Source organism: Emydura macquarii, unplaced genomic scaffold (genome assembly GCF_026122565.2).
Source record: "Emydura macquarii macquarii isolate MOO-44397 ecotype Brisbane River unplaced genomic scaffold, CSIRO-AGI_Emac_v2 contig_1790, whole genome shotgun sequence".
In the NCBI taxonomy this organism is placed as follows: Eukaryota; Metazoa; Chordata; order Testudines; family Chelidae; genus Emydura; species Emydura macquarii.
Window position 1 is genome coordinate 21,842,264 of NW_027131927.1, and position 67,891 is coordinate 21,910,154.

The following is a 67,891-nucleotide window of genomic DNA, read 5'->3' on the forward strand; positions in this document are numbered from 1 at the left end:
AGGAATTGCCATAGTGGGGCTGACCAGTGGTGCATCTAGCCTAGCAGCCTGTACCCCACGGCAGATTCTTGCATCTTCCTCTGAAGTAACCCTGCAACAGCAGTTATGGGATAACCTGCCTCTAGAGAAAAAAGGTTCTTCCTCTAAGCTTCCAAGCGATACCCCAGTCAGGTGGGCCTGGCCATGTGATTTTATTCTAACTTAAGGAAAGTAACATGATACAACAGGGGCTAATCTCTTCCCCGCCCCCTTCAACCAGAGATGGACCTTTTTCCCTCTTCAGGTTCTGCACCCATCCCCCTGCTATAATACACCTCAGCAAAGATATTGGACCATCGACAATGGTCCTATGACCTAGAGGACTGAGACTGGTAACAAGGTTGTGGTGGGGGGGACAGTAAGAGCTAGATGACAGCCATTAAGATTCACTTCTGACAGACCAGCCTTCCCATAGCAGTGACTTTCGGACATTGCTGACCTAGGCCAGGTTTGGATCAATAAGAGGCAAAAGGCTCTGTAGCCCACTACGAATCCTTCGTCTATTCATTCCCCCTGCCCTGCCCTCCCCTCCACCATACGCACATTTGAAACACGTCAGACACCGCGGCAGTAGACCATGTCCTATGCTAATGTGAAGTACCATGCAGTAATCCAATGTGACACAATGAGATGGGGAGAGCTTTCAAGGCAGGCAATTCCCAGCATACTATTTATGGTCAAAGTGTTTTAAAATTACAGATCTGCCTTCCAGTCACATGAAATGTGTCTAGCTGGAAGATTTTCAACAGCCAGCTGCCCTGTAGGCTGAAAAACAAGCAGGAGGAGAACTGGATTTGTCTGTTGTTTGGGAAAGCAGGCAATTCCTGACCAGTGCTTCTTAACCAGACCATGGCTGATTGGCAAGGGGGGGTCTACGGTTACCCGCGTCACTGCATACAACATGCGCATCTGCAGAGGAGCAGCTCTGGGGAGTTTACGGTTTCCTCCTTAGGGTGCTGCCCCAGAGGAATTCAGTGAAATAGCATCTCCTTTTGTTAACTCCACTGCTGCTTCCTCAGGCTCAAGCCAATCCCCTGCTCTTCGCCCTCCTCAAAATAATAAAATTATTCATTATTATTTGCAGAAAAGCATCTTGTCCTTAGAGCTGGGTGAATGCCGCAGCAGGAGAACAATTTCCCTGAGCATTTGCTTAGAGTTAAAGGGAATGAGCTTTGGTTCTGCTCATGTCCCTTGGGTGTTGGCCTTCTGTGAACGCGAGGCCAATTGAGGCCTGCTAGCATGAATGCTGATGCAAAGCTACATTTTAAGGACTCACCTGTTAGTTCTCACAGCTGGCTGATTTTAACACACACAGGAGAAGTCACATGCTTCAGCACGGTAGGTTCCAGCATACACCTTCCTCTGCAGCATCGAGAGCCAGTTACTGTCATTGTAGATGAGTCACTGGTCTGAGCTGCTGTGGCAAACCCTGAGTTTCTCTGAGTGCGGCAGAAGGAGGAAAAGAGAGGACCAGATTTTGGTTCCTGCCTGCAACAGCTCAGGGAAGAATTTCTCCTAGTGCAGGAGCTGCACAAGACATGGCCCTCTGCTCCCCTCCCTCCCCTGATATTGGAAGAGATGTACCAGAGCAGCGCTACAGGGATCCGGGCTGCAGAGCAGCCCATTGGCAGCCGTGGAGAAACCAATCATAAAACGGAGCAGCACAGCTTATGCCAGTGGCCAAATTTGTCCCTGGTGCTTGCAGAAGCCAGATGCACAATGGGGGTTTAGAGCCACTTTTGCCCTGCTCCTCTCAGGAAGTGCAGCACCTCCAGTGGGGATGCAATGATTTACTGCCATTTTACAGGTGGGGAACTGAGGCAGACAATAAGGAATGGAAGCGCTGGGGCTGGCCTGTGTTCTGGCTGGGCTTAGCTGACCCACGAGAGTGGGGGACGGGGCCTCAGGCGCAAGGGGCAGGACGTGGGGCTAGCCTCCCCAAAGGGGAGAGGTGGAGAGTTGTACGCGCTGCACAGAGCAGCATGCAGTGGCCCCGCCCAGCCAGAAGCAGCTGGTCCTGTGCCCACCTCTGCTCCTGAGCACCCACTATTTTTTTCAGATGGGCGGGGAGCAGCTCTTCACAGCCTATCAGTTATGCCCTGGTGGGTCTGCTGAGCACCCCCTATTTTTGCCTGTGGGTGCTTGGGCCCCTGAGCACCTATAGAATCGGTGCCTATGCTAAGGGAGTTGCAAGGTCAAATGGGAAGTTGGTGGCAGAGCAGGGAATTGAACCCAGGTCTTGCCCAAGAAACAGCAGGAATTTGAACACTAGAGTGTTGACCTACCAAGTGCTAACCCCTGGATCCACTTGCCTCTCAGATGTCTGGCTTTAGCATATACAAAAGAAACTTGAAAGAGGGAGAACTGACATAGCATTAGGAGCTCCAGGTGTACACAAAGACCCCATTGCGTGAGGCACTGTACAAATACAGAGCAGTCCCTGCCCCCACAAGCTTACAATCTAAGTTGCTGTTTATTTAAAACAAGCTAAGACTTCCTGCTGCCCTGAATCCCCCTCTGTGGGCTATAAAGCAGTAGGCTCAGCACCAGCTGTCTCTGGATGTCATTATCATAAAACAATGGGGTGAGTTCAAAATTTCAGGGGCTGGTCTTCAAAAAAAGTTATGAAATCTAGAGCGCTGGAGTCTTTATTTCACTAACAATCTTCTGACAGACCTTGTGCTCTTTCTTTCAAGGTAAGAGGGGTCACTGGAAGTCACCACGCCCAAAAATGCCTCTTCAGGGTTCCTCTTCCTTGCCTCTAGGGTGATCAGATAGCAAGTGTGAAAAATCAGGATGGGGTGGGAGGTAATAGGTGCCTCCATAAGAAAAAACCCAGAATATCGGGACTGTTCCTATAAAATCGGGACATCTGGTCACCCGACTCGTCTTTTTCCTTTAAGTGGTGAGATCTAAGTCTCATGTAAAAATACCCACCCCACCACTTTATGAATTGGTATTAACTGAAGCACCAGTGACTGATGCATGGGCTCTGCATACAAGAGATGGTATATGGTCAAATCTTTATGCAAGGTAAAGTAAGGGCTCGAAGCTTTCCTCAAGTGAGAAATGCCACTGAAGTCAATGAGACTGCTTGCATGAATAAGAATTCATGAGTCAGGCTTGCAGGATTGAGTTTTAATGGCCCAAAACAAAGTTCTATCAGCAGCAGTCTCCTGGTATCACTGCTACCTCTTCCCCTCAGAAAGGAAACTTCACCAGTGTGTTCGCACACACCACCAGTGCTGATGCCGAGCAAAGCATTGCAGCTTGCATCACTAGCAGCTTTAGTTAATGTCCCCTACTGTGTAGGTTCTGCACACGGAGACATAAGCAGAACAGTAGCATCATCATTACATGTACAGGGTGTCAAGGCTGCCTGTTTTGCAGAGCCAAAACCTGATCAGTCACACTGTGTCCTGTTAAACTAGGAAAGCTGTCCTCCACAGGCTGCTGGGAATACATAGTCCACGCTACAGATCATACAGGCAGCAAAGCCTGTAACGTAAAGTAATAATGGTAATTCCAAGGAAAAATGGGGCCACTCCTACTCCCCCATTAGCAGACTTTATGTGCATATAAATAAGCAGCTGAACTAGGCTATGTATAGCTTTTCATTGGATAAAGAAAAAAATAATCCAGCTGTAGAGGAATGCTTCAAGCACACATGCACTGGGAGGTTGTTAGAGAAAAATTAGTGCACCAATTTCATGCCCTGCAAAATAGACAGAGGGTTAATAAGTGCTTAGCTATTTGGCTATTTATTCATTACTCAGACAAAGTACATTCGCATGCAAAAAAGCACCGCTGCATGTTTTAAATATTGACATTTGAGAGACATGCCTCATTACACATTTTACAGACCAGAGATTTCATTCATTTTAAGAAAAGTCACTGAAAATGACACGTCAAGGGTACTGGAATGATTTTCACCCAGTAATGTACTAACACTCTCTGAAATAGAGAGCTCTGAGAACAATATTCCTGGATAGTCTCTCTTTAAACAAGAAGCTCACTGTTGTAATGATTATTGTTGTGTTTCTGGATTTGTAAACCTGTTAATACTTCCCAAATAGTTACCAAAAAAAGCAACTGAATACAACTGCAAACATTTGAGAGAGAGAGAGAGAGAGAGAGAGAGCGCCTTAAATTGTCCTGACATGTTTGGTGCTAGTCAGCAGGCTTTTTTGCTGTCAGCCAAGTGCCACTTCCTTTATATAATAGTTAACACCCTCAGGGCACATCTACAGCCACGGCCAGCCTTTGACCAAATGGCACCCCATGTTCGGCACTCCTGTCATGCGGGCTGGCTTGAGTGGGGGGGCATTTAGTATATTGGGTGACATCAGTATGGCAGAATCATAATAATCCATGCAGGATATGCCATGTCAGGTACTGTTAGGAAGGTTATAATGTGCTAAGTAAGATAATAATACTTATGTTCATGTGTGATATTTGAAATGGAAGTTCTAGATGTATTTGAGATATCTGTATTTCAAATTGTTCTGCCTGGGCAACACCCCAGAGAGGAAGGCTGCAGAACAATGGCTAGCTTGATGGCCCATTAAGGCATTCCCAGGGGCAAGGGGCCCTGAGGGAGAAGCCAGCATCACCAATGAGTCATCAGAACCTGCTTACGTGACTGGACCCCGGGCACACCTGAAGAGTCACCAGGATTGGCCCATGTGACTCTGGACTCCATTTTGGGTCTTGTGACTGCCCACAGGCTGCATGGCCGGGGGAGGGGGTTTATAAGATCAAACCACAGGATCCATCTTTGTCTATGATCCTGTCCAGCTGCAGACACACACCTACCTCTGGATCTATTCATCTTGCAACTGAACTGAAGGACTTAGACCCATCCAGGTACTGGATGTGAACCAGAGGGAACTATACAAGCCTGCAACTCCACATCTCTTTCAGAAACCTGAAGTATATGGACTTTTAATCATTTGTATATCTGTGATTTACTTTAACCTTTTAACATTTCTCTCGTGGTTTATTTCTTTCTTTTGCAATAAACCTTTAGTTTAGATACTAAAGGATTGGCTTATAGCGTGATATTTTAGGTAAGATCCAAACTTATATTGGTCTGGTGCTGTGGCTGACCCTTTGGGGTCAGAGGGAACCTTTTTAGCAAAGAGCAGAGAGTTTAAGTAACTGGTCTCTTTGCTGGACCTGGCGCTGATTTGGGAGCCTGGAGCTGAAATGCAGTAAAGGGGGCTGTGGGCATTTGTGGACTGGCTTCTTGATATCCAGTGTGGGGTAATCAGAAGCAGTTCGTGGCTGGTTGGGAAGCCGGGCTTCAGTGTCACCCACCAGCGTGGGGAGAATCTGCTCTCCTTTTGCAGCCTGCCCTGACCTTGGCATTATCAGTTGGCTACCCTGGGCACGGGTCGTATCACAACTCCATTTGTTAAACTTTTGAATACCTTATTTTGTATTGCATTTGTAGCCCATTTCACAACGTTGATGCACAATTTGCATGCATGATTTATCCCTGTCTTATGATACATTTGCATGCAAGGATCTGTACTTATTCACTCCATATGCAAACAAACAAAAACATTCATGTCCCCTCAGTTTATAGAAACTTTAATTTTAACAACTTTTTTCACTAACAACAAAAAACAGCACCTGGAGCCTGCAGCCTCACAAGCCCAGCACCCTAGGCTAAATCCTGTCTAGCAGGGAGCCGGTAGTTAACCATGACTTGTCCTGTCAACGCCAGGCACAAAGCCCTGTGAAATTATGTTGTGTTGTACAACAAGCCATTTTCCTAGTCTACGCATAGCCAAAGTCCCACTAGCTCTCCTAGTGGTCCCCTCTTACTGTCTAAATCTACTGCAAAGTGGGCTGTAGAAGAAAGTCAGCGTGTGCTCTCTGTGTAAATAAGAATTGCTGGCTGGTGTATATGCCTGTTAAAAGTCCCCCTATGTTCTCCTTTATGACCTGTGTAACTATGAGCCTTCATTACTACTGCTTTTCCCCCTCCTTCCTCCATCTTTTTATTCATTTCTCATTTTCATCACAAGAGGGCATCATTTGTCTGCATACACTAATATTCTCCTCATCAGTTCCATGAGAAAAATTATAAACTGGGAAAGCTAGTGAGTGAGAGCCCAAGAGATGGCACATGTAATTAAATTTGACTAAAGGTGTGGATGGTGAAAGAAAGGAACAGCTCTCATCTGAAAGAGCCAAGCTGGCGTTTGGATGAAGACTGACTTCCTTGGGTCTTTGGAGATAGGACTATTCGAGGGTAGGTAGCGCATAGGGAAGAATCGTTGCAGTTACAGCTACAGAGTATGTAGGATACTACATTGCACTTGATCTCATCTTCCACAGTTCATCAAGATCTCTAGAAACTTTTATGAAGTCATTACCCCTTGAAGAAGGTAAAGAACCCAGGAGACCTGATGCCTGGTCCCCTACTTTAACCATAGATGACTCTCTCTCTCACAATCATTACTCTATATAGGATCTGTTGTTGAGGAGTAATAGAAGAGATCATTTTCCAGCATGAAGTTTGTGAAATTCACACTATACAGGGCAGCATCTCGTCACATGTGGAGTGTAAAACTATAGTTGCTTGACATTTATTTCTCATTCATGCTAACGGCTATCTCAAACCAGAGTTTGTAACTTGCTCCTGAACTTCTTTGGTGTAATCTGTTGTAATTCTGGGATGATTTACTAATCAGGGAATAATAATAGTCCTCTCACATTTGTAGAATGCTTGAAGGTGCTTTAACACTGCAAAGTATTTTGCAATTATATAAAGGAAACAAACTAAAAATAAAATCTGTCCAATTCATCCTACAGTACCCTGTACCAAATAGTTAAGAATAACCTATAACAAAATTCATACTTGACCTCAAAATGCCATCAAATGTGTGTTGTGGCTGAGTGAAATTCAACATGTTTTATTTTTTAAACTCTTCAGGTCTCCCAGAAAGCCAATAGCATGGATAACTTAATAGCTACTTCTTCCGGTGTTCAGTTTTAATGCAGTACTCTTATATTTAGCTTGGCAGAGGGTGCTGTTTTAGTAGCGTTTGGCTTCAAATACGAGAAAGATCTGAATCTTTAAAGAGTCTTCTTAGCTGAAATGTTCTCCTTTTCCAACTCACAACCACCAAGTGGCTCCAATGACCCCTTGCTTTTGCTGTACTTCACAGACTCTCTCTCCTAGTTCTGCAGCAAATAATATTTATATAGCCTGATTTACAAGTCCCTGGGAACACTTGTGACAACAAAACAATTCTTATCTGCTGAATCAGTCAAAGAAGAACAACGGTACCATAAATATGGAAATAAAAACAGCAATACAGTTGATACAACTTGATGGCATTACCACCAGATCTTCTCCTTCCTCTCTTTTAAATTGTGATGGGTAATTGTTCAATTGCAAAGCTTGTTTTCTTTCTTTGCTGTAGCTTAGTAATTATGCTATGTTGTTTCTCCTGCACACAGACACATGATTTCAAGACACAAATGTCTTACAAATTTGCGTAGCACAGGAAACATCAAGGAACAATTGTGACAAGAAACGTCATGTAAGCTTCTTGGGAAACTGCAGAAATGCTTCTCCAATATCAAGGCCAGTCAGGGAGAAACTTATCTCTTTCTTGCCATAGGGAAAATTGCTGTTGAATATGGAAAACCTATACAATATTTTCCACTAGTGCATACAGCCCCATTTATCCCAAAATGCTCTACAAACTATGGGCTGTGATGCATCTGTTTCTGTTACCAGTTCCCAGCTGGGAAGAGCCAGCAAGTTTAGGCTTTTGGTATAGTGATCACTTAACCCACTGTAGTAGGTAGGTCCATCCCTCCCTGTCAGTTGCAGAGGGAGGCCACAACCACTCACTACCCTGCTCCGGTGGGTATTGGCCCACGCTGGGGCAGGGACACAGTCTTTGGGCCCGGGAGGGGCCACAAACAGTTCAGAGACCCCCAGCAGGGCTGCAAATAGTCCAGAGCCCCCCGGTGCCGTGTGGGAAAGGGGGGGAGGGGGACACAGGCCCACCCGACGCCACTGCATCCCAGCCCAGGTCCCTATCCATGGCAGGAGGGTGTGCCACGGGGTCCCAACTGCAACCCACTGACTCGCTTCCTGGTTCCATAGGCCCCAGACTGCATTTCCCCTCCCCTGGGTTACTTCCTGCCTCCTTTCCCTCTGGTTCCTAGTGGGCCATGGCCCAGTCAGCCTCGTCAGGGTAGTCACCCAGGGGTAGATTGATATCGAGGGGCTCAGCATCGGGGGGGGGAGGGGGAGGGGAGGGTAGGGTAGGTCAGGCAGCTCGTCGGGGAAGTCGACGTAGGGCAGTTCCTCCAGGTTCAGTCCCATCAGGGCCCTCGCCCTGTCATCGGCATCTGGCAACTCCTCCAAGTCCGGCCCTTTTAGGTCCCTCTCCTCATGGGTCCGCGTCTAGTAGCTCCTCCAGATCCTGGCCCATCTGGATCAGCAGGTCCTCGGCTCCAGGGGAACCTGTGGGCCCCAGGTCATTCCCTCACTGGCACCTGGTCCCGGGCCCCAGTTCGCTCACCCAGGTACCAGGCCATGGGCAGCTCTGGAGGGCAAGAAGAGATGTCCTTCCCCTCTGTAAGCTTGCCACGGACTGAGCTCCTAGGCCTTCCTCTTATACTTCATGTCCCACCCCCTCACTTCTGGGCAGGTGGACAGGCAGTCTCTGGCTCCACCCCACCAAGCTCAGCCCAGCCTGACAGTTGCAGAGGGAAGCCACACCCACTCACTACACCCACCAATGAAATGCAGTCACCTCAGGAGGGGGGACGGAGGTGGGGCAGTAGAATGCAGAAGCTATTTAACATCCCATAATACTACAAAACAGAGAGGAAGTGCAACAAAAAAGCAAAACACCCTCTCTAGTTAAATTGCAGAAGAAATACAGGAATTTAGTTAGGGCAGCTGGACCGATCCTCAATGAACGTATCTAGTTCTTTTTTGAACCCTGTTATAGTCTTGGCCTTCATAACATCCTCTGGCAAGGAATTCCAGAGTTTGCCTGTGCATAATATGAAGAAATACTTCCTTTTGTTCATTTTAAACCTGCTACCTATTAATTTCATTTGGTGACCACTAGTTTGTATGTTATGAGGAGTAAATTAACACTTCCTTTATTACTTGTGCCACACCAGTCATGATTTTATAGACCTCTATCATATCCCCCTTAGTCATCTCTTTCCCAAGCTGAAAAGTCCCAGTCTTATTAATCTCTCCTCACATGGAAGCTTTCCCATACCTCTAATCATTTGCATTGCCCTTTTCAGTACCTTTTCCAGTTCCAATACATCTTTCTGGAGATGGGGCAACCAAATCTGCACACCATATTCAAGATGTGGGTGTACCATGGATTTATAAACAAGCAATACAATATTTTCTTATCTATCCCTGTGCTAATGATTCCCAACATTCTGTTAGTATGCAGCTGCAGTCAAAAAAGCTGAGTGGATGTTTTCAGAGAAAGGAGGTTGTACAGGAAATTTTCAAGTAACCTTAGAGGTGGGTGTTGAATTGGATCCATCTACTCTTACATACATCTTTATTTTAAGGCTAGAGATACCACTAATGATGTTATTACTATTCCTTCTCCTTCCCTGCCACTATATTCAATTGTTGGTGAGGATTTTTTTTTAATCTTTATTTATATGATTGCCCCACCATAACATATCATATCTTAGGTACAAACACATGGTTTTAAAGATGCAATAAAATAAAAGTTACATATTGTATGTATGGAAACTGATTATTATTGTATCAACTTTTGGGAAATTGCCAAAACATTTGGGCAACGTTGGGGGCAAAGTGCTGGAAATGGTCCTATTTCCCTCACATGGAGGCCATGAACATTTATAATAAAGCAGGGGTAGTGCCCAGGAAAGGGGTTTTGTGTATCTAAGGTACTTACATGGTGACTGCACCACAGTATCTTTCGTGTATTCACTACACCCCTGTGAGGCAAGGAAGTGCTATTATCCACATTTAAAAGATAGAGAACTGAGGCACAAAGAGTAAATGATTTGTCCCAGGTCAAACAGGAAGTTTGTGATGAAACAGAGTCTTGAACGCACATCTCCAAACTCTTATATTAGTGCCCTAACCACTGGGCCATTCTTCCTCAGGTGAGTATTCTGAAGTTCGCAGTGTGTCTATAGAGCCACTAGTGACAGTGCCAAATTCCTCACATTGGGACGTTGGTGTTTTGGGGTGGAGCAGTGAAATAATCCTTCCCTTCCAAGTTTAGCTGACTAATTTTAAATCAACAGATGTGAGTGAGAGGATGAATCTTTGAGTTGCTATCTACTTCCTTGGGTTCAGAACATGGCCATCAACATTAAAGTAAGTTTAGTCCAGGGACAGTTTTCCAAATAAAACAGCTAAGCTTTCATCTGCTGGAGATTTTTGTTGAATTTTAGGTTCCTTTCCATTTTTCTCCAGTTATTGATCAGTAGATGCCAGATAGCTAGATCTGTCCATCAACATTTCTGGAGTCTATTGATAAACTGCAGAAAAAGGCCCTTCCATCCCTTGCCCCAAAGTGTGCAGATACAAGTTGTGTGCAAAGAAAGTACCATCAAACGGAGGAGCGTAAAACATTTGCTTACCTACAAGTCTTGCTTTCCTTTCTCTATTTCTTTATCATAGCTCCTTTCAGATCTAAGTCATCTTCCTGACAGTCTCTTCCCTCCATTCTTTATAGTGATTTAAAAAAAATTATTTTCTTTTCTCCCTTTGAAAAGCAGCAAGTTCCTTCCCCTCATACTGGGGCTGATACGTTTAGCCCTTTTGCACTATCCCACACTGCATGGTCCCCCTCCCCTCTTGTCCTTTTCTTTGTGCTTTGTCATTTTAGCTTTCTGGTCCCAGAATGTTTCTATCATTCCTTCCCTAGGCTCCATCTCAGTCTCTCCTGAGCTCTACCCTCTTCCTTGCTCTCATGATCTATGGAACACATTTGTTATAGAAAAATGCAAGAACAGACACAAACAAGCTCCTTACTTGCAAACAAAAAACAAAACTTTACTAGTACAACTTAATATACTTGCACTTGTAAAACCCCTTCTCTCCAAGGATCAAAAATGCTTTCCAGACACCCAGTCTCATAATAGCTTTGTGGAGTAGAGAAATATTAACCCCATTTTACAAACTGGGAAACTAAGGAACAGCCAAGTTAAATGACCTGCCTGTAATCACACAGGAAGCCTGCAACACAATAGAGGGCAAACCCATACCCACTGATTTCCACTCTCAAACTTTAAACACTAAAGGATCATTGATTCTAGTCTAATGTTTCTCCTCATTGTTCTAAGCCCTTAATTTAACAAGGGCCCTTTTGTTTTAGGAGTCCTCCCCCAAGCATAGTCCAACATCATCTCCCGCTTACCCTAGATTTAAAAAAATAGAGCCTTACCATAGTACCATAATCAGTTCTCCATCCACTTTACAGACAGCAGGAAGAGGTAGAAAGGCAGGCAGCCAACAGAGGGAAGAAAAGGTTACATTCACACCAAAGAAGCAGACAAGAATGCCTGTTATCAATACAGAATTACAGAAAAACAAGTTTCCTCAGCAGGCAACAACTCTTTCACTTCCCTACTCCTGAGAGAGGGGGAGGTCTCATGTAACCCACCTGCTCCTTGTTCAGGGCTCCACAGGAATTTAAAAAAAAAAAAAAAAAAAAAAACCCTAAGGGCTTCCACAGCTGCAATGTGTTAGTACTCAGCCTTGAGATTAACACCTGAGGTCTAGTTATGCCTGTGCTCAGCAGCTACTGGGGGCCAGATTTTCAAAAAATGGTTGGCACCTGGTGGTTGCTGATTACTTTTTGCTAAATATCTTTGGATATTAGCTGTGATCTTTCATCCACTCCTACCATAGTAAGTGAAGAAGTGAATAATAGTCCTTCTCCCCTCACAGTTGTTCATACTGCCTTTTCTCATCCCCCTTCCTTCAACTTCTATGCCTCCAGTTTCTCCCAAATTGGCCAGAGCTGTTTGAACACTGCAGGGAAGAGAGGTTCTAAAGAAACTCTCATTTAGCCTGAAGAGACAAACCTGCTACCAGCTTCAATTCACATTTGCCACATCCTGCAGATGCCCGCTGAAGAACAGTTTCAGTGTAAGTATTGAAACAAACAGCAGTCATCTTTATTTTTGTATACAGGGGGCTGCCTTCTGCCTTGTTTTACCCCACATATAACGATCAATGGAGCTGGGAGGTCCTTCCATCCAGATTTTGACTCCTGTGAAGGAGATATACTAGCATCTTTTCAGGGTTTCCTTGTGAAACCGACATCTTCCCCCAGCAAAATAAAGCCCAATGAACCAGACTTTGGTCAGGTGTGCCTGTTCGCCTATTTCACACACACTCATCATGCAGTTAAATTCAACAAGACAAAGTATTAAGGGGGTGAATGGTGAACCTCCCTCCCCCCACTTTTGAAAACATCCCTGAGCATTTAGAAAAAGCTTTAGAAATAGCAGTTCATGCAGGTGTGGCGTGGCCCTACCTGTCTGGTTGAGGGCAAGGTGTGTTTCTTTGAACTGCCTTTCCCATATGATTCAGCCAGTTCTGGCTCGTTTCCCACTCAGTCAGCAAAGGGAGGGGAGAGTAAAGGGCTGGAGAGAAGGCTCATGCCATAAACAGCTGTGGCTGAGTGTTTAGAAGGCATCTAGCACTTAGCAGTTGAAAACGACCTTTGCCCAAACAAGCCAAATAAGCTGGTTGTTGTTCTCTGACGCTTTCCAAGGCAGAGCGTTATTTTCACCTGGGTTTGCCTTAGAAATTCAGAGTGGGCTTTTCAACAGCACTCAGCCTTGGCCTAACTCTGCTCCCGCCTACCTCAATGGACCTTTTACTATGGACAGTGAGAGTGGGGCTCTGCTCCTGTTGCACAGCTGGGCAGTTGCATGGCTCTTTTCATTCACCATGAACATCTGTGTTTTACAACTGCTGCTAGCCACTGGCTTCACTGTGGCAGCAGGTAGCTGAAGAGCAGCATTCTTCCCCACTGCTTAGGGCTGCTGTGAGAATCGCTGTATTAAAGCATGTCAGGTGCTGAGAGAATGCTATAGGCTAGTACATAAGTACCTAAGACTGGTAGATAGATAGCAGCTGTCTGGGTTTCCTTACACGTCAGTTGAATTCCATTTTGAAAATAACCCAAAGGGGGGGGGGGGGAACCATACAAAGAAGCCCTCTGGCCTCTCCCTTGGATAGTCTTTTCTTTGTGTATACACACACACAAATATAAAAGAAGGAGGTAACTTCATTAAATGCTTCATCCTGCACACATTGAACTCAGAGTTAAAGCTTCCAGTGACTTCATGGTGCAGGTTCAGGCATTAAGGCTCAGATCTACAGAGGGACTGAGCTGCCTATGTCTTGGGGTCAGGGGCAAAAGCCCCAGTTTTGGATCCATTGTCCTCCACAAAACTCCTTACTCACCACTTACTTTTTCAAACTAAAAGTTCCCTACGTGCCTGTGTTTCTGCTGATGGGTATGTGCACCACCGCTTCCCTTGAGCCACTCAGCTGTCTGTTTCCCATCGAAGCCCCACAGCCATTCACACACCAGGGGAGCTTGGCATTTGGCTACCTGTTGGGCCTGATTGGGTAGGTGTTTGCAGAGGCTGCCCATTCAGTGAAGTACACTTGCAACAGCACCCTGCATAACTAATTAATTTAGAGAGTATTTAGATACTATAGTCAAGGGTGCTATAAAAAATGTTCTTGCAAGACTGATACCATTTTGACTCGTGCCTAAATGATGCATCTTTCAATTCTCCATGGAATCAAAGTTTGATCATTGCCTAGACTAGATGCCTAGGGCATTATAAGAGAAGCAGTGGTGCATGGTACTATCACACCTGCTGATCAAAGGTTTAGTTTCTCTGGCTGGCTTGATTGCAGATGGCAACTATAAAACATACTTCTCACAGTTTATTACACACGAGGCGATGTCTACATTCACGTCAATCCTATGAGTCTGTATCCAAGGCAAGGGACTTATCTTTATACTTTTTTTTTGGTCACCAAGCACGCCATCAGCTAAGTGACATGTTCCCTTTCAGAGAAACTGCTGTCTACGGATCCTGAAGGCCTTGGCAATCATCTTGTCACTACTGGCAATACTGGAGAATGGAGCCCCCAGGTTACAGATAAATCACCCTTGTAATTTCACTGGAAGTTGTGTGCTGCTCTCACTCCCTTTCAGCACTGTCCTTTTGAGCTGGTGGGATGTTCAGTCTTTGATGAACATAGTTCCTCTGGATTCAGTGGCTACAGCGAGAACTATTCATCTTTCAGATGTGTGTAGCATTTCATTTCAGGCTCTGGAGTTGTCTGGTGACTTGGAAACTCCTACCCCACTACCCAAGCGCCATAAAATTAAGATAATCCACCTATTTCTGAAGTAGCAGGAGTTGGCCACTGCCAGAGGAAGGTTCGCCATCTTCATCTTTCCCCTCCAGCCACACCCCAGTACGTATGTACATGTACACACACACACAATATGCATTTCGCCAATTGTGCAATGCTTGACCAGATGTCAGTGGCCCTTTTAAAGAGCTCGATATTTTAAGAATAGGGCTAGCCTGAACTTAGCATGTCAGGGCTTCCCCTACCTTATAGTCAATCCAACTGTGTTGGATTTGGTAAAGTTAAAAGGCCAGTGGGCCAAATTCAGCTGGGTCGTGCATGAGCGCAACTCCTGTGAAAGCTGACGTGTCCACAGAACCCAGGCTGGATTTAGAGCCCAATTCCTCAACTGCTTCCTCTTATTACCATTTTTTAAGATTTGCATTCATCCCACTCCTCCCCTTTCTAATGCATCCAGGGCAGCCTCCACCTTTCACATGGGAACACCAGAGCTACATGGGAGGAAAAGAGAGAATGAGGAGACTCACATCTCTGTCATCAAAAACTAAGTTCATTAACTTCCACAATAAGCGGCCTCTGGCTTGCCTGGAGCAGTGGAATTTGCATCTACTTTCAAATAGGAATCTCACACACTGCTGCACCTGCTGCCATGCCATCATGCAGTGAGGCCCAGCCTCCTGGTTAACAGCATTTGCCTCTCCTCAATAGGAACATTGCACATATACAACACAGAGCGCACGCTCTAGGCTGACATTGCTTAATGCTCTTTCTTCTTTTATTTACAAAGGCTTCATTCCAACTACATACATTAGAAATGCATGCCTAAGCCAGCCCTGTAGTCAAGCTATGGTACACAATGCATGAGAGGAGAATATAGGCCCTCATTCCTATCTCTGCCGCTCCCTACAATCAAAACCAAAAAAGAGTGGGTGTCTGCAGGTAAGCGTTTCACTGTAGAAACTTCAAGTATCTTACGATCACATCACTGTCATTGTATTTATAAAAAGACTGTAAAAGCATTCACAATATTCTAAAGTTACAAATATAAGATGCCTTGGGCATTCCAAGGTTCTCTAGAAGCCCTGACCAGACATCAGCTGACAATGGCTGGAAGCTATGTTTGCTAATTTCAGCAGAGGCTGCCCCTGCTTGATGGAATGAACAAAAGGAAAAAAAAAACCCAGAGCAACTAATAAGAAAGATCTAATACCTCCCTCTGAAAAAATCCCTCCCTTCACCACCTCGGCTTCTTGAATTTTAATAGCTGGCCCCATTGACATAGGCCAGTTAGTCCTTTCCACCACCTTGCACCATTTAGCAGTTGGCGATTCAGGACAACTAGGTGCTTATATATGTGCTTATCCCTATGCACGTGCTTCACCACTTGCCTGAATCAGGATGGACTGCTTCAATGTTGTCCCAAATAAGGGCCTACAGTGGTAGTTTAGAAGGGGCAAACCGTAAACACATCTGAAAGTCTAGAGAGATGCAGTGCAACATAAATACGTTTTTATTTTTTTTAAACCGTGGCGTGGTGTTTACGAACATGTCCCTTTGTTTAGCATGTGACTTCCATCCAGGGCAGACTAAATCTACAGTTTCTCTTTATTCACCAGGATTTTTTCTAGGATAAATACAGTGGCTAAGAATTTGGAGCTACAACAGACATATTAGATGTGTAACAAAGTAAGCTATTTCAGAGTCATAACAATGATGATCCATGAAGCAAACACAAAGGAGATTGTTTTTGTTCACAGCTGTTGTCAAAGAGAAATCTTTTGTTCTTGGCATCTCACAATTTCAACCAAACTGGATTACACACTCCAGTTGTTACAAAAAAACAACTGTAAAAAATGACTAACAGATTTTTTATATTATTTGTAATGCAGCCTGTGCAGTGGTTTCACTAGTAGATTTCAAGAACACAAAAACAGTCAGATTGCTCAACATAATACAGGAAGAATAAGTCAAGTATGGAAAGCTAGAGTAACAAAAGGCTACATTAAAAATACAAGAATGTCTAGAAAAAGGTGGTAAATAGTTGAAAGAAAAAACCAAACACCTTACTAGAAGATGTAAGATAGGCCCAGCTACATAGTTACTGTATTTTTCTAGTGGCTGAATTTCCTACCACAGCACTGATTTTATTATTACTCTTTTTTTTTTAAATATAACTTAGAATGACGAGTTTGCCAACCAGCAGCTAACTCAAAAACTTTATGGAAAAACAAAATATCTATCATTAAAATGGGGAAAAGGGGTCCGCAGAGCAGCCAGTTTCTTGTGGATTTTTTTGTCCAGTCCTATCCCTTCTTGGCAATGCCGACTCAGGCTGAGCTCTTGGCTATATTCAGCATATTGGGAGTGGAAGATCTTCTAATACAGGTTTGGGATTCAGCTGGAAGAATGGAAAGTCCTATAATCCAGTACCAAACCATGAAAGTCTTAGTAGCAGCAAGCTCCAACACAACAGAGAAAAATTCCATCCAGGTGTTATGAAATGATTCATAAAAGAAATGAGATCTTCAAAAGATTCTGTCATTTCTGTCCTCAATCAATAGCCAAGCCAAGCGAGTTGTGATTTAACCTGATCTGTCAGATCTGAGAAGTTGGCTGTTTGTTCTTGTTAACTTGTTTTGTCTCGGCTGACATGATGTCTCAATCGGCTGCACAGTTCCCATCACTTAAATGCCATTCAGTAAACACAAAAATAAACCAAACCATGGCCCTTCCTAGTCCATATAACACAGCAGCAGCAGGCATCTCATATGTTAAACTCTGCCTAAAAGTGTTGACCTAAGAGGAGAGAGGGGGAAAAAAGTAAGCAACGGCATTCATTAGAATGATGCAAATATCGTCAGATAAGCTCAGACTGCCTCCCATATGCTGACCTCAGCTTTCTGCATTCTTATCACATGTTCTGGCAGCTTTTCAAGGCCAGTCTCTGTTGTTTTGTCTCTGTGTATAATCAGCACTGGGTGTGCATCCACAGCCATCCATTTGCAGAGTCAGAGCTTTCCCCTACAGATGCATTGGCACCAGTCACACTGAACTGTCAAGTCTCCCATGATGCACACATGGGAAGAAACAGTGTGCATAACAGAAGCCAGCTAAACAGCAACCATCTGCTTACATCAGAAACAAAAGAACCCAAAGCTGCAGAACACTCTCTAGTATATCCACTGGGACACTGCAGAGTGGACAAGAGCAGTAAATGTATTTACATAAGGGATGGTCTTATACTCTGTGGGACCTCAAGCAAGGAAGGCAAGTACTGCCATGCTGGAGAAAATGGAGTTCTGTGTGCTTTTCCTGCTGGAAAACATTGGTGGTGGGGTGACAGGACTAGAAGCAGCTTTAAAAAAAAAACAAAACAAAAAAAAAAACCCAAAATCTCCTCCCACACACACCCAACAGGCCTTTTGAGCTTTTCCCTCTGCTCCTAGCACCAGAAGAACTAACGTGAGCTATGAGTTGCTGAGGCTGCCAAGCAGTTGCTTATGCTTAAGGCTGGCTCTGTCTATTATTACAGTAAGGTTATCGCCAAGTTTAAAGCAGCTGCCACAATCCTACAGGCCTGTCCATCCCCCTCTCTACAAATAAGGATATGAAAGGGAATGAACATACTACATTTGTTCTATCAGTAGCAGAGGAATAACTGTGTATAAGACACATTCCAAATTCTGTTTTCCTACCTGGATGCCAAAGTTAGGACGCCCATTTTCACATGGAGTTACCCAAAAACTCTCCCTAGGTTTGAATGCCAAGGTTCAGAATGGGGCATGCTAACTCAGGCATCTCTATTTGAAAAACTGAGCTCACAGTATCTGTGAGAAAGGCTTTCTAAAACTTCAGAGAGGTTTTTCTAAACTGATTTGCACAAGGTATCAGAACTTAAAATTAAGCTGAGCTCCCTTTGAGGCAAGATAAATAAGAAGTGGCTGTACTAATTCTTCCAGAAAATCTGGAAGCTGAGCGATGGTTTAAGTTGATACAGTGTCCATCTGTTGAAGCGTATAATGTGTCATTCGGCTTTCAACTGTCCGATGCTAGAATTACATCTCACTCTGTTGATTTATTGATGCCAATAACCTTTGACACAAACCTTAGAGTCTTCCATCTGTCCTTTTCAATGTGATGCTCAGGACCTTCGCTCTCATAGGAAGCCAAGTAAAGTGCTGCAATCAGAAGCAAGATCATCATACTGGTGCTATTGGCAGTTTAAAAATTCACCATTCTCTGAAAGTGCCTCCACAACAAAATAAAATCTCTTTATATTAGCCATCCATCAGTTTATGGCTCCACAGTTCCATTACAAAATGCATAGTCACTCACAATACTCACTAATAATCCAGTCAATACTAACAAAACGTACATGAGAACAAAGACTATCCTCAGGAAAAAGAAGAAGAGCTTAGGAAAATTCAAATGCAGGAAGGTAGAAGTGAATATTTGCAAAAGAAAGTTTTGAGCTCATAGGAGAATTGCTTTGTGAACAAAAGGCCAAGACCCAATTGCTTTTCTAGCAGCATCCCCTAGGTCAAAGCATCCTTAAAGACAAAGCAAATACGTACACTTTAGATTGTGTTTTTGTGGACTAGCTTCCTAGTTCTTATTTTTTTCCATTCCTTATAAATATTCTTTTAAAAAGCAGGGAAGGGGCCAAAGCCACTTTTCAGAGAACAGATACACTTTTAAAAAGGTAAAACTCTGTGTTTTTTGTGTGCCCGGTGTAACTTATATGCCATGTTTATATTTGTGTAAGTATGTTCCAGGGCTAGGTCTTCCTTCATCAAAGCGATAACTTAACATAGGAAGAGGTTGAGCAATAATAGGCACGTAATCATCTGAAAAGCAGAGCACAGTGTATTCCTTACCATCTTCACTGAAGACTGGGACAGTGAGCAAGTATTGCAGGATCTTCCGGTCCCTCTCAAATGGACACTCCACTTGCTTCCATGTCATAAACTCACTCACTTGTTTTGCTAGTTCCCAAAATTTCTGGAAATGATGAGTGGGGAAACAAAAACAAAAGATGTATAATTTTTAGTAATCTGCTTGATTGAATTTAGAGAAGCTACTCTGGGTTTAAAGTAGGCTAATTTCCATCTAGGTTTTCAAACAGTAACATGAGAGGGATGGAAAAACTGAATTTCCCTCCCCCAGGAAATTCCAATATTTAGACATGTATTTTTTGTCCCAAACTGAGACAAAAACCATACTAAAATATCAAAACTTTTTTCAGAATGAAGAGTTTAGGAAAAAAAACAAAATTTGGAAGTGTGTGGATATTTCATTTTAACATTTTTGTTCTGAACTGAACATTCCGATATGCTCTAATTCAAATGTGTAGTTTCAGTTTATTGACCTGAAAAGTTTAGATTTTTCCATGATGGAAAGTTCTGCTAAAATAGATCTTTCCACATGTAAAATTTCAGTTTTGACAAACATTTTCCAACAGGAAAAATGTTTAATTTAAAAAGCTTTTTTGATCAGCTTTAAACATAAGGGCATTCCAGATCATATAGTTCAGGTTCAGAATGCACATCTATGTGCTATGTATTTCCCTTCAAGTAGAAAATATGTGGGCAGAGCACAAATATATCATGATCATGTCTACAAATTCACGCCACACTAGGGAATTAAAAGCAGAACCCCCAAATGACTGACTTGTATCATGCGGCTAACACAACACACCAGTAAACAGTGGATTGTAGCAACTAAAGATGGTCGGGAACTAGAATTTCCATTCCACGGGAAATTCGGATGTTTCAAAAAGTTTGTTCCAATTTGGAAGGAAAGGCTGCAATATCACTATTTCCTGCAAAACAAGAATTTTAACTTCTAGTATATTAAAAATATATAGATATGTAATATAATGTAATAGTTACGTGTAGATTAAATTAATTGAAACTATCAAAACTGATCAGTATGACTTTTCCATCATCCCCTCTAAAAATTGGCAACACTGTTGAAAAAATGTGATTTTGACAAATCTGTACTTTTTTGACAGAAAATTTTTGACCATCTCTAGCAAACAAATTTTTGACATCAAAATTTTTGACCATCTCTAGCAGTAATTCATAAACATACTAAACTTGGGGCCTAATTTCGTTCCCAATAGAAAGCAGGATTAAGAACTCAGTTATGTTTTCTGTTCAGGGAGCTAAAAGTATGGCAGTTAAGTATTACCAAGTTCTAAATAAAATGTTCTACTCACTTCAAAATTGATGTGGCCATTTGGAAGGCGATTGGCACAGCCCTCGTTGAGAAAGTAAATGTCTTTGATTAAGAGACTGAAGAAAGGTATCACGATCTGAAGAAAGAACAAGATTCCACCTTCAATATGACACAGAATCGAGATACAACAGTAATACCATATGCATGAAAAATTGTGTCATATGCTATAAAAATTAAGCATCATACTGAAAAGCCAAAGTCTTCAAGTGTTCCTGGGCATAATGCATTTTATAATACATGAAGTAAACATAGTTATCACCCCACTCTGACAGACTTCATCTCAGCTCCACCTCCTTTCTTTGTCCCAAATTCCTTCTATCCACTCCATCTCTGTAAAGCCTCTAGCTCTCTAAGAATTGCAGTTAATATATCTGATTTCGTGATCATTCTTGTCAACAGAGGACACAATGTACGTTCAGTATCTCTGGAGCGACAGCTGTCTGCCTAACATGCTCAGTTTCTATTATAGTGGCCCTCCTTAGTTTGACCTTTCCTCACACAGGCTTGCAGATTCCAGAATGTATAAATTCAGAGGTGCCCACTTCTTGTTTGTGCTTTATAAACAGATACCTGGATATTAATGCCAAAGTTAGAATGCTGTGGAGAGCTGAAAAAACAATCAACAGCAATAAAGCGTAAAGCCATAGGCGGATTTATTGTCCTATGGAGGTCACTTCTGAAAACCAAGAAGAATAGTTTTTCATATAGACTCCACTTAATGCACCTCAATCTCCTTTGAAGGTAGGACAAGAAGTAATGGATTTAATTTGGAGCAAGGGAGATTTAGATTAGTTATTAGGAAAAATTGCTTAACCATAAGGATAGTTAAGCACTGGAACAGGCTTTCAAGGGATGTTGTGGAATCCCCATCATTGGAGGTTTTTAAGAACAAGGTAGATAAGCACCTGTCAGGGATGATCTAGGTACACTTGGTTCTGTCTCAGAACAGGTCCCTTCCAGCCCTACGTTTCTATCCGTCTATGAAGTCTCCTCTTTCCAACCCAGACAGGATCATATGACTGTTTCGGCCAGTGGCTCATAAGTGGAGCTGGTCAGAAATCTGTCAGAATGATTTCCTGACTGAAAATACAGTTCTTGCAAAATCAAAGTTTTTCCATGGGAAAACTGAATGGGAGTATTTTGTTTTGGGTCACTTTGATCCAAATTTGGAATATTTAATTTTGTTAAACTGACCCCAAAAGTTTACTTTTGAAACAATTCAATAAAACATTAAAACTGCATTTACCTATGGGGCGCCCATTCTTTGCTATGGGCTGAGCTCCCCAGAGGACATCTCCCATAATACAATACAGATTTCTTTATGACCAAGCTTTCCGTGGTACATCATGGGAGTCACAAGACTGGGCCCAAGGGAAATATAGTTCAGGACTGTGGTGCCCCCATTTTCCCAAATGGGCCATGTTCTTTAGCTAGACCTACAACTCCCATGAAGCTGTGCACTACAATAGGGGGAAAGCATTTTCAGTCAATTCAACAAATCAAAATGAAACATTTTGATTTTGGGAATGTCAAAATGTTTTGTTTTGATCAAACTTTGACATTTTTTGCTAAGCAGAAATTCAGAACTTTTTGTCCTAATTTGGGACAAAACCAGATGTTGAAATTTGGAAATTCCAAATTTCACTCAGCTCTATGAATAAATACATAGGAATAAACTCTCTGGATTCCTGAAACTGATTTGTATCCATAATGTCTGCAGGATTTTACACCTTAAGATCTCACACCTTTATTTGTAACAGGTTCTTAGCACTCAAAACCCATACATTTTTTAAGTGCAAAACATGTGTAAGCGAGTAGAATGTTTATGAAGTATCCTGCCTTATAGTTAAAATTATTCTATATGCATGAAAATTGGGTTTATTAATCCTGACAAGCAGAGTCAATATTATAAGAAGTAAAATTATTTAGTAACTTGCCTCTAAGTGGATGTAGGTTAGCAAGCTATTTGGCTCCTTTCCAAGAGAAATTCAAGAGATGCAACAAATGTTCTACTTTAATGTATATCCAAATCCTGGTTATGTCTCAAACATTAGTTTAATCTCGAAGAGGTGGTATCTTTCTTTGCCTCCATTTCTCAGTAATATTACAGCCACTCTTGTGATTTAAGAGAGGATTCTTGACCTACCATGACCAGGTCACATGAATACTTGGTTATTCTTGGCTATTCACACTAATGAACCACAGCAACTAACTGTATGCAAGGCATCCTTAAAGCTGAACGGGTAAAGGCCATACAGAGCAGAGACTTGCGCTCGTGTTCCCCATTTTGACTCAAGTTAACTAACAGCTTGAAATGCTAGTCTAGACATTTCAAAAACATTTGGGGTTTAGGACACAAGTGTTTGTGGTTTGTCCTAGGTGGAGTCAAACACTGGAACAGGGTCATCTTTACAGTCCCCATCCTGCCTGCCCGAATCCCCATTTCAAAACAAGATAAGAGGAAAGTAAAACTGAATTATAAGCAATACAGCAGGAGTGATTTCTTTCTATTCTCATTCATCTATAGCATGATTATAATTCAGAATGACCTGGACAAACTGAGGTAAACAGGATGAAATTCAGTAAGGACAAATGCAAAGTACTCCATTTAGGAAGGAACAATCAGTTGCACATGTACAAAATGGGAAATGACTGCCTAGGAAGGAGTACTGCAGAAAGGGATCTGGGGGTCATAGTGGACCACCAGCTAAATATGAGTCAACAGTGTAATGCTATTGCAAAAAAACAAACATGATTCTGGAATGTATTAGTGGGAGTGTTGTAAGTAAGACATGAGTAGTAATTCTTCTGCTCTACTCCGCACTGATTAGGTCTCAACTGGAGTATTGTGTCCAGTTCTGGGCACCACATTTCAGGAAAGATGTGGACAAACTGGAGAAAGTCCAGAGAAGAGCAACAAAAATGATTAAAGGTCTAGAAAACATGACCTCTGAGGCAAGACTGAAAGAACTGGGTTTGTTTAGCCTGGAGAAGAGAAGACTGAGAGGGGACATGATAACAGCTTTCAAGTACATAAAACGCTGTTATAAGGAGGAGGAAGAAAAATTGTTGTTCTTAACCTCTGAGGCTAGGACAAGAAGCAATGGGCTTAAACTGCAGCAAGGGAGGTTTAGGTTGGATATTAGGAAAAGCTGGAAAAATTGTTAATCACTGGAATAAATTGCTTAAGGAGGTTGTGGACTCTCCATCATTGGAGATTTTTAAGAGCAGGTTAGACAAATACCTGTCAGGGATTGTCTAAATATTACTTAGTCCTGCCATGAGTGCAGGGGACTGGACTAGATGACCTCTCGCAGTCCTTTCCAGCCTTATGATTCTAGGATTACTAAACTTAATCCTTATGGGTTTTATGCAACTGGTGACTCTGATCCTGCAAGATGATCCACATGGACAAATGTGGCCATGCAAATTAGTGAGGGCACTGGGGTTCTATGCACATGTCCATCTGTCCATCCATATGGATCATACTGGGGGATCCAGACCAGCATTAGTAATCCCACTGTGATCAATGGGTCCTGGGTCCTGGACTGAGACCACTAATCCTACTTCACTTAGGACATGAAGATGACCATTAGATGGTAACCCCTTTCATCAGTCAGTACAAAACTGAGCTGGGCTTCCAGTTGAAATCATGAGGCAAAACGCTCTTTATCCCAAACCCTTTAATCCCCTAAAATTTCCCATTTCTTTTCCTGTGGGTTCTCAGATACCATACAAGAGGATAAAGTCTTGTTCTTGGTGATTCCCCGCACAAGCTTCATGGGTAAGCAGAGACCCAATGTTGAGGCACATATCTGAGTTGGCTGAGTTTAGAGCCTTAGAATTTGAATTGCTGGAGAACAGCTCCCCACATAGCTTGACAAGCATATCTGAAGAATGTCCATTTTGCTAAGTCATTCATGAACTACCTTCTCTCTGTTGCTATGAGCCGTCAAGGACCTCTGAGCTGCTCCACGCAGAGCGGTTCGGTAATTGTAAAAATTGCTAGAAGGGTCCATCTGATGCTACAGACGGGAATAAACGTAAATGAGTTTCAGAGATTTAGTGCCAATATATGTACAGTGGTTTTCACTAGAAAGGCGAATTTTAGAACCTAACACATTTGTTGAATTGCAACACAGATGTTATCTTTAAAGTACAGATAAAACCATCTACTGCTCTGTTAGGTCCTTACACTTAGAAAGTCACTTTTAAAAAATACTTGCTCAGAATGCCCAATGAGCAAGTACCAATCAGGCTTGCATAGAAGCAATGCCAGATTCCCTCCCAAAAAACTGTACCATCAACTCAAATACTGCTCTCAGAGCCATACAATGGGTCTTGAGACCAATATTCTGCTCTTCTAGTATGTGTAACTCTCTGACATTAATAAAAGTTGCACATATGTACTGAGAGTCACATTTTCTACAGTATGGATTGTTTGAAAAATCTCAGATTGATTATCAATTAATTCAAGATAATTAACACATTTGTAAAAGCTAATCTGAATCCCCAGGGCAAACCACAAATTTGCATTCTAGAACATCCACATTACCCTCTACAAATGTGTTGACTACCTTGAGTTCATCAGCAGTCAATTAACTTGAGATTAAAAAAAAACAAAACTCTAGTGTAAACACACCATTAGGGTTATATTCTGCCGGGTAGATTTGAGAGCAGAATTTTGCTTTATTTACTTTCCCATCACAACCCCAATCTTATTGCACACCTCTAAGCGCCAAGAAGAGTTACCCACAATTTCAAATTCCAGCTGAAAAAATTTCAAATAGTTCTAGTTGGCAGGTAGGTTTTGTAATAATACAATAAGGTACTGGCTCTTCCAAACCAAAAAGGGACCAGCAGGAATTAACAGACGCCAGAAGTCAGTTGAAAGACTCCAACAGAGTTGGCATGAATTTCCACTAGGGACATGCACACATACAATTTTGTTAAACTTCCAGTAGGATAGGAAACAGTAAGACTCACATTTCAGGAACAGTCAAACCTACACTCTACTGACAGCAGTGTGAATTGAAGCGTCAATTGAACGTACCTCAAGAATGTCAAATTTGGCTGTCTTGACTTTTGCCCAGGTCTTCTTTAGTCGGGAGACTGGACTCATGTTCATACCAGCTTTATTGGAGAAAAGCAATTTAAAAATTTAATAGAACAAAACTAGTCTAAACAAAGTATGTAAGATCGCTAAGTAATTCTACAATGAAAGAGCTATTAACAAAAGAAGGCTTTTCATGGTAGATATAGACATTTCTGGCTATTTTTACTTATCAATATATTTACAGTATAATAGAAACAGCAGTGCCCATCAGTTCTACACGTTACTGATAGATCTTTATCTTTCCCTGCCTGGCTAGGTACAGATACGATGTATTTTAGCACCAGACCATGTCCAATAAGTATAGGAGATTAATAAAGACATCCCATTATGATACTTTAGGATAACAGTTTAGTGGATGTTGAGATCTGAAAAGTCCCAGGGTAAAAACTGAGGGCAACGTCATTAGTCTCCTTAAAGCATATTCAGATAATTTACTGAACACGGGCTTCCATTATGTGCAATGCAGTCACCATGCCAAGCAACATCAGCTGTATCAATAGAGAAGAGATAGACCTCTAGGTGGCAATATAGAAGTCGTAGGCTGCCCATGCTACTTCTTCCCTGTGTAGCTGCAATGAGGCTAAGTGAAGGCTTAACTTTATGCTCTTTCAATATATGGCATGTTTGGCTATTATATACAAGGTACAGTGGGCCTGAGATGACCACAACTCCTCCTGAAGTCAACAGGAATTTTGGCAGTTACTTCAATGGGAGTAGGTTCAATCCCAATACTCCAACCAATTTAGCATGAAAATAACTTTACACATCAGGAGGATCAGGGCCATAGCTGAGAACTCAATGCACTCCAAAGAACGTGGTTGGAGGATACTGAGCTTTTTGAAGCATACATCAACAAAATGAATCTTTTAAAGACTAAGTCAACTATCTTGTCTTCTCTTTCTAATGGTATAAGTGAAGGTTTGTAGCTGGAACTACAATACTCTTTTACAATCTTTTATTGATGTTTAATATTACAAATATATTTACCTACTCTCCCCATCATTTCCTTCCCTTCCCACCGTGCTTGGTAATGTAAATAGGGAATAGGTTCCCATATTTTTAAAAAAATCTTTAGATTAAAAACAAGAAAAAACTCTCCCCAAGCCTTATACTCACAAATAATCGCCATTAAGGAGTTAAAGTTGCCAATGTTAAAACACTCCCTGGCCACGTCAATGAAATATTCTATCATTCTTGCTCTGTGCTTCTTCTTCACAGGCTGAGAGAGACAAATAGTACAGTTTTATTCTTTAGCAGGAAAGGGAGACCTCCACTGGACTCTACAAAGGGACAACTTTATTGTTAAACGTTTCCTCTGTGGGTACTGCAATTTTACACTGTATTCTACAAATAGAGCAAATGGCATTCCAAAAAGCTTATGAAAGGAGAGAGACAAACCAAATGAGTTACGGAGCTTCAGGACAGTGAGGGCGTGGGTAATTATTGGAGAGAGAACCCTAAAAGGATTTGTGGAAGGAAGTATATGAAGAAAAGAGAAGATGGTTTATAAACAAGAAGGGACAGAGGATCTTCTAGGCATAAAGGACAACATATGATGGTGGAGTAGCCAAGAGTGAGACAAAGCCAAAGGGACAGTAATGGAACTAATGTTGCTTCATAGTTTCATAAACAGGAAACTGGAAAATTGTTGCATCAAAGAAAAGGACTTGCTCACCATGCAGATTTCTGTAGCAACTAAGTAACTGAGTCTGTTAAACCATTCTACATAGGCTTCCAGGTTACGGGTCTTCTTTCGATCAGCGTAACAGCTCTGAAGAAAGAAAGGGAAAACACAATGTCATTAATTTATTCTGCATTCTTCTTGGAGAGAGATTCCTAACCTGCAACCTGGCAATCTTAAGCTTTCACCCAGTCAGATATCAAAGTAAGTAGGGTCAATGGCCAAAGAAAAAACTCAAGGAGATGCAGGAAAGTGAGGTTGGTGATTCATTAGGTGGCATTTTTTTGAGGCCTTGATTCAGAAAAGCACATACGCAGATGCTTAACATTAAGCACCTGCTTATCTCCCATTTAAGTGTTTTGCTGAATAACGATAGGACTTAGGTACATGATCCAAAAGTTAAGCATATGCTTAAAGTGCTTTGCTTAATCACAGCATGGTCAGTACTAAAGCAATGACAAATCATGATGCTAGGGAACACTGCAGATGAGAGAGAAAATTGAGTCCTGACCACTCATTTGACATGTCAATTCCAGTGCCTGGGCCCAACTAGTATATTATTGGGAGAATTTTAAGAAGGCAGAATGTAATTTCAGTTGGAGTCTTATTCTTCCCTTCCTGTTCTATGCTATTACGTAATGCATTGGAACAGTTCCCCCAATTCATCCCAGGCTGACTGAGTAGCAGTGGGTGGAGAGATTTTCATTATCTCTAGAAAAGCATTTCAGAATCCCAGCTGGATGGAAGGCAATTTATAATTGAAAGCTATTATGTTCTGTTTGCCACATTTCACAAGAACAGGTTAACTACATGGCTTTGGCACAGTAAACATGCAGATCTTAAGCATCGCCAGAACATACGTGAAAGAGTGAAAGCTCCAGCACAGTTAGTTAAAAGCAGAGTTTGTCCTTGCCCTTAATTCTATAACTCAAAATTCTCTTCAGTACAGTACAAAAGGTTTGTAATTTGACCCTCATCAGTTTCTTTCAAATAGCTCAATCTCCTAAAAGGACAGGAGGGGAATAATGGATGGGGAAAGCCAGTGATGTCAAGGCTGAAATGCATCTCATCTTGGCTATAGACTACAGAACATACGGTAAAGAGAAACCTTTCCCAGGGCTAGACCCTCAGCTGGTGTAAAATCAGCAAAACCCGACTGAAATCAGTTTATGGCAATGGGAGTTTGTTTGCTTGAGCAAAGACAGAACGTGAGCTGGATTTGCCCCCTAAATTAACAATGATTCACAGGGTAAAGTTAAAAAAAAAATCTCCTTTCTGGTTTTAAGAGTTCAGCTATCAGGCATATTTTTGCTAGATATTCTATCTATCCTGTACAATGCTTATAGGTCAGCATAGGATACCATTCCAAGTTCCACAACTGCCCCTGTTCCCCTCCATTCACCTTGTCATTGTCCAAAGGATCCTTTTGTACAAACGCCTGGACAAATTCTTCTGGTCCAATGTAATTGAGCCTCTCCTACATTAAAAGGAAACAAAACAAAGTAATCATTTCCTTTACTGATTTATATTTCAAACAGAAGCAAAAAATGGGAAGAATAAAATTGTGGCTGGAAAATACATATACGAAAGACCTGGCAACAACTTACCAGCTCTATGTGAGTCAGCTGCTGGGCTAACATGTAAGGGTCATTGCAGACAGTGATTATGTCCCTCTGTATGGACTGAGGTTTGGTCTTCAGGACTGTCAGTCGATCTGTGGATGTTGCATTGATTTTTGCAAGCACTTCCTCATACTGACTAAGAGAGGCAAGTTTTCGGATCAGGCTCTGGATGATTTGCTGTACATTCTTCCGGTACATCTGCCATGACATGAGACAAGCAAAGGATATTCCCAAAATATGGAAGGTTACTATATTCCTGATGGCACTAAGACAGCTTCATTCAGATGAATAGTCAATATCAACTTAGACACTCACAGAACCAAGTTTATTCTTACAGCAACCCTTGCCAAACTGATACATTAAAGAGCAGGCATTTAACATGTTGTCCTTGGAAGCATTTAGTTTAAGGTTTGATTGCGTTAGGGATTCAGTGGTGTCCTCACCAGTCCAAGTCACAACAGAAAGGGAAAGCTACATTCATTCACCTATAGTACAAGATGAAGCACTGTCCATCGGGTAAAATGCTATCTCCCACTGTTTAAAGCAGCAAGGAAAAAAACCCTAATCCATGAGTTTAAAGTGCAGTCATTTTATGATGTTATGGACCTAATTCTCTTTTCACTGGTGTAAATCAAGACTTATCCCATGAAGTCAACGGAATTACAACTGGTGTAAAAACAGACAGACAAAGAGAAGAGAATCTCGCTGTATTTCTTCCTTTCATTCCCCAGGCCTGCTCCTACTCCTATTAATGTCAAGAGGAGTTCTGCCACTAGCCTCAGAGGGAGCAGGGCTTTCAGCCCATAGGTCTGTTATAATGGAACCATTAGGTTGTTACTTTTCTATATTCAAGACACAATCCTAAAGCCATTAACGAAATGCTTAAGTGCTTGCAAATGTGAAGTGCCCAAAATCTATCAGCAGCACAGTAAAAGGTTATTGGTCTAGGAATAAATGAATGTTACCTGTTCCCTAATGTACTTGTCACTCACTGTAAAGCTGCCACTTTTAAGAATTTCTTGAGTTTGCCTGAACGCAATCCTGCTTTTTGTGTTTTTCAATATTAATTTTAAAAAACAGACCTTTTCCATAGAACTAGCTAGAGTCAAACACTAGACATATTTAATTTCCAGAGGGGTAGCTGTGTTAGTCTGTACACAGCAAAAACAACGAGAGTCTGTAGCACCTTAAAGACTAACAAATTTCTGCAGGCATAAGCTTTCATGGGCTGCAACCCACTTCATCAGATGCATGAAGTGGAAACCACAGATAGGAGGTGTGTATATATATATATATATATCCAAGGGTAAGAAACAACAATGGGGAGGGCAAGTGCTAACAAAGTCAATTCAGTTAGGGTAGATGAGGCCTATTCACAACCATTGATTAGAAGGGAGAATGTGTGAACAGTGACAATTACTTCTTGCAATGAGATAACCATTCCAAGTCCCTATTCAGACCCAGTCTGATTGTGTCAAGTTTGCATAAGAATTCCAGCTCTGCAGTTTCTCGCTGAAGTCTGTTTCTGAAGTTTTTTTGTTGAAGTATGGCAACTTTCAAGTCAGCTACAGAGTGTCCTAGGAGACTGAAGTGCTCTCCGACTGGTTTATGGATGTTACCATTTTTTATGTCTGACTTGTGTCCATTTATTCTTTTGCGTAGTGACACAATCAGACTGGCTCAATTGATCTGGATACATCGATCTGACGGTGGCAAATTTGCCACCGTCAGTGCAGACATACTCTTAGATGATGATGGGAACATAACAGCCTAGAAATACTTGAGCGTAAGCTCAAAGGCAGGAGAGGGGCAGATGTAGGAACAATAGAATGAAATTATGAAAGACAAAATTGAGGCTCAATATCAAGACAAACTTTATGAGAGGGAGTTCTACTAGTCTGATGAATAATCTTGCAAAGGAAATGGAACATACCTTACTCATTTGCACATTTCAAACTAAACTGGAAGAATGTACAACAGAGAACAATCCTGTACTGGCAGGGATATGGACTAAGCCTATTTAAGTTGACTCCATCTCTAGATCCTATGGTTCAGTCCCTAGTGAATAAATATTCACATCCCAAGATTCACTGCTGCAATCAGCATTCATTAGCATCTTAATTCATCACCTCAGCAGGGAGGGCAAGTACTGAATGAGCCATGGAATATGAACTACTCTCTTGCCCTTAGAGGTGGTCCTTTCCAGAAAGGTTAGGGTTATTGTGGGAAGTTTGCACTGTTGCCTTCTGTGTGGAGAAGTTCACCACAGAGGAAAATCGAAGGTCAGAGAGGACTTCAGTCTCCTTTACTAGTATGCCACCACATTTCAGGAGTGCTAAAATTCATCTGTTTCAAAACAAGTCCATAGCTGTATTTACTAGGCTTGCTCTAGACTTCACTAAGCTCTCAATGGTAGGTTTTAATAGCAGTGACACAAGAGATTTTGAAACTAAAAGAGCTAAATTGCTAAATTGCAAGAACTGATTATTTTCCAACATTCAAGGCCCTGGCTTGCACACACAACCCATATGATACCGAACTAATCTGCAGTGTGGTTTGATAGAAGCAAGGTCAGAGTAGCCTGCATTAATCCTTCCAAGCCATCCACTAGCCAATTTTACTAATAATTTACTGCATTCAAAACTCTACTGCGACATTTGTTTTCCCCATCTTTGAAAGGCAGTCACAAAGTTACGCCGAGAGGCAGAGATGGAAGAGACCTATTAGATCATCTAGTCCATCTCTTTGCCAGGGCAGGATTACTTCCTACAGTACGTTCTGTAGCATTTTGTGTTCAGTATAGTTGTAAATTTCTCAAATTATGGCACTTCTATCACTTCCATGGAAAGATTATTCCACAAACTAATACATCTCATTGCCAAAAGCCCTCTTTAATCTTCTACCCTTTCCAGTCTTAATTTCACTCATCTTCTATTTGCATCATCCCCTTGCACTACCCCAAATAATTCCTCTCTTTCCTTTTATTTTATACCCTCCAAATGCTTACCAAAATTATACATATTTTGTTATTTTATCAATCTTTCACCAACCAATTCCTCTAGGCCCCTAATCCTTCTATTGTTCTTCTTTGAGCTACCTCCAATTTGTCAATATCTTTCTAGTAACATGGTACCTAGACCCAAAAGTAACATTCAGGGTGCAATTGCAACAGAGCAATAGGCAAAAAATTTCCTGCTTCATGTCATGATATCTTGCTGAATGCAACCTATTTTGCTGTCACATCCCATTGCAAACGGGTGCTGATTTGCTCTCCACAGTCACGACTGGATCTTCTCCAGCATTACTACATTCCAAACTTCTCCTACACATTAAGCATCTGGGCTTTGAATTAGTTTCCCCTGTATATAGGTACTTGTTCTTTTAGTTCCAAATTAAGTCTAATTTTATTCTGTTCTGCCCGTGTTTCCAATGTCTCGAGGTTCCTTCATGTCTAACAGTATTTACAATTTCTTCCAATTTATTATCGTCTGCAAAATTAATTAAATATGTAGAAGAGGGAGTAAAGCACGGTATGCAAGAGTTTATAATAGAGTGAGATGAACACTAGTCCCTGGAAATGCCAATAAACATACTGCTGTTTAGTCAGTACTCTCGGTTTACTTTTCTTCCAAATGCTATACTGGTGTATGTGGTATTCTTTTCTCCACAGCCCTGTCACGTGAGTTATGTTCTCTGATGACACCTGCTATATAAATCATGCACCCAAAAACATGCATCATCCTTAAAGGGACAACATTAACCTAAGATTCATTAACAAAACCACCAACAGCATCCTTTCAGATGTTACAACCAGCACCACCACATTAGATGATTAAAATCTAATGTAGATTTTTTTAAAAGACTCTTCACTTTTCACTGATTTTATTGTCTAGGTGTTGCTTCTTTTAGACTCATCAGCTTTACAGGTATTTCTAGTCAGTCTTACTTACCGGCCTCTTGTCCTGACAAAAGCTTGTGGTTGTTCATATACACAACACTGCACTATGGCCTGTGAGATATAGGAAGTAAGCGTAGATGATCGTGGCAGTCCCTCCCTTCTCTTAGAATCGAGAAATTTATGAAAGGTTTCATGGGGGCTTTTTTGTTGGTTTTTTTTTTTTAAAAGACTTTTCATTCAACTTTTTAAAGTTCTTTGAAACATTTTTATTCATAATGGCTTTTTTTGTTTTTGTTTTGTTTTAAATGGTTTATAAAACCTAAGCTGCTTCTATCTGTGTACTTATATGGGCTTCCTCAGTTTAGCATCTCAACACCTTACAAGAAGTCTCTCTATCTAGGAACCAGGACACAGAAGGATTAAGTAACTTGCCCAAGGCCACCCAGGAAATCCGTCAGAGCCAGGAATGCAGCTCAGATCCTGAGTCCAAGGCCAGTGTCTTAAACCAAAGGCCAGTTCTTCCCATCCTAGTTAATATCATCCCTTTAGAAACTTTCCTCTTTGACATTGCTATGCCTTTCCTATGGGATCAAACGCCTGATCCTGAAAAGCCTCCTCACATGAATTCAATGTAATGGTTCATATCAGGAAGGATTTTCAGGGTCACAACCAACTTTCTCCTCCATTAAAATAAAATATGGAACTAAAAATTATAAGCAGCATCTACTCGCACAACAGACAATACTCTCCCAAGAACTAAGTATGGAGACTGGGCACCACAGAGCAAAGAGTACTCAGCACAAAGGGAAGGTGAAACATTGCACTGTTTAGAACTTAGGTTTTTGTTTTTTTAAGGGTTCATCTGCACCCTAGGCACTGGACAAAACATTCAATTCACATTCATAAAATTACCTCCATAACCAACAACCCTCGCTCCCCTAGCTTCTACATATTATTAATAAATAACCAGCAATATTTCACTCTATGATGCCTCTTTTCCAGCCATCTTGTGCTAAAGGTAACTGACCTCATCACCGCTGGCTATTCGTTGTGCCAACTCCTTTAAGTTCCTCATCATTCTTTCATCTCGAAAATCATATGGAAACGTCTCTGTCCACTCAGTCAACAGCTGCAGGATTTTAGGTGCAATTTTTCGTATCCAGTTCTAGTTTAAAAAAAAAAAAAAAAAAAAAAAAGAGTGAGACAGAAAATGTTATATGGAACATTAATAAAACAAATATTTAAACCAATTGAATTATAATCTATTACAATGGATTACTACAATTGTGGAATATAAGGACATGAAAGTCAGTTAAAACTTTAAATGTAATTTAACTGGGCACTGGATTAAGTGCCTACGCCAAAGCGCATTGACTTCATTGGGCTTTGGACCAGTCGATCAGTGAACTGGCAAATTTAAAAAGAGAAAATTCTATCAGTATAAGAAAAACCCTAGATGCTAGATACAGTCTCCAAAAATACATAGCAGATAACTATGCTATAACTAAGGCCTTGATTCTGCAAAAATTTATGCATGTGCTTAATTAATTCTTAATTACTTATACTGTAAGCCCAGTCATGGACCAGGACTCCATTGTGTTAGTTCCTGTACAGACCAAAAAGACAGTTCCTGTCCCAAAGAGCTTACTGTCTAAATAAGACTCAGACAGGTGTTTAACTTTAAACGTGTGAGTAGTCCCAGTGAGTTCACACTCACGTACTTGAAGTTAAACCTGTGCCTAAGTTTTTACAGGATTGCAGACCTAACATGTCAAGATGTATATAGTGCATCTTTGGTACTGTACCATATGCATTTAAAGGTATCCAAGGTATGAACTCATCTATATTATTAAATATACGCATTTCTTTTTCCTACTTGTTTTATTACAAGAAGTTAAAACATAAAAAGTGACTTATAGTGCACTGGATTTGAGAAATGAAACATGTCTCAGCAGAGACTGTTTTCACTCATTAGGGCTCTGATCTTGCACTATTGAATTCAGCGGCAAAATCTCCCCTTGACTTCAGCGTGTGCAGGATCAAACCACAGATGACAGTTGCTAATGACAGGTTTTCTGTATATTCAATCCTGTAGCAGACTCACTGACCTGAAAAGTTCTACCTTGGCAGAGGGAAAATGAGACTTAACAGATTTAGCAAAAGACTAACCTTATCAGCCCCAGGCTCGCTTAGTCTCCGGTGCTCAACACACAGATGGCAAACCCTGGCCATTAGCTCGTAAGGATACATGAACAGACGCGAACTGAGAAGGAAGGTGAATATGTATGTTCTCTGTGAGAGACAGAGGGGAAAAATCATCATGTTGGTTGTACTCCCCACTACAACATTCCTTTCAATTCAGTTTTTCATGCTGTATCATCAGAGCGCAACTTTGTGTATGGCTCGTGATGAGAATGCCTGCTACTACTGCAGAGGTAAGCACTTAATTGTAACATATGTCACCTCTGCAGAGCCTGTATTACATAGTGGCTACATGAGCCTAGTTAGACAAGGCTAAGACGAAAACAAGGTTGGCCCATGGCAGGACAGGGCTGGTTTGATTATCCCTTTGCAACAACAGTATGTACAAGTTCAGCACCTGAAATTACCCTGCACAATTTTACTTCCTCTTCCCTTGCTCTGCAGTAAACCTGTGTGAGAGCAGCTAATAGGTCACATAACTCATTCTAGCAGAAACAAAATTCACGCTAGATGTGATACCACTGTTGGGCATAGAGATCAGCAAACAGAGGTGTACAGCAAAAATAAAATACATTTTTGGCTCAGCTTTGTTACTCTGTGCTCAACTAAGGCTCGCAAAAGCAAAGCCATTTAGATTGTAGTTGATTCATTCCTCTCCTCCCCCCATTACAGCCCATTCCCATTAACAAAAGCTACATTTTGCTTTCCCTCCACATTTCTCCCATTCCCAGGTGTGTCAAGCACAGCTGATTTAATTTGCAGGGTTATAGACTTACATCAGGATAGTAATCTACATTGGGTACTAAGTGCTGGATGAGGGCTTCCAGAGACCCTGACAGGAGATTATTGTCATGGTAATAGAGTCCTCCACAGTTGTCCTCTTTTGACTGATACAGGTTTCTGTTGTAACCGCTACTGTCAAACATAGCTGCAAAGGGAGGCGTTTGTGGCATGCTTTCCTGAAGAAAGGCACAAAAAAACACATGCAATATAATCATAACAGACACTTTACACCCATTTCAAAGGAACGTATTACAAACAACACACTAAAGAAATGAAACCTGACACAAAATGATAAAAGCTAAATCATCTCTCATATTAACCCTACTAAACCTGCACTGCTTCCTATGTAAAACAAACTAGCAGTGGTGCCCTGGCTTTCTCTGTTATGATTATAAAGGTAATTTAGCTTTTTGTTTTTTGTCATTTCTTTGTCACTTTATGCGAAGGCAGATGTTAGAAATGGGATAGATTGCGATATAGTGGCAAATTTGGTGAAAGGCCAAACTCTGCCTGGACCATCACTGGAGCGTACCCTGTCTGTTGGAGGAATATTCACTTTGCCCAAAAAGACCCCTGCATATGTTGCCTAGGGTAAAAACTTTGGACCTTCAGCATTTAAGGCAACATTCCACTTTCAGCAATAATTTACTACATGAGCAGTCCCGTGGAACCCAGTAGAACTATTTGTGGGAATAGGTGTTCATCAATGAAAAGAAGGTGTGTATAACCTAGCCCCTAAGCAGAGAACAGAATTGTACCGAAGATTTTAAAAAATTCTGCATGTCCAAAGTCCAGATTTGAGTTTGACAGCTTGAGCTTCTTTCTACATTAAATGAAGGCGGCATCTCAGCAACTGAAGATCATCTTACCAAACAAACAACGAAAACCCCACACCTTATTCAATCAGCACTATGTGATCAAGGTTGACTGTGGGGGAAATTGTACTGACCACCCAAAGCCTTCTCAGTTACACTATATGTGAGAAAGCTAGAAGATAAAGCCTCTGATTATTTTAAACTTGAATTTTCCCCAACCTCCACACAGTCACTCTTGGAATAGTTGCTATCAGTCAATTGGTGGAAATATCTGGTTTTCATCCCTGATTGCAAGCACGTCACATGCTGAGATCAAACACAGCTACAATGCAGAAAGGTATCACACAGCTTTCACTCCTCTCAACAATTAGGAGGTAAGGCAGACTAAGTTGTACAGCTAATTTGCACAGGCTCTTGTGCATGTGGGTTGGCAGAGCAAAAGTGTGTGAAAGTCTATGAAAAGCTTTCATACCCCTGAGCCATCACTGTAAGTGCAGAAGCTGTTGCTTTTCTCTCTATTGTCAAACCCTATTCGAAAAGAAAACCTTTTTTCAAGCCACACTCCTCAGCGAACACCAGTCTGCAAAGGCACCTGATTTCGAGAACAAGCAGTAATGCGGCAGCCTGGAGATAAGCAGCTTCTTTCCATCTGTGTGCTCTGCAACTCGTAACAAAGCACTTTTTAGAGTGAGCTCAGTACAGACTAGAAGCTATTAAGTTATTAGCTAGATTCCTGGGGACATAATGCACTACACACAGAGCCAAAGCCTTGCTACTTCTGGCAGCATGTCTGGACAATGAAGGCATTCACATCAACAGAAGATTAAACAAACAATAAGAGAAAGCCAAACTCTGTTGCTTATGCAGAGAGGGACAGTGAGTGGAGGCTCCTGGCCTACAAGACCTGCAATAATCCCTCTTTTTCGAGATGTCAAAAGATATTAGCATCAAAATGGAGTAAGGGAGGAGACTCAGTGTCTAAAAAGTCACATTAATCATTGCATGCAGCTGTTCAATCAGGAATCGGATTCTTTCTAGTACAGTGAATTGGGAGGGGAAAAAAGAGAAAGTATAAAATAATGCACGTGCCACAGCAGAAGGCAAGATGCAGGACTCTTGCAAAACAAGATTCTTTTATTATGGATGCCCAGCTGGTGATACACAGGCTGTATCACAGCAGTCTTTGGAAGGATCAAACATTCTGAAAGACTGTCTCCGAAATGGTCTGCCACCCTAGCATGGCCCCAGGAATAAGAAGTTTATGAGAGCTGGATGATATATGGCCATTTGAGGTGCAGAGACTTGTATAAACATGTTCAGTGTTTTCACTTTGTGTAGAGTCTCACCCAAAGTTTTATTCTGATTCTTTGAATCAGATAAACCCAAGAACTCAAAAGAGAGCTTAGGAAAAAATGTGTAGCTTTGCATCGGTCTTAAATCCCCTATTTTTGCTGAAAGGTGTCTCCATTTAAAGTTTATAAACAAAATCCAGATTCCAGAGACAGGAGAGTTGTGTGTGGTTTCAGCTATTGTGGTGGCAGTTTCTTAAGCTCTAATTTATAAGTCAATGAACTACTGAAAGGGGAAGCAATTGCTATGACAGCCTCAGAGCAAAGCATTATGTTGTATACTGCTGGCCAGATGGGAGAGAAAGACCAGTGCAAACTGCATCAAGTTATATAAACACAACCATATAAATGCTGCCATTCATGCCACAACATCCCAAGACTAATAGCCCCCAACATATACTCAATGGTGAAGAGCTGAGGAAGAAACATTCTGCAAAACCACTCTGCACCATGTTTCTGGATCCAGAACCAAACAGTTTGTCTGAATCCAAAGTCACCCAAGTTTAAGGTTTGGATGAGAATTTAATGTTTTGTCCCATCTGACCAACACATGTTGGTTTTGCATATCCTAGTTCCCAGTCAGATAAACTTTGGTTTTGCAGATCAAAATCAGAGGTGTTTCAGATCAGCATCTCATTTTACCACCAAAGTTTGGAAGCGGTGTAGAATTTCAATAAAAATCTCCAGTTTTGGTACATCACTAACATTAAAGCAACTAATAACCACTTAAATAAAAGCTTAATAGAGTAAATAGGCAAGAGTGTGCTTTCCTCTACATTACGCATTTAAAAATAAATAAATAAATAAATAAAAATCAAAGTTAAGAAAGTGGTTTAAACTCCTGTAACTAACTCCCCAGGGAAACAGGTTTCATTCTGAGCTTTTGATCCTCTAGTTCTAGCCATCAGCATTGCTCATGTCAGTTTGTTTCTAACGGGAACTAACTGTAAGAAAGATTATTACAATGACCACATGAAGAGGAAGAAGTCCTGCAAATCATTAATAGTTGATGTTATAAGCCAAAAGGTCAAAGATCAGGCATTGGTGTGTATGTATGTGTATATATATATAATATATAGGGGTGGAAAGGAATATGATGTCATTTGTACTGTCTCGGAACTACTTAGAGAAGTTTCCTGCCCCAGACAGCTCAGTTCTGTTTCAATGAATTGTCTGTATACCGCACATCCAGACAGACGAGGTTTTCAGTGTAAATGAATGTGACACAGAACACGTCCATGTGACAAAGTGGAGGATATCAAAGCATGATGGGGATAAATATAGTTTATCCAACAGGATGACTCGCATAGCATATGCACTTTTCTAGAATGGTTTATTACCTTGATCTTGTCTTTGCTGTATTTAGCAGGGAGGTATAGATAAAAAAGCATTCTACTTTGTTCCAATTTCCCCTGGATCTGTATAAATGGGACCAAAATCTGCCTTCAGAATGACTTCAGTGGAGAGTAGAAGTAAGAGAGTAGAATTTGGTCTGAAGTATAGAAACAAGTAGGATTGGTGTCCTAGTAGCTAAAAATATTGATCATTCTACTTTGTAGAGTGGATTTTAAAAAAAGGAGTAGTAGTATTAGAAGTTGGATTGCAGAAGTGATGCAGCTGAAAATAATTATGTGAATCTTCACCCAAATTAAAACTGAACATCTTCACTATAATTTGGAAAAGTTTGGCTAACCTTTTAAAAAAATTATTTTTTAGATGAAGGATGGTCTTATGGGTAGGGCCCTGGACTGAGATCTGGGTTCATTTCCTAGCTTTGCACCACAGACTTCCTCTGTGACCTGGGGCCACTCACTGAATCTCTCTGACTTGGTTCATCACCTGTAAAATGAGGATAATACGTCTTTTCTCCTATCTTTTGTCTCACCTACGTAAATTTGCAAACTCATCAAGGAAGAAACTTGCTCCTGTTATGTGTCTGTAGAGCATGTAGCACAATGGGACCACAAGCTTGACAGTAATAGCTTTCATGCGAGTGTAATGCCAGAAGTAAGAAAACATGATCAAAACTAGCAATTCCTGCAATACTCCAGTTGCAATTTGGCAAACCCAAAAGACTCAAATCGATAAAGCATCCACATTGTTGCATATGGTTGGCAGGAAGACAAGAATTCCATTTTGCAAAATAAATAAATAAATGGAGTTTTCCAAGTCTGTTTTTGTTCTAACCCAGAATGAAACAAACCTCTGGAAATTTTTCACACAAAACATGGGAAACACATACTCCTACTACCACCACCCTCTTCCCAGAATAGGCAACGGCCCAATGCTTAGGACGTTCACCTAGGATATGGGAGACCCAGATTCAAATCCTTACTTCAAATAAGGTAGAGCAGAGATCTGAATCCAGGTCGCTCACATGCCAGGTGCCCTATCTACTGGGGTACTGGCTAATTAGGTATGTGATACCATACTCTCCCTCTAAATTCAATCCTGAGGAACCTTCCTGATAATCAAAACAGATGTTTCCTTGAAAAGTTTCAGTTTCAATGAATCAGCATTTCCTGACAAACAAATGTTTTGTCAAAATATTCCCAACCAGCTCAACTATTGAGTGATTTTTATCCAAACCTTTGCATTCAACAACAGAAAATAATCAGCTTTTCACTGACAAAAGCAGTGGACAGGATCTGGGTTTTTTCCCCCTTATGTCTAAGAAGCCAGTTTGTACCTCCTATCTACAAAACAAAATTAGCCGATGTCTGTGTAGAGGGAGTTGCTTCAGAATTCAGTATGAACCAGATGATAGATGGAAGTTTTACTAGCACACTTTTGATTTTTGCTCACATTGCATCACTTCAATCAGAAGACAATAAGATCACAGAATCTTTACTCTCCTATACAGGAAACAGATCTGCAGTTATGCCTGTTTAAAGCTACTTCAGGAATTAGGCCACAATCTCCTTTCAGAGCTATACTTCCCAGCATGCTGAAAAATATGCTTTCGATAAAGATAAACTGCTATAAACTTTGGGGCTGGTAAAAGCAAAGGTGTACAAGGGCGGTAGTAATGAACATTAACAGTTCCACTTTATCTTTTCCAGCTGGGGAATGGTGCAGACAAGTTGCAATGAGTTTTAACTGTGACATATAGAAAGGAAGTAAAGATTAGGGATTTTACTGCAAAGTCTGCCCTTATCTTACTTTTTGGTTATGTGTTTGCAAAAAGTGAAAACATTTTATACAAGGTTGCAGTGCCACCAAGAATGATAGTATACCAGCCGCAGAGAGCAACCTTTGAAATTTGAGATGAAAGACTATCTAGGGAGAGCAAGTTTGAAATCCTACAGATCATGCTACTTTCAGATGAGACTTAAAGATGACCCAGAACCCACCTTCCCCCCCCCCCCCACACACCTGGAAGTCATGTCTATTATGTGCAGTCATTAGAGCTCCCTTTAAAAGAAAATAAAAAGAAAAATTCAGAGTAGAGCTTTACTCCCCATCCCAAGTATTCCCTCTCACTGCTGTTCTATGGAGTGCCTTTGGTTGCCATTCTCTACCCCAGAGGTGACTGCATATTTGTGGGGCTATGCATGTGAAGTATGCCTGTGAAGTGTTTGGGGCCTGATCTGGTGATCACTAAGTGAACAGAAAGACTCTCACTGATTTCAACCGGTGCTGGATCAGGCGCCCCTTTGAAACGAAAGCTATGTTACCAGAGCTCAGCATCATTCTGTGGTAGAAAACACCCATTCGCACCTCCCAGTGATATGTTCTCTGTGGATTCGCAGGGGGGTTTCATTTATTACAAGTTGTGCTGCTACCTAGAATGAACACAAAGGGGAGAGGAAGAACACCTCTGTTTCACTTTTGCTGTTGTGTTCCTAGTAAGCATCATCCTGCAAGGACTGGGGAAGCAGCGCTTACTGATTATACTATCAAACACACACAGTAAGCAAACTGAAAGAGAGAGTGACCTTCTCTGAAAGCTTGAAGTTACAGCAATCGTAGGCATTACTGGTAACAACAGCAGGTACGAAATTCTCAGCCAGAAATGTGATTTGATAGTGCCCCTTAAAAGTCATTTTGCATCCAGGAGATATCCAAGGTTTCTTCTTCTATATAATGTTACAGAGAGATACTTAATATTATTCCTTATTAAATATATTTTCTAAGGGCACAGAGTTGTAAATATGGCATTTTGCTTTCATAATGAAAGATAGGAATGCAATCACTGCTGAAGCTGGAAGGGGGTCAAAGATGAGACACAGGCATTCCCTTGTCTGTACTAAAGATTAGCACAATAAAACTATCTGTAACCTGGAAACACTCCTATTGTATAGCAGTATTAGAGCTTGAACTCTCTGTAGGCAGTAGCTGCTAGAGAGACAGGATCATGCTCACACATCCCTAAACATTCCATCCAATAGAGGGGCAGAGGTTGTTATAATTGTCTGTCCTGCCACTATATTAACAAACATGATGTAAAACTCAGTAACTGAACCATTGGTTGAGCAGACTTGGGAATTGTGTGTGGTCCTGTACAATTTATATGTATGATTCATAACAGATTACTTGCAGAAGGTAATAGGCTGAAAGGGGGAAAGAATTTCTCAGGTTAGTACTGAACAGATCAAGACTTCTAATTTGATATAAAGCCGTTTTTCCTCTTGAGCACAGGAGAAGCCTATTTCTTCCTTCTCGATATAAACGGGGAATGGTTTAAAATCTAAAAGGGTTAAATGGACATTCACCTATAGGTAACAGAACTGTGGTCCAGTAATAAAGCAGATCCTTGATTATTCAGGGCATCTTTTTTTAAACAGCCTTGTTGCAATATCTTCCATTTCTTTCGAAAAAGTCCATATATTGCTACGTCGTGTGTAAATGTCAGTCATAGAGCAATGGTCCATAGAAGAAAGACCTAATTTCTCAGAGTCTGCCAGGCAGAGATGAGGAAAGGAACCAAAAAAGTTGCTGTCAATGCAGAAATGTCGCAATTACATATAGCAGACCCAAGCTCCAAAAAAGAGCTAATACTTATTCTACTCATCTGTCTCCCTTCCATATACTTCCCCAGAAGCAGCTGGGAAGAGGGCAAGAAGAACAGAGCTCCCTGAATGGCAAGGAGAAGTACTGTTCTGAAGCAGCAAAGTAGCACTGTACAAGCACTTGTGGGCAGGCCACATAGGTCACATTAAGGTGATGGGCTGGATTCATTAAAACCAGGACCAAAATCTAGATTTCAGTACAATCAGCCACAATACTAGTACAGTGCTAGCGAAGCAGGACATCTGAGCACTCTGATAAAAACAGTTTGAACATTCCCTCTGAGCTATTGGTGACCCAAACACGCCAGTATGGTACTATAGCGTATGAGAACAAGACTGCAGAAACAGCGTCAATTCCTGGTGGCCTGCCCCCAAATCAGAAATGGAATAAATTACAAAAAGAAACACATGGTGTAAGTCCTACTTTGCTGTTGTACCTGGAGCACTGTCCTACATGCACACACAAATACTGGACAAAATAGGTAGGCCAATAAGAGCTACTGACATTGAAATACAGGAAGTGAATAGAAACAAAGTGAAACTCATGAGTATAGTCTCCTTATCCAAGAAGAGAAAGTTACAAAGAGTAAACTATCAATGATAAAAGGAAAGAGTTTACATTCTTTCAGTTTTAAATACAGGTAAAGGGATTATTTTTAAATATGATTGTTTCATCTCAGCAGTCTCCCTTTAACAGTGTGTATTTTTGTTTTTCATTCACAAGTACAGCTGTTTTCCAAGCAGCTTGTTTGTTCATCTTGACAACCTCTTTAAAAAACCAACACCACACTTCTTACAAGGTTAACCAAGCTTCACTTTGATGCAACTATCTTAAAACAGAACCAAACAATCAAAGATGAAGGATTTACATAATTGAGATACGGCCAACTAATGAAGCAGATTAGTGGTGCAGTTATTCTAGAGGTAACTATATATCATGAGCCTTCAAAGATCCTGGAAAAAGTTCAGCCTGCTGTCCATTCTTATTGGGATGGAAGCTTGAGTGATTTACAGGATGAATTTACTTGAAAAGCATGCACAATGGCCTCAGACTGGCTAAAGCATGCAATGAAATACTGATTTTCCTGATCAGCAGACTGCATTGGAAGTAATAGCTGCTTTTTCATGTTATTATTTGCGATCAAGAAGCTGGTCTGAAAGTGGAAATTTCAGGTGACAACCAGTATTGGGATGGATAAAAGGTAAGGTGCTTTTGGTAGGTCATAATGTATTTTCCCTTCATAAAATTTCTCATATGGATTTTCTTCCTAATACCTCTACTTTAAAATCAAATTAAGGCACAAGCTGATAAACACCTCCCTAGTCTTGGTGATTTTTAATCCCAATAAAAAGCAAGTATATTTTTGCCCTAAGACAACTTATCTGACTCAAAACATTAAGAACTCTGCTGGAATTGCTGTACCCAATGCCTACAACTTTGCATTCTGAGTACAAATGCAAAGAAAAATGTATATTGTCTACTCAGACTGAGTTTTATTTAGCTTACTGAAACAGAGTAGGATTTTCAGAAGTGCTCAGCTTTCCACTAACTGCTCCTGCTGAAGGCAATGGGAGATTTACCACTAACTTGATGGAGAGCAGAGTTTGGCCAAGGCAGGTGCTTTTGAAAATCCCATCCAGGAGTTATTTAGCTTGCAACAGAATGAAGGCACATATAATAATTCAGTAGTTGGATAGGCATAAGCCTGCCCAACTACAGACGGACTCCCTGGGCAAACACTAACCCTTCCTCACCTCTTCTAAGAAGGGTGGGCTGTTCGTTTCTCCAGTGTGTTCTCCAGCTGTCCTATCTACATACCAATAAAGAAATGAAGGACTCTTTGGAGATAGCCAACACCCATGGGGTCCAGTAAATTGTATTTCGCCCTGACAAACAAAGATACAGAAGTTTGCTATAGGAGAGCATCAGAATAGTAACAGTAATCACAGGGTCATAACAACAGTAACTGTTATTGCCACTGCCATGGGGATATCAACTCATTTTATGTGACAGAGGCATTAACCTTTGTAACCCTGACTCAAGTCAGGTGACTGGGGCCAGAAAGTAAAGTTCATTGTTTTACCATCACACCTTTATTACAAGAGTGGATCTGCATTTTTTATTTGCAATGACAGACAGCTTTATAAAAAGCTGTATACAAATGTATTCAATGGTCAATACGGAAATAAAAATAGCCTTAAGGTTAAGGCCTAATCCTGGTTCTGCCATTGACTTACTGTAGGACTGTGGCCAAGTCATTTAAAATTCTCAATTCCTCATTTCTCCACCTATCGGTAAAAATGGGGATAATTATATTTAGTAATTTCACAGGGTTGATGATGATTCTTTAAATTACTAGATCATTTTGCAGAGGGCGCTCTACAAGCATATTATATTATTAATGTCAAGTACATATACTAACTGGAACATCAAGCTCACTTGGGAGAAGTCCTTCTGAGACCTCACAAAAGCAAGATACTATTGAATTAGAGAGATGTTTCTCTTTCAACTAAATTGCCAGTTCATGCTTTGTCTTAATATTGTGAAAACTACAATATACTTTAGGAGTACACCATTTTCCCCTTTATAATCACAACTGACAAGCAGGTTGTAGTTGCAAATTACAACCTGTAACAGGATTTAATAACAGCATTTATAAAAGCTGCATTGAACTTGTCCTAGCTAGGACTTAATGAGCAAACTTCTCTTTTTCCCTTAGCTGATGCAGAAAAGTGCTAAGTGCTGGTTTGAGAACTTGCCATTTTATTTCATCAGAAGGCAGCAAAGGGTTAAGAATCCTTCATTTTCCTTTGGGCAGATCTTAAATTTTCCATAACTGATGGAGACTATTACTGTAGCTTAAGGCAATAGTGAAGAATTCTCTCATGAGACAAAAAAACAAACAATATAGCATAGCACAAATTAATATTTCCTCTAAGGGCTTATCTACACACAAAAGTTTAACTATATCAATACTGTATAGTTACAATGGTTCAGGCAATACAACCCTTCCTAGTGTGGATGCAGTTTTACTGCTATAAAAGTGATTATACTAGTATAGTTTATTACCATAGAGGAAGGGGGAAAAGCTATACTAGAATAACTGCATCCATACTAAGGGATGTATTGGTATAACTATTTCAGGTTTTAGGGTGTTTTTTAAATCATGCCCATACCCAGCATAGTTATATCAGCACAAAAACTGTGTTTAGAGCAAAGGTAAGCAAAGATTATTCAGATCCACCTGTGGGGAAAGCAGGTACAACTCCATTAGGATCTATGGTAATTATACCTGTTTATACCAGGGCTGAATTTTCCTCCAGTGAATTTTAGACTTTGTCCAGGGGAAAAAGGTACTGTGTCCGTTTCCCGCCCCCCGCAGTTAGTTCTAACCAGCTAGCTTAACTCAGCTGAAAACCCCACTTAACACCAATGTAGGCACAGTGCAAGCTAGCTTGATTGAAAAAAGCACCTTTTTATTGAAGAAAAACAAGCACTAGATACATGGTCAGATTTCATCTGTCAGTTCATTTCAGCTGCTAGTAACTGTAGCTGTTCCCATGCCCAGCTGAAGGTGGCTCCTGGTGCTCTGTTTACATTTTAAAGAGACAATGAAACTTTGACCCAGTGATTCACGTTCACACCTCTTAAGTCAACATACATTAAGTATGGTATTTAACAAATACATACATACTTGGGCTGTGAAAGCATCATCATCCAATCCTGGCTACTGGGCTATGAACTGCTACACATAATACTTAAGAGTAAGGAACAACCTATTACAGGATGTGCAAATATAGTGAGATAAGCACACTTAGTGAGTGATGAAGGCATTTGACATCTGGCCCCATGCTTTACTACATACTAAAGGCATGTGGTGATCTCACAACAAAATCTGGAAAATTGATTTTTAATTAATAAAAATAGGAAGAATAAGTATCTCTGAGTCATGCAATTGTCCCATAACTTCACAGGAAGCCTTAGCTGGATTGCTCCCTTAATCATGCCCATTTTCTAATTAAAACTGACACTCCTCACTGCAGTGATTTAGTTTATTTAATATTCTTACTCTGCCTCACAGCAGCAATAATAGAGGAGAATTTAACAATGCCTTTTGGTGAGAGGTTGATTATTTCCCTTCTGCTCATTATGTCCCCACTTTGGCTATAAAAATTTGTTAGAGAACTTGTTTGAAAGTTCATGTTCCAGCACAGATTCAGAAGATGATACAGAAGCCCCCTGCGCACCCCACCCAATGACCAGCATTTGCTAGTGCTTAGAAGACACGACTCTATGTGAGAAGCCTGAGTGCGCACACAAATTTAGTTTAAGCGGAACTCATTGAAAGGCAGATAACTACTTTCCCACTCTGAAATTTACAAATTTTCCTCTAGATTGCATGGCTGAACATTAACATAATAATTGGGGTAGGGGAGCAGTAAGGGGAGGGAACCAGTGCAAGGCTGAACCAAAGGTATAGCTGGAAATCAGTTAGGAACAGTGTAAAAATGTAAAGACCTTTCTATAGAAGGGAGGATGTTTTTGATCATCTCAGCAAAAGGGTCACTAGGCTTTCCTAGACAATCCACTTTAAGATAAGTACTCTGAAACACTACTTTGCTATGGCCGTGCCTTGATGTTTGTCTTCCCAAGTGGGAAGGAAGGAACTACTGTTACTGTAAACAAATCTACATAAGGGAGAAGAACAGTAGTAAAGGATAATATGGGCAGAGTAAAGATATGCAAGGATGAAACTGATTCCTATGGGCTGTTCCATTCCTAAACCATTTAATAAAATACTTACAATGTTTTCTTGTTCTGCACTCACACTGAGGCTTTGTCTTCACTGACGGTGGCAAATTCGCCACCGTCAGATCGACTTATCTGGATCAACTGAGAGGTCAGTGCAGACCCGCTCAGTCAATCCAGAAATCGATGTATTAAGACCACCTTCTCAAGCGGTGTAGCGCTGTGTCGACAGAAACGCGGTTCCCATCGGCGCGCAGAACAGAAGCACAGAAGTTGACGGGAGTTACGCGAGTTTTTTGCGTAGTTTGCGTAACTCCGGTTGACTGCCGCCAAATCTCCGAGGTAAGTGAAGACAAACCCTAACTGGGGAGTCAGACTGAGTCAGCACAGGTGGAAACACCGTTTTGGCTTCTCAAAGCATGCAGAATTTAAGTTTACATATAAAGACAAGTTTCTAAGCCTTCCTAGTAGTGATGAAAACCTTTGAAGTATGAACCAATGCAATGCTGTCTTAATGTGCACATGCACACAAAAACACACACGCGCACACGCACACAGGTATCTGTGTTCCACTCCTGTTCTACTTCTCAATAGGGTGAAAAGTGACACTGCCTTCTTTTCAGAAGTGCTGAGCAGACACAATGCTAGCTGAAGTCAAAGGGAACTGCAGCCACACAGCACCTTTGGAATAAAAGAAAAAAATCTCAGCCCTTAATGACTACTTAAACATTACTTATCTATTTTACGGCTGATCATTTTAAGCAGAAATACCTAGGATTCTGGAGAGTACCAGTCTTATGCTAAACAGTTTTAAAAGTTTGGCTTTGTTACAGCTTATCACAGATGTAACCTGAATATTAAAATATCCAATTATGCAATGATAAACATAAAAAGTCCCATCCACCCTATAGCTATCACCATGTTGGCACTTTAGATGCTTGCAGTTCTGTACCATAGTTTGGCAGCATGGTAAACATAAGGGTCACAATATCTTCACTGCAAGACTAAGCCACATTTTATCTGTCAGGGTACTCATTTTAGGCATCCCCTTTCTCTCCCCCCAGCCACTAAAAGTTACAGTGTAGACCAAAGAGATCTAACCCACTTATTTGAAATGTCCCTTTCAGTAAGATCATTTTGTATTTTGATTTAATTTTATAATAGCATCTCACTGTAAGAGCCACAATAACAGGTGCAATTGTTTACTAAATTCTCAGTGTAGTAACTTCTAGAAGATGGAAACCACTACCAAAACAAACTGGGGGCAGAAGTGCGCTTTGACAGTCTGATACCATGTGCCTTGAATTCATATAACTGCTTCCAGAAAGCCCAGTGGAAAGGGGCTGTTAAGAGAGTAAAACTACACAGGCATTTATCATAACCAAAAATAAGTAACTGACAAGGAGCTAGTAATAAAGCATACTAATAAATGCTCCTGATAAACCAGCACTCCCTTTCATCTGTCACTAAGAGTTAAAAACCCTCAACTGATTGTTTCAGTCATACTTATTTAAGAAGACCCTCCCCCGCCATAATCTGAACCATTAGTCATAATGCCAATGGAGTTAAGAGTTGTAAATGGTTCAGAGGCAGAAATAAGGGCTTGACTTTTCTTATATGCATTGGGTATGAGTAAAGGTTTTCCAGCATCAATTACTGGCTACTTGGATGTCTTATAAATAGTCCAATACACTTAGTCTGTTTATCTTTTGCCAAGATCTCTTCGGAGATTTTATCCAGAGCCTCTTCAAGGGAGGTGTATGCAACATAAGTCTGCACCCTATGCTCTACTTCCTTTGAAATGACTCCGATTTATTTACAACCGTGCTTTTGAAACACACATAGCTCCACCATAACTGAAATGAAACTGTTGCTCACCAGTACCTCCAGTTGCCCTGTGACATGTTTATGTTACAATCTCCTCCCATCTGATTGAGAAAAGTTTTATCTTTTAAAGCAAGAGACATATGCCAACCAATCAACTCACTACGCAGCCAAAATATTTTTTTTTTAAAAAAGACACAACCACTACATGCTTTAATATATGCCTTGTTTTCTGTGGGTTGAAACACTGATTCATACCTAAGCTGACTTTTCAGGTCACCAGCCTATGTTCAAACAAGCCAATATTTCTCACCCTTCCCCTTCTGACCTCCGCTGAGGTATTTGCTCAGCCTTAGTTTCCCAGATCCGCATCTCGCCCAGCACTGTATTTAGAGGTACACACAATACAGTCATCGCATAGGGCTGCTGACTCCTTGGATTCAAGGAGCGAACAAAAACAACGCCCGCGTAGACGCCATAGACAAGAAAACCACTCCGGGCTCAAGCCACTAAACAGCAATTACACCAGCCACTGAAGCTAGCCGGTGCTTCCCCTTTACCTAGTGCACCGATTTGAGGTTTCGTCTCGCCATACTCCAGCTGGAGAGAAAAAACAGAAGCCCCGTAACTCACTTCAAGCGCATCTCACGCTCCCGCCCTCTTATTTACACGGCCCTACAATAACAATGTCCTGCCTCTGCTACTGTTTTTGAAAAGGGGTCACTGCTGGATCGAGGGGGAAGAAGCCGTCCATGGAGCGAACTACGGCCGGGGGGGCGGGGGGGGGATTGATTGTCAATAAAAACAAGGGGAGCGGAGAGGATGCTCATTTCTTCCAGTCTGATCCCCCCCCCGGGGCCTGGGAGCGGATCCGCCATCCGAGTGGCAGAGTCCCCCGCTTTACAGCACGCCAGCCACACTGCAGCACTTCTCTCACTCAAGTCCCCCCAGCTCACCCGCTTGCCGAGCGGCGCCCTGAGCCCAGCAGCGGGGAGCCCGCACCCCGGCCGCCCGAGAACGGGGAACGCGCGCCGCGGTACCTGCAGGAAGAGCAGCAGGAACGGAACGGACCGGACCGGACCGGGCGCTGGAAAACTCCCCGCCAGTGGCCGCGGTCAGCTCGGCCGGCGTCGCCCCTTCTTAGCGCAGCGGGGCTGCCATGGCTCGGGGTCTCCCGGCGCTAGCGAGCAGCGCCCACCGGCCACCGCCGAGTAACTAACTAACTCACAGCCTCGGCCGGCGGCAGCAGGTGAGGGGACGGACCTGGAGCCACGCCGCTGTCTAGCCCGCCTGTGCGTTCACCGCAGCCACAGCGCGATCTCCCGCCTCCTCCTCCGAGTTCCTTGTTGTGCTGCCTCCGAGCCATCGGCCGCTCCTCCCCTTTCCTCCTGCCAGCGGCTTCCCAGCAATCACAGCCACATCCCTTCCCTCCGCCCCCGGCCGGAGCCGGGCAGGGGGTGTGCGAAGGAATGAGCCCGCCTGCCTGCCTGCCCTCTCTTGGAGATGCTGCCTCGCCCCTGGAGCGAGTTGTCCGAATTGCCCGGCTGCAGCTTTGGGCGAGTCTTGGCAGTAGGGCGGCGTGTGCGGCCCGCCAGTCGCCATCGGTGTCTAACTTTACCTCCCTTTCCCTGCTGTTTGTTCCCATATACTCCCAGGGCTTAGCCACTGGGGAAAATCATAGGGGTGTGAGCTGAGAGATGAATTTTAACCAGGAGTGTCGTACAATCCACTGCCCTATGTAGCATTTAGGCTGGGGTGAGTGACTGCCTTTATGATGTTTCCTTTGGGCGCTTGGGAAGGGGGCTAAACTCAACCACAACAGCCAAGAGCCAATCTCAGACCAAAATACAGACACACAATAACACTTGCCCTTCTAGACAAGGCTCCACTCCTTCACAGATTTAGGGTAATTTTGAAATTAACTTTACACATAGTGAGCAGTTCCATTGACTCCAATGGGACTAATCACAGTGCATAAAGTTAGGCACGAGTCAATCTTTACAGGATTAGGACCTTAATTTGAAGGCCATGAGGCAGGGGCCTTGGTACAAACTACCTTGAGTAGAGCCATCCATTTGAGTGGGATTACTCCCAGTAGTAAAGTCAAGCAAGGCTTACAGGAGCCATCCCACAAAATGCCCCACTTTTGCTGTAACACTTTCAGGAAATCTGCCAGCAAAAGAAGGGGGGGGGGGGAATTAAATTTCTTTTTCTAGATTTGGGAATTTTTATATATATTTGTACATAAAAATTCTGTTGTTTACATGTGACTGTTTCCTTCCTCTTTCCCCCTTACATCACTTTTTTCCTAGACCATAGCTATACAAGGAGTGCTTTACCACTATAGAAATTCTGATATAAACTGTACCAGCAAAGTGCTCCTATTGCAGACTTTGCACTATGCTTTGTACTGGCATAGTAATAAAACCACCCCCCACAAGCAAAAAAAAAAGTTGTACAGATAGGAGTGCTGCTTTACCCATATAGCTGCATGTACACTAGGGATGTCTGCTGGCTCTATTACATCAGTTATGGAATTACATTTCTTCTGTCCTCACCCCTGACAGACATAGCTATGCCAGCAGTCTGCAGCGTAGGCTTTAGCAAGTTTACACTGCAGACATCTGCATCGAACCTTATGACTTCAAAGGGACTCCATGCTGGAAGAGAGATCTGCCCAGGCAGAGCTACTTTATAAGCCTGGGGCTTTAGATTCTAAGATCTTCCAGGCAGGGAGTATGCGTACAACTGTGTTTAATTAGCACCTTGCTAAAAGTCCCAATCCTTATCTGAATTCTTATGTAATGTAAGTAATAAACAGTAATACATTGCAGACACTTTGGAGGATACAAGGGTGACTGATACATTAGAGAAAGGAACTGAAAGCCATAAAATGAAAATCAGGACTGAAGGAATAAATATAAAATGGTTTAAAACGGGAAGAACCATGGAAAGCACAAAGTTAGAATCGGGCAACACAGGCAGGGAGCAGTGCCACAAAAGACCTGGAGATTATAGTGAATCATAGATTGTGTCTAACTTAACAGCGCAAAAGAGGCAAGACCTACAGCATACTAGACTGCATTAACAGGAGTATCATGTGTTAAATAGGTGAGGTAATTTCTCTGCTCTGCATGGCATTATTTGGAATAATGCATGCAGTTCCTGACAATCTGGTCAGAGTTCAGAGAAGAGCAGAAATTAAATGGAGGTTTGGGAAAGATTCAAGATTTCAAAAGCAGGTTATATCTGGATTGCTCAATCCATTTTCTTATTTATTCTGCCCATTTATAAAACAGTGGCAATCACAATAATAAAGTTGATTGAGAGGAGTCATGATAAAGCTCTATAAATGCATAAAGGCATATTATAAAACAGACTGAGATCAATTAATCTGATTAGACTGAGGTAGTTAAAACTGAGTTCTATGCTTATGGGTTTTCAGACAGACTTACAAATCAAGGCCTAGATCCTTCAGTTGGAACCACTAACATGGACTCATGCCTCGTGTTGTGCTGCTAACATAAGTGGCAATCCACGTGGGTGCAGAGATCCATGTTAGTGGATGCACTGCAGGACCAGGCCCCAGCTAGATCTCTGTTCTGGCTGGGGATTAAGGTCTCCCTGGCATATTTGGTGAAAGTAGGGTGTTTGACCAGGTTCTCTGGACACAATTTTTCCTCCCCTCCTCCACTGCCATCATCATGCAAAATTGCTTTTCATTAATTGTCCACCTGGCTGCATTGTAAGGGTGAGTGGATTCTTGCATCCAGCACTCCAAATGGCTTGTTTAGTCTGCAAAAGAGAAAAATGAGGGGGGATTTGATAGCAGCCTCTAACTACCTGAAAGGGGGTTCCAGGGAGGATGGAGCTAGGCTGTTCTCAATGATAGTAGATGACAGAACAAGGAGCAATGGTCTCAAGTTGCAGTGGGGGACATCTAGGTTGGATATTAGGAAAAAGTTTTTCACTAGGAGGGTGGCGATGTACTGGAATGGGTTACCTAGGGAGGTGGTGGAATCTTCATCCTTAGAGGTTTTTAAGCTGCAGCTTGGCAAAGCCATGGCTGGGATGATTTAGTTGAGGTTAGTCCTGCTTTGAGCAGGGGGTTGGACTAGATGACCTCCTGAAGTCCCTTCCAACTCGAATCTTCTGTGATTCTAAAAGCTTTGACATGGGCTTAGTGGTGTGATATTGCTGTCCTCTCATCTCTCCCTTATTTAGTAGGAAGCCAATATCTTTTATTCCTCTAACTCCTTTCACACAAACATGCACCAGTTCTGTACACTTTCCCTCCCTAGCCTTTATTCTGTTTTAGCCCCGCACCCACTGAAGCATTAGGCTTTGCTACAGGAAGGAGGCGCAATCAAATAATCTTGCAGGGGCCTATATGTGATTGAACAGACCCAGGTGATGGTTATAATTAATTAGGCTTTGAAGTTAGTGCCTCATTGTGGACTGATTTCACAATTTTACTGCAGCTGTTTGGATGAAGACAATTTTCTGCAAGACAAAGTTAATAGGCTACACTGCTTGGTGTTCACACAGGAATAATGTAACAGTCTAATTTAAATGCATTTTTAACCTGATGTAGTTAAATTGTTGCAAAGCCTAGTGTATATGCTTATTTTGATATGATATTTCAAACTCCAACTGAGTGCATTTACAGTGTTAAAGCATTACCTGTGCTAATTACCATGTAGTTATGCCTTGTGTCTATGTGCTGCATCAGTTGTCACCTGTGCCCGGGACTGCATCAATTGTGCCATCTGTGTATATGGCCCAGGTTCCAAGCATCGACCCCTAGTGCCCTGCATTCTGGCCACTTGTTCAGGATTGTGAGATAACTCTGATGCTCATGGGAACTGTGGGAAGAGGGGCAAACTCTTGATTCCCCAGAGCGTACCCCAGAACTCACTTGCCTCAGTTTCCCAATCTGTAAAATGGGGATACCTTGCTAATGATATTACAGTTTGTTATGAGGACCACTCAGTGTTGGTAAAACAATTCATAAATGCTAAATTGTATCCTTTAGGCACATCATTCAATTTCCATTCAAGAGCTGAGAGGATTGAGTGTTCTTTTATTAGACTAATATGTACTAATCCCTCAGCATGACCAGCTTATACCCAAATGGTGGATGCTATTCATCCAAAGGAACTGCCTCAGAACGAAGGAAGGAATGGTGAGAGGAAGCAGTTGGTGCTGGTTACTTTTTTTTTTTCAGTCACAGTTGAATAAACACAAATCCCAATTCTGTAGTTTATAGCATTTCACTCTTTAAAGCGGGAAGATATCAGGTTTCATTTAAGTCCGGTGTTCATTCAAACAGAATCTAACTAGGATCACATTAAAAACAGACTATGAGTAATTTAAGAGCCATTAAGCCTTGCCAAAATGAACCCGTTGGCTTTAAATAGGGGTAGGTCAGAATGAATGAAAAGTAGCAGCTAACCCACAGTACAGAGGACATATTAACAATACACAATATATACTTGGGATTTCAAAAGACAGTTGATAGAATCCCACAAGCAAAGAATATTATAGCTAATAGGAATAGGGTGAAGGACTCAGGTTTAGAAAATAATTACCCAAAATTTAGACTAATGCCCTTATTCTGCAAATAATTATACACATGCTTAATTTTACAAACGAGTGGACCCTTTGAATTCAATGAGATATTCACATGCATGAAGTTATGCATGTCCATGTTTCCAGGATCAAGGCCCAAAACTTTTTTCAGAGTTCAGAAATATTTGGACAGTATAACAGCTTAGGTAAACCAGAGTTTTAGTATATGGGCCCCAACGCAGCAAAGCATTTAAACATGCTTAACTTCAATCTTGAAATTAAGCACATGCTTAAATTCTTTGTTGAACAGTGATGGACTCAAGCATGTACTTAAATGCTTTGCTGAATTGGAACAATAGTCTAGCTGCATGTGTGTGTGTATTTATTAAATGTATGTATGTACACCCTTCCTCTTCCAAATCTCCCCACTGCCTAGAGTTGGAGTTGCCTAACGCTTCCCATTGTAAGACCCTATTTTTAGTTGTTTATAACTTTGCCAAACTTTAACCGGTTAGGCTGAAATTTTCTATCTGGGCATCTTCCTCAGGCTCAAATTTTTTGAAAGTTTCAGCTAAAATGGTTCAGTTGCTTCCAAGAATGAGGTTGGGGGAAAATATGTTGTTTTGCTTCTGTTAAAAAAATTTCCTACAACCTTTTAGTTGGGAAGCTCTAGCACCACCATGGCTGGGGATGGGCAGGGACTTGAAATTTGGCACGAGTGTGTGGGGTGAGGAGGTGGTCACCCTGGTATCAGGGATATGCTTTTTGCTATTCTCTTGAAAAACTGCCCAAATTTGGCCAAGTTAGAAGCCTCTGAAAAATCTGAATTTGCACATGCTCAGTAGAGACTTTTTAGCAGTTGGCAACTAAATTCTTTGAAGAATTTAAAGTAATAAAATAATAATAATATCTAGCTCTTCACCAGTAGATCTCAAAGAACTTTACAAAGGAGGTGAGCAGCATTATGCTCATTATACAGATGGGGAAACAGAGGCACAGAGAGGTGAAATGACTTCCCAAGGTTATCCAGCAGGCCAGTGGCAAAGCCAAAATAGAACCCAGCTGTGCCAGTCTAGCACTCTATCCACTAGGCAACACTGCTGAGGTTATACAGAAGGAGCCCTGGAAATACTTAAATTCCTCAAACTTTCAATCCCAATCCAGTCCAGTCTGATTTTAGATCTGGGATCAATATAGTATTGCGGTGGTTCAGTTAGGTGATGACGGCCTGGAGACAGATGAAAATCCAGTTCATTCTTTCATATCAGTTGTCTCTGAAAGCATTGACCACAAGGAGTTGACATGACTGTCAACCCTGAGGGGATACACAATATTCCTTGAAGAGTTTTATTCTTTCTTTCTCCAAGATGACTCAGAGGGAGTTCTGAGTGATTGCTCATGTGTTCTGAGGCTCTCTCATGTGAGGTATTACAGAGTTCCATTCTGTTGCTTCTCCTGTTATATGTGTAGCATATAGCAGTAGAGAACAGTGGCTAGCAGTAGAGAACAGTGAGGTGAAATGGGCTGTGGTGTCTCCAGTAAGAAGATGACAACCAGTACTTCATCTGACCTGGCTGCTGATCATAGAATACAGAAAAGGTTGGAAGGGACCTTGAGAGGTGAACTAGTCCACCCTACTCCTTCCTTCCCCTGAGACAAGACTAAGGTTATATCTACACTAGACGCAGTACAGCGGCGAAACTGTAGCAATCTGGTGAACATGCTTTAAGCTGACCGGAGAAAGCTCTCCCATCAGATTAATTACTCCCCCTCCCACAAGAGACGATAACTATATCAGCGGGAGAAAGTCTCCTGGCAACATAGCTCTATCTACACCGGTGGTTAGGTTGGTATAATTTACATCACGCATGGGGTGTGAATTCACCCTGAGTCACATAAGTTATATCGAAGTAAGTTCTATTGTAGACAAGGTCTAAGTACACATACACCATCCCTGACAAGTTTTTGTTTAATGATGGGGACTCCACAACCTCTCTAGGTAACCTATTCCAGTGCTCAACTATCCTTATAGTTAGAAAGTTTTTCTTAATATCTAACCTAAATCTCCCTTGCTCCAGATTAAGACCATTACTTCTTGTCTGACCTTCAGTGGGTATGGAAAATAATTGATCACCATCCTCCTTCTAGGAGCCCTTAAGATATTTAAAGTCTAGTATCAGGTCCCCCCCTCGGTCATCCTTCCTCAAGACTAAACATGCCCAGGTTTTTTTTTACCTTTCCTCATAGGTCAGGTTTTCTAAACCTTTTATCGTTTTTGTTGCTGTCCTCTGGATTCTCTCTAATTTGTCCACATCTCCCCTAAAACATGGGGCCAATACTCCAGCTGAATCCTCAGCAGTGCTGAGTAGAGCTGGACAGTTATCTCCCATGTCTTACAAATGGCACTCCTATTAATATACCCCAGTGATATTAGCCTTTTTTTGCAACTGCATTACGTTGCTGGCCCAATTTGTGATCCACTATATCCCCCAGATCTTTTTCAGCACCAATACTGCCTTGCCAATTATTCCCCATTTTTTCCATCCTAAGTCTAGTACTTTGCACTTGACTATATTGAATTTCATCTTGTTGATTTCAAACCGGTTCTCCAGTTTGCAAAAGTCACTTTGAATTCTAATCCTGTTCTCCAGAGTGCTTGCAACCCCTCCCAGCTTGGTGTCATCTGCAAATTTTATAAGCATACTCTCCACTCCAATATCCTATTAATTAATAAAAATATTGAATAATACTGGACCCAGGACTGACCCTTGTGGGGCCCCACTATATATGTCCTCATGGTTTAATAATGCACCATTGATAACTGCTCTTTGAATATGGTTTTTCAATCAGTTGTGCACCCACTTTATGTTGTGCACCCACTTTATTTCATCTAGACCAAGTTTCCTTAGTTTGCTATGAGAATATTATGTTGCACTGTGTCAAAAGCCTTACTAAAATCAAAATATATCACATCTACTGTTTCCCCATCCCCATGGCCATTAACCCTATCAAAGAAGGAAATTATGTTGGTTTCCCATGATTTGTTTTTGATATAGCCATCATCCCGTTATCCTTGATAGTTTAATAATTTGTTCCAGGATCCTTCCAGGTGTAAAGCATAAAGGATTCTTTCTCCAAGAATCAGGCAACATAGACAATACTGGAGAGGTTTATTCACGATACCGGGAAGTCTGAGAAATCAGCTTCAGCTTCATGATGTTACAGTGGTCAATTATATACCCTTTCTTATCGATTATATAGTACATTTAACTTCTTTATCTATTCACTTATAAATACAGACATTGTCCCATCCGGAGAGACAACAGTGATAATGGTCGTTATATACATGCAGAGACACTTTTAATCGCTTTACTTACATCAAGGATGCTAAGGTTACACTCGATGGGGGGGGGGTAGGGTGGAGGGAGAAGGGGGAGATCTTTACAGATAGGTGACAGACAGACAGAAATTCTAAAAGCAAATGAGTTGTTCTTATCGAAATTAAAATCACTAAGAGGACATCTGGCTACCTGGATCATCGGATGTTTGCACGAGTCATTGTCCTTGAGGATTAGACAGTTACATGAGTTTTAATGACCAACTTGTTAGATGAAAACAAGCCTTATACAGGTATGTAAGATAGGCTGACTGGTCTAGAATTCTCCTGGTCCTCTTTGTTCCTCTTTTTAAAGATTGATACTATGTTTGCCTTTCTCCAGTTCTCTGGGACCTCAACCTGTCCTTCATGAGTTCTCAAAGGTAATTGCTAATGGTTCCAAGATTGCTTCAGTCAGTTCCTGAAGTACCCTTGAATAAACTTCATCAGGCCCTGCTGATGTGAATACATCTTATCTACATATTCTTTTCCCTTTCTGGCTTGTGTTTCTTCCCCCCGTTGTTAATATTTACTGTATTAAGCATCTGGTCACAATTTACCTTTTAGTGAAGACTGAAGTTAAATAACCATTGAACAGCTTAGCCTGCTTGGCATTGTCCATTATTAGTTCTCCTTCCCTGTTAAGTATTGGACCTACAGTTTTCTTCATCTTTCTCTTGCATCCTAAAAAGTCATCTTGCCCTTTGCTCAGGATCAAGGTTTGGGTTAAGGGTGAGATAGTTGTGACCTAATCCAGATAAGACTGAAGTAACACTGGTACTTGAGGAGGCTATCTTAGAACTTGAGCTCCAAGAAATGATAGAGTTATCAACTCCTTCATAGTTCACAGAGTTTGCCCTCCATTTCTTAGTCAAGATCACAAACGGGGTGTCTTTTTGAATTCATCTAAAGGAGTGGCACTACTCGTGGAGTCAGGTGCTACTAACAATGAGGGAGGGTATCAGAATTTGTCCCATTATTTTTTTAAGTGGTAAATGTCCCTCGGTCCCTTTCCATTTGGGGCATTCAACCCAGCTTTATTGTGATCTAATTTTTCAGAAATAATTTGCAGGTTTGAGCTTATCAAAGCAAATACAGTGGAACGAATGTGTTTTCACTCGACTGGACATAGTCCTGGGGAAAGAGGGCAGATAAAAGATCAAACTGAGGTAAACTTAAAAGAAGGAGTGGTCTGAACAGCCTTTTCCTTGCCAGTAGTTACATTCTTTATGTCCTTACACTTGTCCATGCCCTGAATATGAACAAACTTCCTTGAGAGAGATAATAAAAGACTGCACTTCATAGAGCCTTTCACATAAGGATCCCAAAAGTGCTTTACAAACACTAATTAAGTCTCAACACCTGTGATGCAGGTAAATATTCTGAAACCCATTTTATAGATGCAGAAATTAAAGTACACAGGTTAAAGTGACTTGTCTAAGGTCAAACACAAATGAGTGTTTACAGCCAAGAGTAGAATCCAGAAGTCCTGCCTTGCACTCCCCTGCTCTGGCCATTAGAACACAGGGTATTAGGTGTTATTCTAAGTTACGAGGCAGATCATCCAGCAGATGAGAAACTTTGTGCAATTATAATTAAATATATTCTATGAACAAGGCTTCTCATTTAAGATCTTTTCTGCTTAATATACATAAAAAAGTGAATTCAGGGGAAATGGTGGATGTGGGGAGGTTTTTGTACTGATGGTATTCCTGCTTTTGTGGATGCTGCAGATGGCTCACATGATGATTTCAATGCCATATGTCTTCGTCTAAAAAGAAAAAAAAAAAGCAACCCCCTTTAGCAAGGCTCCAAAGCTGGATATTGTGATCCTTGTTTCCGCTTAGTTATTGATTTATGGTTGCCATTGCTGGAGGCTGTCCCCCATCCTCTGAAGATTAAAAAAACCCAACATTTACAACCACCTTCTTCCTTCTCCCCCACCCCCTTTCAGCCTGACATCCTCTCAAATGCTACCTGACAGACTGCAGCAATCACTCTGTGAATGGTAAGTAATTTCCTTATTGACAGCCTCCCATTTACACTGACATCTGCCAGCAGTCACTGACACTTGAATAAGCATTAAGACATTAACAGTCTGGCACAGGTTTAAGGGCTGGAATAACAATGTTCTGTGGGCCCACACCACAAAAAAATACATCCAAAGGCCCCCCTCTCACTAAACTTTGCCATCTTTCTGGGTGGAAAGGGCTACTGTGGGGGATATTGTAAATGCAAATTCTTTAGTTGGCTGCACCATCTTTTGTTATTCCATTCAATGGGGCCTGAGCCACAGCCCAGTGAAGTCAATAGGAGTCTTTCCATTGACTTCAGTAAGGAATCAGGCCGATGGAAAGCACTCTGAATATTTATGGGAATATTGGGAGAGGGGTGTGGAGGGCAGAAGACAGCCTTTAGAAGAAAACCATTTTACTGAGGCTAAATGTAATTCATAAAAACCTCCCTGAACTGCTGAATTGGAATAGGATAGCCTTACAGTTCCTTTTAAGTGCATGACTTTAGTGTGCTATATGGACAATGTGTTCTGGGAACCCCTGTGGATTTTGAAGGATTATCAAAATGAGAAAATGATCCAAACATATTTGCTTCAGACAATACATATCAGAGCAGAGTTTATTTATATGCCTGGGGCGATGGAGGGAATATGTTGCCATTCTGGAATCACACAGAATGGATGATCAGACAGTTTAATACTCATTCAGCATCTCCTCTAGGACTGCCTGCCATACAAACCACTTTAGGCTACTTTACAGAGGAAGTTTAGCATCTTAACCTGCTGGGCTCCCCTTCAAACCTCAAAGTACCAGTTAGTAAGAGGTTTCCGTACCTGATTATTTTCATGAAACCTAGCATGCCTCCCAGATATTTAATAAATAATCAGTGCCCTTTAAAAGCTCTTGGACACACTTCAGTCATCTCTAACTTCAACCAGTGCACAAAGCATTCAAAGGCTGCACAAAACCACAACTTTTATTTTCAAGTGTGGATAAAATATACACAAGGCATTCTCTGTGCACCCTATATGCATGAGAAGAGCCTATATGTTTTTCCACCCTTCTGGGCTACTGGACAAATCCAATGAATGTTTCAGCAGAGAAGATACGGATAGAAGAAAAGCTGTTATCAAACATAAAAGGAATTTTGGGGTATTAGAATATAAAGTTGTTCATACCTCTAGGTTGCTGGTTTAAATCCACCATAGGTGGGTTGAGAAAAGAGGAGGATATTAATTGAGGATTGTTTAGTGGCATATATGAAAGGAGTTTGGTGGGCTCTGTTTAGTTCCCAGGGAATGTGGCCACATCACAAAAGCATAACTAATAGCTGCATCAGGAGTCTTAACTGAGAGGCCAGTCACTGAAGACTCAAAAAGGCACTACCGCACTGTATCGCAGAGATGGAATGCTCCTGGAGCGCCCCAGTGCACTGTGGGAGCACATCAGCTACCACACACCTATACAGCTCCCTACTTACAGTGGCTCCATTAGGGCTGGTGGTCCTACCTCCTCTCCACTTCATTTTAAGGACATTGGGTACCCCCTGGGGAGTATGGAGGGAAAAGTTCCTGAGCTCATGGACTGCAACTGTGACTGGTCTTTGTGATTTGCATTCCTTGCACTACTGTCCCCCCCATAACTATGCACCCGTGTAAGAGCAAGGGAAGAGCAACCAGTGTAAGAGCCTGGGCCTGCACAAGCATAGAACAAACACTGCTGTTCCTAAAGATGGAGCTTGGGGAATTCATGGGGCTGCTGCATTGGTTATGTGGGACAATAGACTATAGGGCTGTGGATCTAGCACTTTTTCCATAGATGCTAAACTAACGCAAAAATATGTGACATAAAAATAAAACAACCCCTAGATACTGTTGACTCTGGCGCCTTTCAGAGCTTTGTTTTATTCTATTAGGCAAATAAAATACTGTTTTAAAATACTATAGATGCTACTTAACCAACAAAATGATTCCAAAAGAGCCATTGTGATGGAGTAAGTAGTACACATTTAAATGATTGTCTAAATATGCATTTTCAGGTATTTATTTACTCTCATGGCACACTGTAACTACTGTCCTGTCTTTCTGTGTTAATTCATGAGCATTTCAATGGCAGCTTGTTTGCTTCCCCTGCCTAGTACTTCATTTTAGAAAGCAAAGGGCACTATACCACAAACAAAAGGTCCACATTCTGCTAACTGTTATGCACGTGCTTAACTTTGAGCATGAGTAGTCCCATGGGACATAGTCTCATTATGTACTCACGGACTTAAAATCAAGCATGTACATATGCTTTTGCAGGGTCAGAGCCACAGAAGAGACATTTAGGCAGAAAAATATAGTTTGTTCCTTACATTTACCATGGTTTTCAGGTCTGATTGCCTAGGAGTTCTCATTTGTTTAGGGCAATTGTACTACTTTATCAGAGTATGACCTTGGCTGAATAAGCCCTTTCTCATTCCCTCCCATTTTATGGTGGAAGTGCACACCATAGAATTAGAGGCAGAAGAACAGATTCAGGGTCCAATAAGCAGGCTCATTCTTAAGAAAGGGGAGGAAATCTATAATCTATTTTTGAATTAGCTCCTCTCCTCCTTGTATCTCAGCAAAGACACCAGCATCAGTGGCAGAATGCAAAAGCACCACACTATTTGAGAACTGATGCTATGGAAGTCTCCACAAATGAACGATGCTACAACTTTCAGTTTGTGTATCACACACACCTTTTACATCAGACCAGAAAGCAGAATTATCCTCTCTTCTTTTAAAAATTAAGTTGACTTCCCAACTTTTGGTTTTGTCCTGAATTTCACAATATTTGGTATTTTTCTTTAAACCCAGCCACTGGAAACAAGGTGAGAATCTCAGCTCTCTCTCTCTCTCTTTCTCTCTCTCTGTGTTCGTTCTAGCTCTCATGGCTGTGAAGAAAAGCTTGAAAGCAGACCCAAGCACAACCTGAAGGCTCAGAAACCTGAAGACATAAGCAGAATCCCATTTTTTTTAGTCTCATGATCTCTGAGGTCAGATTTATAATTTTTGAGTGCTTGTGGCCAACAATATTGCAAGTGCCATTCTCAACCTGTGTGTTCCAAGCTTTCAGAGCCAAACAAGTGAAACTGACAGAGTGCACACATGCTACAAGTGATTTAAACTAGAGCTTAAATTATTTTACAAAAAAACTTTGAAGTTGTTTTCATTTTGCATATTTCAGAATGGTAATCGGTTTTCACAAAATATCTTTTTCTTCCCTCCACATCCCCTCTGCTCCAAGGAAAGAAAAATTCCACTAAAACGTCACAAATTTAAACTTCCAGGGCCAAATTCTCATCTGGAGTAAATCAACATAGCTCCATTGAAATACATGAAGTTAAGTCAGTTTACATTGACTGAGGATCTGGCCTGCAGTTTCCATTCCCCATTTGATACTCCAGCACAAGGTATAATTGAGCTCTACATTTATTGACTGGGTTAATATATATAAGTGACCTGTTCCTCCAACAACATTAATAATCATAAAATGAGGAGAGGGAATTAAGTGACAAAAATCTTTGAAGATGCTGCTATCCTCTTGTTCATAAGGGATGGGAGGGGGAGAGGACAGAATTTCATTAGTAAACATTTAACAATAGGGTTAGGTTCTGTTCTTTATGCCAAGAGCAGGTGGCATTGTACACAGTCACACGAAGTCTACCTGTTGAGATTAAAGCCAAAATTATTTACTCTATGCCTGAACATTCAGTGTTGGCTCCCATTTCTAAGATCTCCTTTACTCTCTGCTTAGTGGCACAATGCATTGGGGCTCTCTCTCATGTTACTTGCTCACACAGATATTCCTTGAAACCATGCTGAGCTCCACAACACAAGGATCTAGCATGGCTTGCACTTCATAAGGAATTTGTTAGAAATTATGCACTGGGGTATAACCAAATGCACCCCTGTATTCACACCCTACACACTATTGTAATAATCTTGATACCAAATGTGCCCTTTGAGGTATCATTTGAAAATTAATAACTCACTGGTCAATAAATGCATGATGAAATATATGTAGCAACATTGTGTGCAAAGTTATGAAATCCCCTCTGTATAATGCTAAAGGCACTTGTTCAAACTCACACAGTGCCAATTAAGGCACAACTGGGCAAGCAGGTTTGAAACAAATGGATGCGTGGTTACCTCAATTTGCATATAACCTGTAAACAGAGTCCTCAGACAGTGAGAGAGAAACGAAAGAAAACAAAGAAAATCTGCATCTCAGCATATACAGGTGAAATAAAACACTATGGAGCATCCATCCTTTCTAGACTCCATGTATTTTTCTGTTCAGCTGGATAGAATTTTGGGGGGGAGGGAGGGGGAGGCTGAACTGTAAAAATGAAGGGCAAACATCCCCAATGCATCTCTCTTCCTGACCATCTCCCTCTTTGCAAAAGAAACAGCTGTTGGACTTTGGGGGAGGAGCTTTGACCTGAAGATATTCGTCAGTAATGCTGTGGTAAGGACTTTACCTTGAATCAAATATAGTTTGTGAAGTTAGGCACTAGGAAGCACTTGATTTTTATTTTTCTTGTAACCATTTCTGACTTTTATGCCTCATTACTAGTACTCAAAATCTTATCTTTTGTTAATAACTTTGTTTTATTGTTAAAGCCAATCCAGTGTGTTACTTTGTCCGGGTAACTCCATTTAAGGTGGCAAGTTGTGTATTGTTTCCTTAGAGCAGTGTTTCTCAATTGGTGTTCCACGGAACCCTGGGGTTCCGTGAGATGAATTTCAGGGTTCCGCGAAAAATTGAAACCACGCCACCGAAAGCGGCTGAAATCGCGCCACTGAAAACAGCTGACAGCACATGCCGCCAAACAGCTGATAGCGCCACCGAACAGCCGACAGCACCGACAAAAACAGCCGACAGCGCATGCCGCCGAAAACAGCCGACAGCAGCGCCGCCGAAAACAGCCGATACCGCGCCGCCGAAAAGGGGAAGATGTCCCGGATTTTTCAGCGGAGGGTATCACATGGCCCTGCAGAAGTTAAAAAGAATTCCGCGGCCAAATTTAATTGAGAAACACTGCCTTAGAGGGACAATGGATCTAATATCTCCGGCCAGTCCAGGAGAGGGCTATACAATACAGAACATACATTTCTGGGGGAATTCCAGAACTGGTAGTGTGTTGGGGGTCAGTAGTAATCCAGGCTGGCGAGAGCCAGAGTGTGACCAGTATGTGGCTGGCAGGTTGCAGTTACACACAGACACTTGGGTAGCTGTATGCTGGTGGCAGTGTGTGAGTGATTCAGGTTGGGAGCTACAGCAGCAAAGCTTTGCAGGGCACCCCAGGTTACAGGGCAGGTGATGATACAACCAGACCAGTGATGGGCTAACACCCCAAAGTATCACAGAGGGGCTTTTGGATAAGTAAGGCAAGACTTGGATAAGAAATGCCAGGCAGGTAATTAAGAGGGATTTCAAAGCCTAGAGGGAAATCAGAGACCATTATGTACAGTTTTTACTAACCCACTTTTATTACACTTCAAGCTCTGTACTGCTGTGCTGTAATCAAACAGAGGGAATGCCTAGCAAGTTGTGTGAAATCCCTGTGCACTGAAGTCAATTAAAGCCTTTGGGGGCCTCCCACAAGTGGAGTTTTCAAGCCTGCAGTGTATGGGTTCAAAAGCAAAACCAGACACTCATGCCATGATTTTAAAGGCTAAGCGCTGAATCTGTGACTCTACAGCTAGTAACACCATGTTCCTCCTTCATCACTTCAAACCATACCAATCAGAGGTGCTCGTACACCACCATGATGGGCCTGCATAAGGACATAAATGAACAGAGGAAACGTTTTGCTACGTCTTATCTAAAGGCAGTGTGACCCAGTGGGTATGGGACTGGGCTAGGAGTAAGGAGACATGGATTGCATTCCTGCTACTGCCACTGGCCTGCTCTGTGGCCTTAGTCAAGTCACTTTCTCTCTGTGTACCCATTTCTGTCCTTTGTTTGTAAGCTCTTCAGTTCAATGTCTGTCTCTCAAAGCAATCCATGCATCCGAAGCAATTATATAATTATGTGCCTGGACAGTTTGATATCCTATTAAAAAACAACCTCCTTCCATAACAGTTGTTGAAGGTTAGAGGAACATTTATGTACAAACACTGCTGTCAGGTTTTACAGCATCAAGCCAAATAGTTAGGGATTGGAAGGAAACCGTACATCTTATTAACAATTGTTTTGTTAGCTCCAGCTTCCTCTCAACAAAAAACAGCAGCAGAATCAGTGGAGAGGAGCTTGTCTAAATGATCAGGCATTTTAATTAACTAATTGGATTAGAGAAGGATTGTATTGTATTATGAATTGTTAAATTTTAGAGTGTAACGAAGTATGAGGGAGGCGCTGTCTCAAGAAATATCCCAGAGCAAACTATTAGCAAGCTCATTTGTGAATTAGTCTAAAACACGATTGTAATATGATTCTACTGCTCTCAACTGCATGAAATGTCTTTTCATTGCGTCAACAAAATCTCTGTTCTCCCATTATTGAAAGGAACACATTTCAGTGACAAAGTAGTTTGGGCCAGTATCTGTTTATCTATGTGATACTGTATTTGCACACATCCTAGAACATCTGATTAACAACAGATTAACAGATATTTAGAAGAAACAGTTTAATTATCATTAATCTCTTTACATGTGAGCACAAGACTACCACAGCTATACACAAACTGATTAATATTAATAACAAATAATCATTTATTCTTTCCTTAGCATCATGCATGAGTTCCTGGCTTCTACAGTTTGGATGGAGAGAATTTAGTGGATTTTGATTCACTATGGCTGGTCATGATTTAGTTTTATGAACTGAATGTCAAACCTTACCTTTTGGACCTCTTTATGCCCTCGCATATTACGAGTAAGTATTCTGTCTTATTCTGGGATTTCCTTGTCATTTAAGCAGCTAAACATCTCAAGTTCTCTGTCACCTAAGTGACAATGAATCTGAATTTTGCTAGTGATCTTAAATACAGCCCATTGGGACATTTGAAAGTTGAGATGGGGACAATGGGCTTGATCCTGCTCCCAGAATTACAACCACTTATTGCCTTTAATGGTGCGGGATCAAGCCCTATAAGCAGATAGGGAAACATGGTGAAGATTGGGAGAGAGAAGCCCACAGTCACACAATGGCAAAACTGGA

The 67,891-nt window shown here is 41.5% G+C and overlaps 1 protein-coding gene and 1 long non-coding RNA gene across 4 annotated transcripts; both read right to left on the reverse strand.

The window, feature by feature from the left end:
* Window positions 1-2,395: 2,395 nt before the first annotated feature.
* Window positions 2,396-11,708, reverse strand: LOC137159195 (uncharacterized). Its single transcript, XR_010921579.1, has 3 exons — window positions 11,481-11,708; window positions 10,675-10,761; window positions 2,396-2,800 (listed from the first exon to the last, which is right to left on the reverse strand). It is a non-coding gene; the product is annotated as an uncharacterized lncRNA (long non-coding RNA).
* A 4,228-nt stretch (window positions 11,709-15,936) lies between these two features.
* Window positions 15,937-51,953, reverse strand: RASGEF1B (RasGEF domain family member 1B). 3 transcript variants are annotated; one of them, XM_067557096.1, is made up of 14 exons: window positions 51,005-51,953; window positions 35,985-36,167; window positions 35,176-35,298; window positions 34,034-34,171; window positions 29,094-29,306; window positions 28,889-28,963; window positions 27,481-27,576; window positions 26,922-27,024; window positions 25,743-25,822; window positions 24,619-24,714; window positions 20,670-20,765; window positions 19,327-19,450; window positions 18,555-18,627; window positions 15,937-17,245 (listed from the first exon to the last, which is right to left on the reverse strand). In XM_067557096.1, exons 2-14 carry the CDS (start codon window positions 36,159-36,161, stop codon window positions 17,221-17,223), a joined length of 1,419 nt encoding a protein of 472 aa, XP_067413197.1. In that variant the 5' UTR covers window positions 36,162-36,167; window positions 51,005-51,953; the 3' UTR covers window positions 15,937-17,220. The 3 variants fall into 3 exon arrangements, with proteins under 3 accessions (XP_067413197.1, XP_067413196.1, XP_067413195.1); XM_067557095.1 differs by having other exon boundaries at window positions 50,782-51,953; XM_067557094.1 differs by lacking the exon at window positions 51,005-51,953 and having other exon boundaries at window positions 35,985-41,486.
* Between the last annotated feature and the right edge of the window lie 15,938 nt (window positions 51,954-67,891).

Coding starts and splice junctions, on each gene's coding strand:
- RASGEF1B (XM_067557094.1), bottom strand. CDS start 36,206: ATGATTATATTGCATGTGTTTTTTTGTGCCTTTCTTCAGGAAAGCATG. Junction 24,715..25,742: donor CCAAATTTGACATTCTTGAG/GTACGTTCAATT, acceptor TCCCGTCTGTAG/CATCAGATGGACCCTTCTAG. Junction 18,628..19,326: donor CCCAGTCTTCAGTGAAGATG/GTAAGGAATACA, acceptor TTCTGATTGCAG/CACTTTACTTGGCTTCCTAT.